At 35.3% G+C, this 72,089-nt stretch overlaps 4 protein-coding genes across 17 annotated transcripts; 2 read left to right on the top strand and 2 right to left on the bottom strand.

Moving 5' to 3' along the window:
• The first annotated feature begins 1,510 nt into the window (after window positions 1-1,510).
• Window positions 1,511-9,601, top strand: LOC147397876 (uncharacterized). 2 transcript variants are annotated; one of them, XM_086446950.1, is made up of 14 exons: window positions 1,511-1,803; window positions 1,898-2,043; window positions 2,971-3,090; window positions 3,490-3,627; window positions 3,757-3,846; window positions 4,322-4,384; window positions 6,610-6,663; window positions 6,754-6,842; window positions 6,937-7,054; window positions 8,140-8,228; window positions 8,325-8,415; window positions 8,497-8,588; window positions 8,790-9,128; window positions 9,366-9,601. In XM_086446950.1, the coding sequence occupies exons 1-13, from the start codon at window positions 1,719-1,721 to the stop codon at window positions 9,121-9,123; spliced, it is 1,509 nt and encodes a 502-aa protein (XP_086303076.1). In that variant the 5' UTR covers window positions 1,511-1,718; the 3' UTR covers window positions 9,124-9,128; window positions 9,366-9,601. The 2 variants fall into 2 exon arrangements, with proteins under 2 accessions (XP_086303076.1, XP_086303075.1); XM_086446949.1 differs by having other exon boundaries at window positions 1,512-1,803; window positions 3,754-3,846.
• Window positions 9,602-11,687: 2,086 nt separating this feature from the next.
• On the bottom strand, window positions 11,688-25,489 carry LOC147397875 (uncharacterized). 4 transcript variants are annotated; one of them, XM_086446945.1, is made up of 8 exons: window positions 25,294-25,489; window positions 24,341-24,523; window positions 20,062-20,187; window positions 19,888-19,931; window positions 15,904-18,798; window positions 14,703-14,807; window positions 14,360-14,534; window positions 11,688-12,282 (listed from the first exon to the last, which is right to left on the bottom strand). In XM_086446945.1, exons 2-8 carry the CDS (start codon window positions 24,383-24,385, stop codon window positions 12,073-12,075), a joined length of 3,600 nt encoding a protein of 1,199 aa, XP_086303071.1. In that variant the 5' UTR covers window positions 24,386-24,523; window positions 25,294-25,489; the 3' UTR covers window positions 11,688-12,072. The 4 variants fall into 4 exon arrangements, with proteins under 4 accessions (XP_086303071.1, XP_086303072.1, XP_086303073.1 ...); XM_086446946.1 differs by having other exon boundaries at window positions 24,341-24,517; XM_086446947.1 differs by lacking the exon at window positions 24,341-24,523.
• Window positions 25,490-36,625: 11,136 nt separating this feature from the next.
• LOC147397874 (uncharacterized) lies at window positions 36,626-44,330 on the top strand. The gene is made up of 3 exons (XM_086446943.1): window positions 36,626-37,110; window positions 38,790-38,920; window positions 42,884-44,330. The coding sequence occupies exons 1-3, from the start codon at window positions 36,874-36,876 to the stop codon at window positions 43,686-43,688; spliced, it is 1,173 nt and encodes a 390-aa protein (XP_086303069.1). The 5' UTR covers window positions 36,626-36,873; the 3' UTR covers window positions 43,689-44,330.
• A 3,114-nt stretch (window positions 44,331-47,444) lies between these two features.
• LOC147397873 (ENHANCER OF AG-4 protein 2-like) lies at window positions 47,445-70,370 on the bottom strand. 10 transcript variants are annotated; one of them, XR_015179663.1, is made up of 15 exons: window positions 69,917-70,370; window positions 69,344-69,420; window positions 62,385-64,358; window positions 61,757-62,285; window positions 60,352-60,460; window positions 59,642-59,754; window positions 59,383-59,570; window positions 57,087-57,786; window positions 56,514-57,015; window positions 56,019-56,114; window positions 55,817-55,919; window positions 55,360-55,712; window positions 55,125-55,289; window positions 54,830-55,013; window positions 47,445-47,741 (listed from the first exon to the last, which is right to left on the bottom strand). XR_015179663.1 is itself a non-coding variant. In XM_086446939.1 (12 exons), the coding sequence occupies exons 1-11, from the start codon at window positions 70,025-70,027 to the stop codon at window positions 55,840-55,842; spliced, it is 4,479 nt and encodes a 1,492-aa protein (XP_086303065.1). In that variant the 5' UTR covers window positions 70,028-70,370; the 3' UTR covers window positions 47,445-47,741; window positions 55,817-55,839. The 10 variants fall into 10 exon arrangements, 3 of the variants coding, with proteins under 3 accessions (XP_086303065.1, XP_086303068.1, XP_086303067.1); XR_015179666.1 differs by having other exon boundaries at window positions 55,817-55,910; XR_015179662.1 differs by lacking the exon at window positions 55,360-55,712.
• Window positions 70,371-72,089: the final 1,719 nt, after the last annotated feature.

Genomic DNA, 72,089 nt, shown 5'->3' with positions numbered 1-72,089 from the left:
TTATAGTTACATGTATCCCAAGACAAACGATCTACAATTATGTGATGGGAGCACATGTCAGAGGGGGGGGGGGTCAAAAAATCATTATTATTTTTTTAGAAATTGTATTGGCACATCAAATTTTATTTATATTACACCAATAGTTTTGAAATTACTATTTATATTAGGGGTGCAACTTGGTTTAATTTCAATCGAGAACCGAACCAAAATGTAGAGGGAAATAACTACGCATTAATCTAAGCCATACACGTCCTAGCTGTCTAAGTGATACCAGGAGTGGAACAGTTTACGGGGTGCAGCCTTGCCAGCAGGACAAGTTAGAGCCAAGACCTCCTAGTATGGCTAGCAAGACAAAATGGCAATAAGCTTAATCAAATCTGCCAAGCAGGGCAGGCTAGATCGTAAGATAATCATAAAACTGTTGCGTGTACACCAAACTCGAAGATCTTCGCAGATAAGCATGATCGAATCAGAAGATCCCGATTAGGTAAACAACCCTGCAGAGTTAGCAGAAATTTCATGATTACAGTCTATAGAGGGGGCTAGAGGAATAAAGAGCACAGTAAACACTAACGATGGGGGATCCTTCTAGGGATATTAGAGTAAAACAAGTAAAAAGAGGACTATTCATCGGCCTTTCCAACTGAAGCGCCAGAGTGGTTTTGACAGATACCACGCCATCTTGGGGAGGGAGGCGCTAAGAACGATTTCAAATCAGTGCAGTCGGATCCATCGTAGCTGTACACCAAATTCTGCCCACAACAAACTGATAGCTTTAGGGTAGTTTGGTTCGATTTAGAACAAGTTGCAGTTTGGTTCCGAGTTAAAAAAAAATGGAGAACCAATCAATTTGATTATGTTCTCGAATCAAGCTTGTAAAGAACTGAATCAAAACTTTGAAGTAATATATATATATATGCATATTAATGTATTATGAATTATTTTAGAAGTTAAGCATAGATTAAAGACTTTATTATAGATAAAGTAATGACTTTTTATACATATATGAAGATTTATTGTATGAAATCTTTGGTTTGTTTTTCTATTAAAAATATGTTATTTATAATTTAAAGAATATTGGCAACTCATAAAACCGAATCAAACCAAATCAAATCGACCTTAGTTCGATTTGGATTGGTTTAGTTCTGGTTCTAATTAAGTGGAATCGACTTATGTCGGTTAAGTTCCAACTTGGCTTTAGATCAAACTGAATCGAACCAAGCCAAACCAAGTTGCACCCCTAATTTATATGTCAATTGACAATAAGTAAGAGTTGGAGTGTTAATAGAAGTTATCCTTTTTTTTTTTTTTTTTTTTGTTAAGAGTTTGAAGATGAGGGTATGTTCGTCATTAAATATTTATCTCAAAGAAGATCGAGGTCAAGAAGGAGATGCCATCAATTTAAAAATACTTGGGTATCTCAAACATTTATAAAAGTATCTGGGGCTATATCTAATTCATCATTTCTCCTCACTCTCTTGTTTTGTTCCACTGTTCCACTACACTAGATTCGCAAGTCGCAAGTTGCAAGTCGCAACCCTAACACTTACAATCCCATATATAATAAAGACTTCAAGTCTTCAACTATTCTCAATCACTTTTCCTTAAAACCCTAAAATCTTATTTAGGGTTTTTGTAGCTCCAGCCGTCCTCGTTCTTCTTCTTTTCTGAGTTAGGGTTTTCTACTTCTCCTCTAATCAAACACAAGAGCACATAAGATGGTCAAATCAGGCAAGAAATCATCCACAGAAGTCTCTGTCACTACTCCTGGTTCTGTTCCTCCATTAAAATCTGCAAAGAAAGGTAATAGATTTGCTCTTCGTTAGTTTGACTTAACTTCTTTCTGGTTTGTTTGATTAAGAATTAAGATTATGTGGTGGTGTTTAAATCTTTAAAGGTAATAATAAGAGAGGCAAAGATGTAGAACTCGAGAAGAATGCGAGTTCTAAGAAACAAAAGCTGGAAGAAAAGATAGCAGCTTTGAAGAAGAAGAAAGAAGAAACCAGTACTTCAGAAGATTTAACCGAATCATCTTCTGATGAGGTTAGCTTATTATTATTATTTTTTAAACAAACTAATTTATACCTTGTTATAGTTGTGCTCTCATCCAAACACCCATAAAATTATATCTCAAAACAGACACATTGAGGAATTAGGTTAGTTTAGTTAGTTTGTTTGCTTTTTTTCTTTTAAATTTTAAATAAATTAAGAGCTGCTATTGACAGTAAACATTTACTTTTTACACCTCAATTTAAAATAAAGAAAATAAGTGAATGGGTAAGAATAAGTAAAAGTTGGGGTGTCAATAGGACCTCTCGTGTTTAGTTCTTTTTTATGTTTTTTGCTAGATTTCTATATTTTGGGTTTAGGATTTTATATGAGCCTAATCATAATTGTAAACAACTACTGAAATTTTTTGAACATGTGTTATAATGTTGAGATTATTATTTTAGCCAAAAGAGTGTTTTAGTCTTCAATTGGAGTGTGATAAATAATTTAAGAATTTGGGGTGTAATAAGTAAATGTTGGAGTACCAATAGCATCTCTCTCTCTTTTGTTGCTAGTATTTATTTTTTTGGGTTTAGGATTTTTTATGAGCCCAATCATATTTGTAAACAACAAAGGAAATTGAATGAGTGTTTAATGTTTTGTAATGTTGAGATTGTAGTATGTGCCAAACCTTTGTAATGTTTGAAGAGTGTGTAGAATCTTTAATTGGGGTGTGATAAATAATTTAATAAATTGGGGTGTAATAAGTAAAAATTTTAGTGCCAATATCAGTTCTTCTTATAATAATAATAGTTATTATTATTATTATTATTATTATTTTCAAGCCAAACACCGGAAAAATTAATACCTTGTTATAGTTATGCTTGCACCAAATACCCCATATAATTATATCTCAAAACGGACACAACGAGGGACTAGTTTTGCTTCAGTTGTTATTTATTTATTTATATGTTATTTCAGGAGCCTGTTATTCCTTCTAAGAAACAACCAGCGAAGAATGGTTCTGTTGGAGCTTCATTGAAGAAGAAAGGAAAGCCAGAGTCCAGTAATTCTGAATCGTCTGATAATGATTCTGATGAAGTGAGTATCCACTTTGTATTTGCATGTTACCCAGTTTTTTTAACAAGAAATTTCACTTTTATTACATAATTTGTGTTCAGGAAACAAAACCCAAGGCGATGGTCCTGCCCAAAATGGGTTGTCATATTTTGGAGAAACATCATTTTTTTCAAGGGTCGAGTTGGAATATATTTTTCCATCAAGGAAGGAAAATTGTTTTCTTGGGTAAAATGATTGATTGATGTATATTACGTGGTAGATAGCTTTATAATACCCCATATACATAGTAAAAAAAATTGAAAGTTGTACAGATCTGCATATAATTTTTTTTCTCTTGGAACTTGTATTGATGGTCAATATATCTTCAATAACACATGTTTCTATGATTTATTATGTCTGATAATTTCTCTACATTTACAGGAGAAACCTGCAAAGGTCACTTCTCAAGCTAAGAATGTCCCTGCAGTGCCTTCCCAGAAGAAAATGCCTGCAACGGCCTCCATAAAGAAAGCAGATTCAAGTGATGGATCCTCGGAGAGTGAATCTGAAGAAGATGAGGTGGTTTGCTATGCTTTCTCTTAGTTAATTATGTTGTATTTGATGATTTGAAAAGAAGAATTTGTTTTCAGATTTTATGGTGCATTTTTACTTACTCTGTAGTTATTCCAATGTAATTGGTTGCAGAAGGTAGTTGCCAAAAGTGAACTTGAGCCAACTACATTGAAGAAGCAAGAATCTAGTGAGAACTTATCTGAAAGTGATGAATCAGAAGATGAGGTCAGTGGAGGTGGTTTTGTTGATAAAGGGCTTGGAATCATGATATTAAATGAGAGCTGCTATTGACACCCACCCCAACTTTTACTTATTACACCCCAATAAAAATAAAGAGAGTAAGTGAATGGTTGAGAATAAGTAAAAGTCAGGGTGCCAATAGAAGAAGCTATCTCAATTTTTTGTTGTAGCTAAATTTCGATTTTTTTGGGTTTAGGATTTTATATTATCCTGATCACAATTGTAAACAACTACTGAAATTGTTAGAACAAGTGCTGTAATGTTTTGTATTGTTGAGATTATAATATGAGCCAAACCTTTGTAAATGTTTGAAGAATGTGTTTTAAACGTTAATTGGGGTGTAATAGGGAAAAGTTGGGGTGCCAATAGCAACTCTATTAAATAAGCAGCATTTGAAATACCACATGACATGTGATGCGTTCCTTACTTTGTGTTCAATATTTTTGGTGTCTTGATGCAGGGTGTTGAAAAAGTTACTGTTCCAGCTGCTTCTGATGAAGAATCAGAAAGTGACTCTGATGATGTGAGCCCCCCTTCCCTCTTTGTTACTCCGTTCTTTGGAAATATCCAAGTAGTTGGTTTACTTATCACATGTTTTTTCATGGGATGGTAACTGTTGAACTTTTGATACAATCTCTTATTGGGCTATTAGCTATATAAATGCGTCTCACACATTCCTTAGAGTATATCGTGGAATTGCTTTTATTTTCTGATTTAAGTGAAGAGTATTACATTTTGCTACTGTAAATATCAGTACAATTGTTTCCTGGGCTGGTTTTAATATCATACATTATTTATTAGTTATATATATAATTACTCGCTATTCGTACTTCTGCTTGTGGGGCCCATGTGGTTAACATTTTGGATGATCCAATCGCACAATGAGTCATTATCAACGTATTAAAACCATGTTGCTACATGCTGATTATTGTTAACAAAAATGAGTCAATTCTAACATTACTAATTATATAATAATTGCATCTCAAGGTCTGGGATCAAAACTTGCTTTCGCCTGATTACCTATAAAAAAGGAAAGTGTCTCAAAGTTTTGGTTTGTTTCAATGTCTTTTTTTTCTTTTGGAACTTATTGCGAACATACTAAAACATATCTTGCTACATACAAATTTATTCATTTTTGTTCAGTCACCAAGTTTTCAGAAACATGAGATGCATGTGATTCACTAGTTGCAGAGTTCATACTGGTCGAAAAAACAAAATAGCAATTTCAAATGCTCTATTTAAAAAAGTGAGATCATCTTCTCCTATTCGAGTTTGGTTCAATCGTGAGGAGAGTTTTCACCTGAGATCATCGCTACCTACTTCATCGATGGCTTGCTTGCTTTTTTCCATCCCAAGCACATTGAAGGAGAAAAAGGTAAGTTGTATTTGTTTTTCTTAATTGTTTGACTTGGAGATATTGCGTACCAAGGAGTTATTTAGGTAACCCATTGCAGATCTCTAAGACAATCATTTGGCTTGATTTTTAAGGTTCTTAAGTGGCCAAATTTAAGCCCATTATGGGGCCCTAAAAGGGCATTAGCCTTGAAAATTGGCTCACATAACATAAGCCATGTTAGACCAGACCATGTTGTGTCAAATGCAATATGTTTTAAAACGTTTCAATCTGTATTGGTGTGGAAAGTGCAATAAATCATCTTCAAAAACCATTAATCATTTGCTTATAAAAAAATCATTTAATCATTTAAAACTTTCGACTTTAGCACTATTTACACGAAATACAATGTTTTGAGTTGCACAATGCTTGTATCATATCTTTCTGAGCATTTGTAATGCTTATTGATGTGAAGATTCCTTTGTTTTTTTAGGTGAGTGGGGTATAGTTTTACTGCGAAAGGAACTTATCCTAATTTAAATATTCTTTTGAGGACTGATAATTATGATTTAAATAATCTTCTTGTCCTGGACAAAACATATTGTTTTTGTTGTGTTGAGGTGACAGGTATTTAGCATCTTGTGCCAGAGGTATTTTATGTTTCAAGACTGTCTTGTTTGGACATGTTGAAACATTACATGTCGTGAGTCGTGACAATCTGAATCATTCTAATAAATTTTGGAACAATGTGAAACATTCAATGTTCTGGAGTCAGTGTTTTGTTCAGCTCTTGGCCGAGCACAACACGAACTTCGAACTGTGGGACAAACCTCCTTTAATATCTTGCATATCATACATTTTTATTGGATTTAGGGTTTATTATTATTATTATTATTATTATTATTATGTTTGTATTAATTGTTTGTGAACTATGCAACTTCTATGGATTTTCATCTAGTGTTGGAGTTGTAGATCCTGATGGATATCAGCTTGAATTCAAAGTTATAAGCACTCAATGTGAATCAGAATTTATATACAAGAGAGCATTACTTCCTAGGCCTAAGATTAGACTATGCCATCAAATTTTTTGGTCGAAATGGTCTAAAATGTAAAAATAAACCCAATACCTATTTGATAACCGTGTTCTTGCTTATGCTTATGCATGATTCTATTTAGGATCCTTAAAAATGAAACAGACCAAAAACTTGTCTTTGACAATTTTTGTCCTATAAATATTTTGCACCATTGCCATTTTGTGGATCCTTCTGTAATGCCACCAACATCGCAATCGTAAGCTAGTGTCATCTTAACGTCTACAAACTTGAAATTCAGTTGTAACACTTCTTATTATGCTTTTCAAAAGAACCTTAACATTATAGGTCCATTGACTAACGTCAAATCTTTCCAATTTGAAGGACAAGGAGGACACTGATGAAGAAATGGTGGATGCAAAATCTGAAAAAAAAGCGGTAACGCACATCGTTCTCTTTTTAGCCATTTTGATGATTTTTGTTATATATATGTGAATGAAATTGAGTGGTTTCTATGATTTTATACAGCCCAAAACTCCGACTACTCAAGTTCAGACCACTGGATCGAAAACGTTATTTGTTGGCAACTTAGCCTATTCTGTTGAGCAATCTGATGTGTAAGTATTATTTACTGTAAAAACCTGGGAACTTTTTCCGAGGTTTTCATTTCCATTTGTTTCACATATGTATTTGCTTGTTTTTTTCCTCTAGGGAGGAGTTCTTCAAAGATGCTGGTGAAGTTGTCGATGTTCGTTTCTCATCAGACCCAGATGGACGTTTTAAGGGATTTGGCCATGTTGAGTTTGCAACAGAAGATGCAGCACAGAAAGTAAACCTTTCCCAACTTGTTCAAATTTAATAGCGATTTCAAAAAATCTCTAACAGGGGCATGGGCTATTGATGATGTTGCATTACCCCCAGGTCATGGAATAGATGAAATAAATAAAAAAATGGATTTGGTTTGAGAATGAAATCTTATTGGAGCTATTCATACCCGTTTTTTCCATCGGAACCATATCACATCCCGCATCTGATGAAATAGGATGAATTGAGTCAGTTTTTTGTAAATACGTAATTTTCTTGAATATAGCCATTTGTTCGCCTGGACTACCACCTCATCATCCTAATAATTATTCAAATGCCTTCCTTTGACTATTTGGTTTTGGCAAATGAGACCTATCCCTTTACTCAATTCAATGCTTTTTTTTTTGTTTGGGCTTGCATCTTCAAGTAATTTTTACTACTTGAATCGACATCGCTATGTGTCTTCCTTTAAGCCTTTTGAGAGCCTTCAGCCTGTATCAAAGTGCATCTTGTTAGTGCCAACAGTGAAATTTGTTGGACATGGACAAAGCACTGTGGTCGCATTTCCTCAATTAGTACCTAATGGCTAAAGCTTCTTAGCTTTGGTTATCGTTTATACTGTCTTTCCACTCATCCATGTCACCATCCTCCACTTTGCCCTATTTCCCTTCTTTTTTTAAATTTGATTTGGTAAGCTGGACTAGAACCTGTGACCTCAAAGAAGTTGCTTTGCAATGTGTCAATCCAACTGAGCTATGGGTCTATTTGTGTTGCAAACACAGTTCTTGATTTCCCAATATTCTGCCTTAATGAATCATAACTTATCTTGTTCTCTTGGAAAAAATTTTCCCCTGGATTGGTATTCTAGAAATATTTTTTGGAATCATGTTTATCTTGAAAAATGAAGCCATTATTAAATATCAATGCCACGTTACTGATGAATGCCATGAAGTAGTAATGCATGGAGGGTTTCTCTCTATCAATGCTTCATGTTTCTCAGCACCCTCTGTACCCTTTAAATTTTTTCTTATATACCCAATGTGCCAATGATGCTAAGTTTGGTGTACATGTTACTGATAACTCCTGTTGTTTCAATCTTTTCCATTGCAGGCACTGGAATTGAATAATCAAGATTTGATGGGTCGGCCTGTGCGGCTTGACCTTGCACATGAAAAGGGCTCATACACCCCACATAGCGGGTACTATTGGTTCCACAGAGAATCCAAATTTCAATTTCCTGATTAAACTATTAACGAAACTAATAAATTTTCATTTGCTATTTACTAAAATTGCAGTAAAGAGACGAACTCAAACCAGAAAGGAGGTAAAAGTCAGGGCCAGACCGTTTATGTACGAGGTTTCGATAAATCCATGGAATTTGATCAGGTAGAGATGTGCACAACATTTTACTTTTGGCTTTGGTCGTGGAATGGGTTGTAATTTACACTTCAATTTCTAACTGTTCAGGTTCAGAGCTCTTTGGAAGAGCATTTTGGTTCATGCGGAGAGATTTCAAGGATGTCGATTCTAAAGGATTATGAAACTGGTGCTGTTAAGGGGTTCGTAAATCTAATGTCATTTTATCTAGACACATTTAAAAAAAAATCTTAAGCTCCATGATCTCTTCTGTACATCATTATAATCCCACAAACCATAATGGGTCTTTGTCAATCTGCCTTGCTTCTTAGTGGTTGTTTTTCTGGCCCGTCAAGTATGTTTGTATTACTGTACTAAAAGTAGTGTTTTGGTTTGGTTTGCAGGTTTGCTTACATTGATTTCAAGGATAGGGAAAGTTTCTCCAAGGCACTAGAATTAAATGGTTCTGAACTTGGGGATTGCTCCTTGACAGTGGAAGAGGCAAAGCCAAAATCTGACAACCGCGAAGGTGGTGGCAGAAGTGGTGGTAGGAGTGGTGGAAGAGGTGGTGGTGGCCGATCTGGTGGTCGACGTGGAGGTGGTGGCCGATTTAGTGGTGGAGGTGGTGGCCGATTTGGTGGTGGAGGCGGCGGTGGTGGCCGATTTGGTGGTGGTGGTGGTGGCCGATTTGGGGGTGGTGGCAGGGGACGTGGACGTGGAAATTTCAACAAGTATTGATTCAGGTGGTACAAGTTTGATCTCATTATATTATTATTTATAATAATAATAATAATAAAAACATCACCTTCATGACACGTTCTTCCATTAGTTTTTAATTATTGTTCATGTCCCCAAATTTGGTTGTTCATATTTCTTGTGCTTTTGGTCGATTGATCGATCGATCAAACTCATTTAATTTAATGATGGGTAGTTAGAAAAATTATTTTCTACTATGATCTGATATTTTTGTATTTTTGCAGGTAGGTAAGGAAACCACATTTGGAAGGTTCAGATTTTGCCTCAGTTTTCAGCACTTAGTTAGTAGCGCTATTATATTATGTTAAGAAGAGTAAATCATTATTATCACTTTGGAAATCTTTTGATCGATATAAGATTTGGAGAATTTTTTCGACTTGTAATGATTATCAGATTAATTTCCTATTTTGTTAGACTATATAATTGAGTTGGAGATAGTTTGCCGCCTTGTTCTTCAAAACTGTTTGATAATTAGTTACCATTTCATTTTTGTATGAATAATAATGCTTGCTCAAGTGACCATTTCACATTGCAGTAGTAACCCCTTACGTCAAAGTTGCATAGATAGATAGATAGATAGATAGATGCTTTTTCCTCTTTTCATGTCAAGATGTGCGATATGAGGTCCAATCTTTTTTTTTTAAAGTATATATGTATTTGTTCAAAAGACATGGCTTTGTACAGAAAGAATCAATTGAATGGATGAACAGGATTCTCTTTGGGGACAAAGCTTACAAGATTAGGTGATTGATTCCTTTACATCTGTTTTGGATTCAAATGATGTAATAAGACCTCTAATTCAAAATCTCCAATGGCTCCTCTACTAATGCAACCAACCAAAGCAGAGAAGCTCTGATATAATTCTTATTATTTGTTTCAAAATTCTAGCTGAAAGTGAGGAGAGCCTAATTTGCTGTTTTAGGTCTGTCAGATACTTCAGAACACTCAGGATGGCTGCTTCATAGGTCTATCTAGAGAGATTCTATTGGCACACCACACCAACTTTTACATCTTATTTCAAATTCATTAGTGGGTTTTACATAAACATTGGTGTGTTATAAGTAAAAGTTGGTGTGTTAATTGAATTTTTAGAAAAAAAAGAAGAACGTCTTTTCCTCGGGTTTTGGTGAATATTTTAGATTCCATAGTCTTCTTTGGAGGCCAATGTAAAATGTTTGGGATACCCCTTTAACTCTTTTGCCAAATTCCTTATTTCCTTTTTCCCAAAATTCCAACTTTCTCTTCCATCTCTAGGATAGAAGATTTGATTTATTTGGATTCCTTATTTTCTTAGTTGGAAAAAAATCATCTAGGGACAGAAACTTTAATTTATTCCATTGATTTAGAAGATAATACATAGAAAATCAAATAGTGGGGAGGAAAAATGATCAAAATATTATTTTGGTGAGACGAAATGAGGAATATGATGGTATTTTGTTCATATTACTAAGTCTCATGTGAAGTGGGCTCAATAATAGTTGAAAATTCCGTACAAGGCAAAAAAAAAAAAAAACAAAAAAAAACCTATTATAAGAATAATTTGAGTATGATTCAGAATATACATTTAGTAATTTATTTAAAAATTCAGCCAAAACAAATAGAGAACAAAAAAAAATTGCATACAAGATATAATTCAAGTTCAACACACTAGAAAACATGTACCCACCAATATCCACATATTTAGAAAACTCCCCAATCCTTCATAAGATTTATTATTTATATATCACATTTTTAAAAATCACCATCATTAGCCTTGAGCTTTAAACCCCTTTTATAAATTATTATAAGAACATTTGATACTTCTATTCAAGTTTATCAAACATTCAAGCCTTATTACAAGTCATGAACAGTTGGATAACTCTACAAATATTTATCTAACATTTTAATTATTATTCTAAGATGGCATATAAATTTTTTAAAACTAATAACATAATGATTTTTTATGATTAATCATACTATTAACATAAATCTTCATAATGCGAAGCACTTACTCTCTTAATTGAATTACTAAAACTCCTGTTCAAAAAATGGTGGGAGAGATGATAGAATGAGATATAAATGGAGTGAAAAAAGCTAACTTCATTGATCAATGAGCTCGAGATTCAATAATTAATGGTTTTTATTGATTGTCTAATTATGGAGCCTTTAAAGTATAAAAGAAAGAATAATGAAAATATAATCAAGTGATATATAGATAGTTATTTATTTATTTATTAAAAAAAATAAGGGTTTGTGTTTTTACCTCTTTTTCGCTTGAAATATAATTGATTCACCACCTCTTCTCTCCTGAGAATATTTATTATTTATTTATTAATGATACTCATGAATCATGATTTCTAGGGTAGACCAAAACCAAAAAGACCCTTCCATCGTGGGATCACAGATAACAATTCTCTTCGAAAATAAGTTGAACAAAAGTTTCACTTAAAAATTGACAGCCGTGTGTGGATAATATGGGTTCAAATTTTAAGATTAGCCACAAAAAAATAGAATCAGAAGTCCAGTGGACTTTCAATTGCATTATAAGGACAAAGAACAAATGAAGGTTCAAGATCAACCAATCTCAAAATCTGCTTATTAAACTATGAATCTAAGTTTACAGATCTGAAAACCCAGAACTAGGAATCTTAAACTGGGACAACATAAAGTTACTGCATTCAAAGAAGTGTTTGATCTACACTAGCAACACCTCTTTAGGCCTCCAACAAAAAAAAAAGGGTACAAAAATTCAGTAAATTCATGTACAGAAACTACATCAAGACAACAAGATGGCCGATTTATCTTTCCTACTCGGAGTTTAGATCATTAGCTAAAAAGAAAGAGGTGGTGGGGTTGATTTTAACTAGAAATCTAGAGTTGCTTTGTATGAAGTGTCTGCAGATAAGGATGAGTAGTTGATATAGAAACAAACCTGAGAAGCTGGGGTGAATCTTACCAGCGTCGCCGAGAGAGAAAGAACTCATAATCAGATTGCCGGTTCATGGATTTCTCATTTCCCTTGCTAACAACGCCCCTTGCCATAATGGAAGCTGTTTCTTCAAGCGTTCTTAAACGCTCTTTCAGGATTTCATAACGGTTGAAACTTGAGATTTCTTCTGACCGAGTTGTCACATGTTGCCTGAGTTGGAACCAGCATTCACCCTGTGTGTATGACATCATATATCAGGTTGAAAATTTTCTGTTTGGGGTAAAGCTGTTGTAGTTACAAAGAAAGTTGTGGACAGACACGCCATATACACTGGATGTTGAAAACTTGGATGGCTCAAAGAAAGTTGTAGGCAGACAATTTTAAAAAAAAAATAATACTAACATAAGACTGAAAATAGAGACTCTATTGCCACACCAACTTCTGATAACACCATCCCAATTCATATGTAGATCACCAAATAATTAGCATACATCTTGGGGTGGCATTAGCAAAAGTTGGTCTGGCAATAGAAGGTCTCTAAAAATAAAGAATGCAAAAATGATTTGGATGGTTAGGGGATTTGAATTCCCCAATAACATAACAAAACCCACTCTAGAGGTGGCCACTGACTAGTCTGGATTCTGGAACATGGTATGCACGACTTGAAGGGACACAAGTTTTGCCCTTCATGAACATAAGACAGAAAGTGAAATCCAGTTGAGAGTGGATTTTTAAATGGGAGTGGAAAATTAGTAATCAAACAATGGAAAATGCAATTTTCCATGGAAATTAGATTTCCCACCTCATAAAAACTGCCACTACCAATATGTTTGTGCCCTAGTGCAGATGTCATGAAACAAGTTACAATCTAACATGAAGAAGGCTTTACAAGTGTAGCGTGGCTCTGAAGGTGCATGTTGGTGAGGTGGTAAGGTTTGTATGTTTATCACTGACCTGGGTTTTAAAACCCCACCTTCACTTAAACCCATCTAAAAGAGTGGTGTGTCTCTCATTATTATATGTACAAGGAAAGTAAATGCAAGGGAAGAGATGGATTGACGTGTAGACATGCTTCTAACCAATATGCAGAACTAGGAAGCTATTCAAAATATGAATTACCCCTATTAGGAAGGTTTGACGGAGGCCAAATAGTGTGCACCCTCCTAATGTGATTTTATGGGCCTCTAGGAACTTGCAACACTGATGGAGACTCACTCATATTGCTACCATATCCAAGACATACGTCTTCAGTCATAGTGTATGGATCATACTTCGTGGCTTCAATGGCATGAGTGGCTTGTTTGCAAAAGATGGTGTAATATATCACGATTGCACATTGGAACTCCATTCCCTTTCACAAACCTTTTTTTCTTTCTCTGGTAAATTAATTTTCACCCACTTATCTGCAAGGAAAAAAAAAGGAAGGCTAGAAAGTTTGACCAGTAATTTAGAGGCCAATCCCACGATGAGGACAGAGATTAAGATCCCCTGTTAAGGGGATCTACTTTCAGTCTGACAACTGATACATGACGCAACAGATTCTGAACCACTTCTAGACAACATTTTTCTTTTGCAGTAACCATCCTTGTTTCTTTTGTTTGGGTAAAACACAGAAAAACAGATAGAATCACAAAAAGCAGTAAAAAAAAATTTCTTTAGAAAAAAAAAAAAACCCAACTCCATGGCCAGAGAAAACAAAACATTAAGGTTGCATTTGGGAACACATTTGGGGGCTATATTCCTGCTTCTAGACCACCAAAAGTATTCAGCGTCTGGAACGAGCCAGAAGCAAAATCTGCTCTTCAAAGACTTTGGTGTTAGATGGGAAAGAATTGTTAGGGAGTCTCTAATTTTGTTTTCTGTTGGTATTACGCCCTCAAGGGGGGTCTCTTGACCTCTTGTTATGCTTGTATATATCCTTCTTTAAACCCATTGGAAATAAATTAATATGCCATTTTCCTATCCAATTTGGAAACCAAAATTCATGGTGAACCAATTTTGGCAGCTGATTTCTGTACAGGCCAGTTGGATGACTATGGAGGTGTCTCATCAGTGATTCGCATTGTCAAGTGATTTATAAATTGGGGTTGGTATAAATTTACAGTACTCAACAAGACAAAATAAAAACAACAGCATTTAAGTAGGAACAGCAGATAAAAGAGCTCTGAGTATGTCAAAGTTTGGTTGATGCGATAGTCTTGAAAAAGAAGGATTATGATATTTCAAGAGCATCTCAAATAACAGCTCTATAACCAATGTAGTACATGAATCAGATGCAAACTATGAAACAGTGAACATGACAATAAATACCTGAGCATTGTAACTTTGGAGACCCACAACTGGAGAAACTATACAAGAATCCCCATCAAGACAATACGATGAGGTACTACTACGAACCAAATGGCCAAGAGAATGGTAAGTCAGGAATGCAGCACGAAAATTACCATCCGGTATCCTATAAATAGGATACCATGCAACAGCATACCTGAAAATCAAACAATCTTAAAAGTTTAATGTCTTTCTCAAATAGCTTTAGATCAGGAAAATAATCTCATCAGGTTGCAATCAATGAAAATGTCAAGCTACTGAATAGTAATTCTGTGAAAAATCTAATGTAAATAGTTACGGACAGGATTGCAATTTGATTACTAACCAGGATGCAGGGTGGAGATCTTGCATATCCAAGGAAACTAGCTTTGTTGGATCTCCGTATCCTCGGAAATTTGAGGGCCCATCACCTCTAACTAGTTCCTTTATCCTGAATTGGTTAGAAGCAGAATCAAAATCGTACCAGAAACAAAAGATTAAAGAATCTCTAAACTAGAGTAGATCTCAAGCTCATATGAATTATATAACACAGAAAATCCACATAACTTACCAGATGTATCTTATATAGAATAATAACCTTTCAATCAAACAAATATTTAAACGATTCCTATATTCATACTTTGTTTCAAACTAGAAGGGATACACATGATATGAATTCTTTTCCAACTAATTGCTCCGAAATATTCTATTTCAATGAGCTAGCTAGCTCTTATCAGCATTCTATATATATGGTTATTACAATGAGGAACAACCAAGACCCTTTTTAATATGTTTCCTCTTTATTGTTTTTATATGTATGTGTATATAAAGGCACCACAACAGACTTTCAGCACATCCTTAGGAAGAAATTTAAAGAGCCAGATATTCGTTTGAATGACCAACTATAGATGATTTGCAATCTCCTATAGATAATTTGTAACGACTCTAAGATGCACAAATTATCAGTCAGAGTAGTTAAGGGCGAAAGGAGTAAAGGCCTCTTGGTGCCTGAAGCGCAAAGGGAGGTGCACGCCTGAGTGAAGCAAGGCACAATAATAGTGAATGATAGATTTTAGATTTTTTTTTCAATTATAACACGTATAAATATGAGTTTTATAAATAAGATAAAGTATTAATTCCATACTTCAAAAAGGAAAAAGAAGGGTGCAGTAGCAAAAAAAATTGACGAAGAGCAAGAAAAAGTCAAGTATAAGCAGGCCAACATGTGTTGTTCCTGCTACAGCACAACAACAATTAGGGCTGTCAATGGGCAGTCCGGCTCAGGCTTGGTTGAGCCCAAACCGACAGTCAATAGTACTGTCTCAGTGCAATTCCTCAAATTCCTAACACTGGAGGGTGCCATTTTGTTAGGGAAGTGTTTTACTCCATCATCATTTTCCTGCCTATTTAGAATTCCCCCATTCAGCCTTGTAATAAAAATGCACTACTTACTTTCAAACAATAGCCATCTTTGTAGAGGGTATTCCAATTCCAAATACTCAAAAAAGGAGCTGACTCATCAAAAGTAACAAAAGAGCAGGACTTACTTTTCAAACAAGGGCTGTCTTTGCTGAGGTTGTTCCGATTCAAAATATTCAAAAAGGAGCTCTGAATCATCAGATGGTGAATGATTACAGAGCTCAACTTGGCCAGATGCCGATGATGAATTCTCAGGTGGTGATGTTTTGTTCTCTCCACGAGGCCGAGGTAGGAGTACTGATATAATTGGAAGATGACTAACATCAGAGGACTTTTCCGATGCATGATTTGCATCACAAGCTTTCAACATCTCTGCACTAGAACTCACTTTCCTAGTATTCATGGAACAACTCCGAGAGTTTCCAAACAACTGAACTGCTGACAAAAAGGGAACAAAATAAGCACGGAAATCAAAACGGTCAATAACCATTCTCTTGGAATTCTGATAATCCACTCCCCTTACTTCCAACCCATAGCTCCCATGTTTATCATACCACTGCCAAAGGCTTCCCAGAGAAATATTTGGTATCTCATGTCTGCAGAGGAAAGTTCCAATAGATTGATCTTGTGAGCAAGACTGGCATCGCAGAAGGCTTTGTGTTTGACCAAGAACCGGAGAAGCAGAACAAAGAAGTCTCTCAAACTCAGCAAGAGGACTACCTGTAGCTAGTTGAACACTTTCAGAGGCCAACTGTATTTTATAAGCATCATTTACAGCTTTTGCTATCTTATTTGAATAAGTTTCATTTACACAAATGTTATGGTCTTCAGATTCATGTCTTAAGAGACAGTCAGCTCTACCATGTGCTTTGGATGTGCTTGTGTTGTTAAATGTGAAGTTCTCAAGCCGGCCCTTATCTTTGAGAGGTGGACTATTTACATCCCCAAAACATGAACCCAAGCATGCCACCTCAGCTTCCATCACAGGAACCAAACTGTGAGCACTGGAACTTAGTCCCTCCTCTTCAATTTTCTTCAGAGGCCCATCAGTAACTGATCCATCAAGATGTGACTTCGATAATTTGTCAGATCTTCTTGTACTTGCCATCTCAGCATCTTTTCTCACAACAGGCATCCACCTCTGCAAGAAAGAACCAGAAATATGGTCTTGCTTGCCAAACTCTGCACAGGAAACTTCCGTTTCTAATTTGGCTGCTCCCTTACTAACAGGAAGATGAACCTCCCCATGAGATCGCACCTCAAGTAAATGTGTTTGGTCCAACGACTCAGATATCGCCAATGGTAGGCTGTTTTGGTTTTGTTCTTTATCAACCATATCACATACAATTCCAAGTTGCTTCGGTTCATCTAGACAAACTTGTGAGTTTTGAACTGGTTCAGACGGATTGCAGTCAACTCTGTCAGTTTGACCAAGTCCTATTGAGATGTCTTTGTGGTGACTGACTTGATATGGGATCTCCAATGCCTCTGGCAGCAGATTCATATTTGTAGCTCTATTTGAGTTACCCTTATTAGCATGAGGTCCCTTTCTGGAATGATAGTAGTACTCTTGCTTTGAACCTGTACTGGGTTTTCTTTTCACCTTTTCTGAACCCTTCATTTTCAAGTTATTGTCGTCTTTTGTATTTAAAAGTACATCTGAATTAACAACGTTTGAAACCCTTTTATAAGATGGCGGCTTCTTTGAGGCTAGATCAAACTGGGAAACAGCAGTATTTTCATCATTTCTTTCACAGATACATTCATCGACATCATTCCTTCGGACCTTCTGCCAGACAGTAATGTTATTCTCCTTTCCAATGCGACCATGCACATTTTCAGCATTGCTAAATCTATGGATACCATCCGTAACCCTAGGCAATTTTCTACCTTGCCTACCTCTCTTGCCTGATACAACCAAATGCATGTCACTACTGCTACAACTCTGACTGTCACATTTTGCTCTCTCAGCATAACTATCAGAATCAACAACACCATTGGAGAAATTCCCATAAGAGAAGTCTCTCTTTCCAGGTCCATGCAGTGAAGTCCTAAAATCACCGTCCTCATATGGTTTTGAAAAACTGATTCTCTTTTCTTTTGCAGCAACACCAGCACTGGTACTACCATCACTGTTCCAACCATCAGAAAATGCATCCAACATAGGAGCACCATGTCCATCACAGAAGACTTCGGAAGAAATACCATTACAATGGCTGATCTGGTTCAGATGGGCATCTCCTGAGGTGTGAATCACATTCGCAGAATTAATTATAGAATCTTCACTAGCAAATTTATGAGGTACAGAAGGTACCGTAGTTCTTGAGGCATCCACCTCATCACTGTAAGATGTGACTGTCATAGATGTTTCTGAATGGTTGATAATGCAATTACTATTCTCCTCACTATCACTTACATCCACCGTGATCTCCTTCAATGACACAACAAGTGGCATTGCATTCTCAACCAAGTCATCGTTAGTACAGGTTTCAGAGACAGAACTTCCATGAATGCCTTCCTCAACAAAAGCTTCTAGTCTGGTAGAGTCAGTACCACGTGAACGTTTTTTGCAATGTTTTCCCTTCTTTTTTGCTTTCTTTTTAGAGCTTCTTTTTACAGGCTTATCCTCTTTCAGCAAATCCTTAACTAGATCGTCTGCGAAATTAGCATTAGAACCATCACGGATCAAAGAAGAGGAATCACTGGAGATATAAGAATTCTGCTGTGAAGAACTTCCAGGAAGCTTGGACATTTTAGTCCGTCTATTTACCAAGTCACCCCTGTTTCGAGATTGTCCCATAACATTTGACCCAAAAAAGCTGCTCGTTGGAAATGACTTCGCAGAACATGCACGATGAGGAGGATTCCTCATATCCCTTTGTGGATCAACCTGGAATGAAATTGCTGAAGCGGGAAGCAGAATGAATCCATCCATATTCCCATTAGATTCAGAACCCGGCTGGTTTCTCTGGTCAGGACCTTGTAGAGCCGGAAGGGGAGCAACAAATGCGAGAATGACATACCTGGTAGATGAATAGAAAAATTAAGAATAATGATAAACAGACTCAAAAAAAAAAATAAATAAAGATACTTAAATATAGGCTCATGATCAACTGAATCGAAAAGTCACTCGCTGATGTGGCATGTGCACAGAACCATAGATATTTTCCTTGTGTATCCCGAGGAAATATTTGTGGTTCTGTGAACATGCCACATTAGCGAGTGAATTTTGAGTGGCTTTTTTCGAGTCAGTTTATCACACCTATTAAATATACACAACCTTCATGGACTGTGCACGGAACCATAGATTTTCTTTGTGTATCTCAAGGAAAAAATTCTATGATTCTCTGCACATGCCACGTCAGTTGAGTATATTTTAGTCAGTTTATCATGACTCATTAAGTAATACAGCTTTGCTCTATAGTCTAACAAGGAAAAAAATGGAAGGAACAAATATCGAATGATCAATAGCATAGCCAATACTTTAGGACATATGGGAACTCCATGAAAAGGTAAGTCATATGGTAAAAGCAAATTCAGTGTCTCGCCTCAATTGACATGAACAAGATGTGCAAGGTGAGCAAGAGGATATCAGGCTGTTAGATAGTTCATAGAAGTGGTTTTGACAATGATAAAATTAAAATGCCCTTTCTTCCCCTTTTTCAAAATGACTACCAGTGAATTCAGTTTGGAAGTGTTGGAACTTACAGAGAGGAATAATATATTATACTACAGATTTTAGTTTATATTACGATTATGCCTCTATCATGCAATCAAAAGGTCTCATTAGGAAGATCTTCTATACAAGAAGCCGACCTCGCTAGATGATCCTAAGTAGTAACCATCTGACAATGGAAATATATACGTCTAATTTGTTCCCAGATATCTCTGAAGTGGGGACCATTGCTTGATCGATGAGTGGTCTAGTTGTATGGCAAAGAATATGTAGTATTGTACCCAGTAATACCACATTAGCATCCCAGAGTTCTAGTTTACCACACATCCACTTCAACAATGCACACAACTTTTAACAAGTGGACTGATCCATGCAAGTCCAAACAAGTGGATAGCATGCCATCAGATAAAGATATTTGTCAAACTAAAAATATTACCTTCGATCAGGATTCGTCCAAACAAGTGCAGAAACTTCACTTTCCTGGAAAAAGAAAATCGGCATCCATCATCCAACAAAAGTCGCAGATAGTAAATGGATCACAAAAAATCTCTCAAAATGAAATTTTAGCATTTTAACAAATAATATTTTGAAAAAGAAAGAAAGGTTTGACCTTCAAAGAAGCTTTATGGTTATTCTGTACCAAAGATTTCCTTGAAAGTGAATAGCTTCCTCCTTCAGAAACATTCTCAATACTACTATTGGTATTCCTGGGGGCACACTGCATCTTTTGTTGTGCCTGTCCACATAAACACACAGACTTATGAAATTGGAAATTTTTGTGCTTCAAAGAAGGGATTAAAAGGTAAAACTTATCAAATTGCCCCAAACACCGGTAGCAATTAAAAACAATCAAGCAATCCAAGTCTCTACAGAGGCTCTGGCACTTCAGTTAGATGTTCCCATGGTTCAAAAAAACCTAGACATTCCTATAATGTCTCTCTCCCGTCACCACCGAGATTGAGACGTCTCAGCCCAAGACATTCCAAAACAATACAAAATTTTGAACCAAGATTGTCCAAAATACCTGCTGAGAGTAAAAAATGCTAAAGAAAATATTAAAGCACTGATGTATCAACTATAGAGCGAGTTATTAATTATGGACAAGTTTGTATGTGTACATATATATATGATGGTAGGAAAGGATTAATGAAACTCTCTTAATCATTGAAGAGAATAGCAATTAACAAAAAAAACATTCATCAACGTTTTGTGTGGTGCATAATTGAGTATGCATGAAGAGGTGAAAGCATATCATTCTTGACTTAAATCTTTTTTATTTCTTACTCTTTGGATACGTGGTAGTATGGTGGGAGTGCAGCATTATGGAGTGATCGTCAACATTTTTTATTTTTTTGGTAACTGCATATTTTATCAAGAACTCGAAAGGGATGCAAGGAAAGCAATGAGATAAGTACTAAGGACGAAGGCAAAACAAGGAGAACACAAGTACGCACTTCATTTATAATCATTTCTCCTCTAAAAACAAAACCTTCAAAATGGTTCATTAAAGTAAACATAAACGTTTGTTGTAAGTTGCTTGTGCGCTATTGTTGAATATGAGTGTTCAAAACATTTTTAGGATAATGTCTTTTAATTTCCTGCTTCTTAATTAATCACATGCCTTAGTTTGTACTTGATGGTAAGATTCCTTTTTTAATTGTCTTTTCCACACACTCAATTATTTTGTCTTCCACTTAAAGAGTATTTAGATGAGTAAGTTTTGTCCATAATCTTGAATGGGGAAAAGATAAGTTTGATTCGCATGCTATGAAATGTCTCTCCTGGGTAGTCACGGTGCAACAAGGATATCATTGCTAAAATCATATTCTACATAAACATTTTGTGTGTTGAAGTCACATTCATTGAGTTTATCATATTTTTATATGTAAAATTGACCAACTACACCCAGACTGTCCTATTTCTATTCATGTTTATCTTCAGTTGATGTTGGTGCACCACTGAATGACATTTTTTATGTGTAAAAAGAATTTATTAAATAAAAAAACAGTGGTTGAGATAACCAGCCACAATACAAAGAGAAAGAAGCTTTACAACACTATTCAGAACACAAAAACTCCCCTATAAAGACAAACTCCTCAAAAAACACCCCTTTAAAGGCCGAGTCTAAATTTCTCCAAAGGCAAATCATCCCTAACACACAAAAAACACCCCCTTTGAAGGTCGTCGTCTGAACGCCATTTTTTAAAAATTGATGTAAGACTCATGAAGCAAATGAAAAGGAATGAAAGGAGATAAAGAAGACCTACCTAAAATACACTAAAAAAGAGTAAAAAGGAACAAAAAAGAATAAAACCCTCGGGAAAAAAGGTTTTGAAATTATTAAAAGTTTTGCAACAAAAGAAACTAAAGCCTAAAATGCAATGATATCGTTGTGGGTGTAATGCTCTAACCCATAACAAAAGGTTATTTCACTCTTTCCAAATACCAAAAGAATAAAAATAAAAATGCAAAGGCGGTCAAACACTATTGAATGACTTTAAGGTGCATCTAGTTCCAAAAGGGTGCACTCGGTCAAATAATGATGATTGCTTACAGACTTTCGTCTGTGACAAAATTAATTTCAGCTCATGTTCATATCTATATTGTTGTTAACAAGAATAGGCCATTATATCAACTCAATGTGAAAAATGTTTTACTACATGAAATGAAGTAACATTAATGAAGTTTTAATATAAGAGGTGATTAGAGGATCATGTGCATTATTAAGAATGCAGGATGCTATTCTCACTTATTCCCACATCTCATTCCTTTTTCTCTAATGAAACCCTAGAAATTACAACCTTGAAGTAATTTGCACCGAGAGGAAACCCAGGTGAATGCAAGATAAAGAACATGTCAGAACCCAAAGTCCTTCCCAAGGTGTACTCTTCGTCCAATTTCCTACCCGAAAATTTTATTCTTGACTAAATTGATCCTAAACCCCAAGACTGCCTCAAAACAACCAGAAAGACCTCCCAAAAAGTTGAACTCCACCTGAGAAAATCCCAATAATGAGAGAGGGACTAATCAGCAAACTGTATGTGAGAAATATTCAGCCCACAGTAATATCTTTGACACCACCTAAAGCACCCCTCTCCATACTTATGGAACCCCCCCCCCCCCCCCCCAAAAAAAAAAAAAGAAAATTCTCAACCACAACCTTAAAAAGAAAGGGTCATCTTGACGTAAACCCCTCATATGTTTAAAATACAGCCAGGGAATTGTTGACCAAGACAGAGAAAGGCAAGGATGACAGGTATATATAAATCAACCTCCTCCACTTGCAACCAATACCATTTGCAACATGTTGTCCAAGAAGCCCCAACCACATGGTCAGCTGCCTTTTCCAAATATTTTGGATACTAAGCCAGTGATGCCACTATGTTTTGTTGAAACAATACATTCACTAGCTTCTACAATGTTCCTAAACGTCAATGCTAGCTTTTACCAAGCATATTTTTGTGTTTTGCACCTCTCAAGTGGTGCCTTGAGCTCTTAACAATGGAAACTAAAAGAGGAACTCCCACTTCTACATTTTTTTATTCTATTTCTTATATCTTATTTCTTTCTTTCTTTCTTTTTTGAGGGGGGTCGGTGGTCTTTTTGTTTTATTAACTACTAAAACTAGTCATACACTCATTATGTGAAAGAAAGAGATAGGACCAACACAGCTACAAAAGTAGCATGCAACCCCTATGAATATTGTTAACACCCAAAACCCCACTGTCACTCCCTATTCTGAAACCCTACTAACATAGAAAAAAGAGACAATCTCCCACAATTATATTCTCTTCTTTATAGCATTATTCTTGCAATTATGGAAATCATTGTCACTATATGCTCATTTTTCTATTTTCAGTAATCTTTACCTCATTTACAATTTTTTATCTTCTTATTTATTATTTTTTAACATTTATGCCTCAGTCAATCCATGCGTTGACTCATCCAAGTCTATCAAGGTCACTGAACATCTTTGGCGATCATGTCATCTTTCGAACACTGACTTGAAGCAATTCAAGAAATATTATTCAGCTTAAGACTTTGTCGTAACAATTTTAATTGTTCGACCTGGCTCAAAATAATGAGTATGTTTCTTCAAGGTAGATTCCCCCTTTGTTTCTTTCTTTGCGTTTTAAGGTCGGTCATCTCGACTGTCTGTTGTACACTCTTTTCTTCTATTAATAAAGGTATACTTGTCAAAAAATAATAATGATGATGATGATGATGTTAACCCAGTTTAACCATTGCAAAAGAATGCGAGAAACCTAAGAAAAGCTTGTGATAAGAAAAGCAAATGTTTCGAACTTCCAAGAAGTTCTAATAAAAACTCTGAATTGCCCGTATTAGTGAACCAAATAAATGTGGGACTCAAATTATAATCCCACAATACCTCAAAGAGATCACTTTTTTTAATCTAGATTCAGTTATAACTAGAGAAGGAGAAATTGGTGAGGGTGCGACCCCATAAAACTAGTATTAGGTGGATAAAGGAATGGTTCAAAATTTTACGTGATATGAGTGATCAATCAAGCTAAAGGGAATTTTTTTACAAGACATCAATAATAATCAAACACGATTTATAATCGCATTACTAGTAACAACGTGAAACGTAGAAAAGGGTCAAAGAAGATCTAGCATGGAGACGTGCAAATGCAGTATCTATAAGTAGTGGTGCGCTAATGCTCCATGCAAATGCAGTATTTATAAGTAGTGGTGCACTAATGCCATCTTCTGAAGGATTCAAATATGTACAGGATAAAGGGAAAAAAACAGGAAAACAGAAAATAATCAACCATAGCATTTATTTTTTTTCCTTTTTCTAACATGCCACACAATTGTGAAAAGCAATTATGCAGTAACATTGATGAACAAACAACCACAATATATACCTCGAGCCAATTTAATCGAGGCATAAATTCCAAGCGGGGCACCATCCCAATCCACAAGAACTCCCCAAATCGAAAGGAAAGAACACAAATCCAAGCGCATGAACACTTAGAAAGTCGGGGAATTGCAAACCCTTTTTTTTCTCTCCCGTACTGAAAATGTAACTCCCATCCAAAATTCTAACCCTTGATGACAACAAAATCAAGGAAATCCATACGAAACCTTAATAATTCCTTTAACCAATGAACGATATTGAAAAAATATGACATACGAAACAATGAAAAGACATATTCAAAGAGGTAATCATTAAGTATCCGACTAAATCTACTATTTTCTCCATCAAAATCACTAACGGAAACCATAATAATTATATGAAAGTGCCAATAATTCAAAAAAATAGAAATATCTTCTAAAAAAAGACCAATTCCTAATTCCTTAAGACAATATTTGCTGGAAAAAAAAAACCTAATTTCTCCCACAACAGAACCTCAAAAACCATCACTAAATTTAGCTACTTCTATTACAGCTCAATAACCAAAGAACCTTCACTAAACTTGTCCAAAAACCCCTAAAATGTCTGTCTCCAATCTCCATTTCTTCTCTTAGTTTCCGCAGATATGAGTCACAAAATCAATCCCTGAGTCAAAAGAAACTTCACTAAATTTAATTGCAGCTCAAATAACCAAAACCCTAAATTTGGGTAAGATTCCCCAAAATGTCTGCGGCCTACTTCAATCTCCAAATTTTTTTAAACAAAATATATAAAGAAAACTAATGAAGGAAAAAAAAAAAAAAAAGTAAAGTTGAAGGAACCTTCGCTAAATTTAACAGTGGCGGTGATAACAGCAAAAAGAAGTCCCCCAAATTCAGCGGAGGAGGAAATGGAGGAGAATCACTAACAAAAATTAAAAATTAAAAAATAAATAAATAAATAAATAAATAAATATCCAAAAACCTTGTCTTTAGCTCTTTTGATGAAGTAATCCGTCTCGTCCTCTCCTTCGATCGATCGACCGATACAGAGTGAAAATCGGAAAACAAGAGACGAAGAAGAGACGAATTTGAGATAGAGAGAGAGAGAGAGAGAAAATAAAAATAAAGAGAGATCTTCTCAAATCCTTATAGTTTTTTTTCTCCGGACGACCAGATACTAAACTGGTCTAAATTTAGTCGTCACTAGTACTAAAAAATTCGGTAGCCAACGAGGACAATCTAGTAATTTCACACATTCTTTCAGTGCATTATTTCATCGGATATTCCCGTCAACAAGAATAAACCAACATCCCTTAATCAAAACCATTCATTTTCATCGATATTCACAATTACTTGTATCGAAGAACATTTAACGCTTTTAACCTTAGAGAAAACCTATTCCTAAGGCTGACAACATCATTTTTTGTTTCTAACAGACCTACCCACCCTAAAATTCCACGTGGCAAGACGAGGTATGAGATGGTTGTCTTACTCAATAATGGATATGAACGAACATCATACATGATGTGTGTGAGTAGTATGGTAGAGTTTCTCGTTTCGAGATCTCATACGGTGTCCTGTTTCTATAGATACGAAAGGTGTCTACGTGGCACAATATGATTATAAAATAAACATATTGGGATGCGTGAATAACTTTATTAGTAGTCCAACAACAACTAAAGCGTGCCACGTAGACATTAACTTTTTTCTTTTTTTTTAATAGGAACGGGACAGAGTTTTGATAATTAGTGGAAGCGCACGAGAACAACGATGCTTTGTTTTGAGACAGGTGTTGGTGGTAGGTGGGAAGGATCCACGAATCCTAATTTTCAGGTTACATACATGCGATGCCACGTGTATCCACAACTCTACGCCAATAGTAGCGAAAATGAGGAAAATGCTGCACTGACTGAATTGGACACTGTGTTAAACACTGTGATGACGTGGCAGTTTTTAGATAATCGTAGATTTTTCACCTGTATCTCGAGGAAACAAAACTATGGTAATTAGCAAAATATACCATTTTGGGCATAATTTCAGCCAATCCCTTTTTTTCTTTTATCAATCCATTAATTCCAAATCATACCATCTCAGTGACTGAGATTCTTAGATAAGGAATTCTGATTTTTTATTATTTTTGGAAAGTTTCAAATAATGCCAAAATACGAATCACATGTAAGACCATCGTAACATTTATCATCAAAAATGAAGAAATCTCATGATATCATGTTGAAAATTTTAACAATACCTTATAGTGATCATCGCTATTAATAAAATGAGTTACAATGTTCTAATCCTATGTTTTATATATTTAACTAATCCAAGTTTGTTTGTTCCTTTTTTTTTAAGAATGTTTAATTAATCATATTTTTTTTAGAATAAGGTTGATGATAATGATATTTAATACATTAGTACCAAATTATACAATCTTAGTTGTTACCTCTTAACTTTTTGCAAATATTTTGACTTATGCTGAAATACAGATCATGTGGTAGGGTATCACCACTTTCAAAAAAATTAATGAAGTTAAAAATCTTATGATTTTATGTTCAACTAATTCTAATTTTCCATAACTAAAATTTGTCTTTGGGCAATGCATGTGCACCCTCTTTAAGGATAAGAATGTAAAAGAGGAAATAAAATAAAGTTTGACGGATATTATTAAGAAGGATGAGAAGAAAAGTAAAGACAATAAAGTTTGAGTAGTATTGCTAGAAAAAAGGAGCAAGGGAAAGGCAATCTAAAAAATTGAAGTAAGTGTCAACTAGCTTAATTGGTAAAGTCTTTAGTTGATGATACCAGAGACTTGGTGTTCACAATAATTTTTTATAAATCTACCTCGAGATTTGTGAAATAAGATTGCAAATAATTTTATATTGATTTTGATAAAAAAGATATACAAATCTCAGCATTTTTCTTCTGATTAATAATCAAGTACAAAAATAAATATTACATGTATAACTTTCTTCTATTCGAGTTTTGTGTGTGATTGGCTGAGAAGGTTGCTTTGATTGTGTTTAATCTTTTATAGAGACTTTTATAGATTTTTTTCCTTTCGGACTTTGCGTTTTATCGGTTAAAAATAATTTTTTGACTTTTGGATAAGGATTTTAAGCTTAATCTTCTCTTTAATTGAAGTCTAAGTCTCTTGAAAAGTTTTGCTTTGTCTCTGAAGGAAGGTTTGAGAGCTTCTGTCTTCTTAGAGAAAATGATTAAGTCTCCCTCAAATGAGGGAGATTTTTGTATTTATAGATTTAAAGATAATTTAATTTTTCAATTATACCTTAACTTAAAAAGATTTGATTAGTTTGTTTAAATATTAAACTTGTTGAAATCTAATTTTAAAGATTTTATTGATTATTGGTGGGCTAAACTCTTTTATTTGGGTGTAGAGCCCAATATTTAATATTAATCACTTGAAATTATTGGATTATAAGTTTTATTTGTAAAAATCCGAAACTCAATCTTTAAAAGATTTATTTTAAATTAGCAGAGCCCAATTTGGCTGTGCGAATCTATTTGTGACTTCTAAGAACTTTATTTTAATTTATAAGATTTGTGATGTCTTTTACAAATTTTCATTGCTCACAAATGCCCCTTTCAAAGACAAGTTGTCGAAAGCGAAATTTGGGAGGTTTTTTACAACTCATCAATATTGAATAATTTTTTTTCTTTAAGAGAGGGAGGGCGAGACCTATATGTTGTAGTTTCATGAAATATCTCCAATACTTTATAGAGTTTATTACTGACTTTACTTCATGGATTGGTCTAACATGACTAAGTTAATAAGATTTAAAATCTTACTAATGGGTTTTGGGCCCAGTCAGATTTTCAAATTGGCAATCCAAGCCATAGCCCTCTAAATTTCACGGATAAAGATTCATATCCAAAATATTTTTTTTTTTTTAATTTTTTTTATTTCAGGTTTGATCCAAGGTTTTGAAGACACTTATCAGATTTCCACTAAAATTTCTGATTTAAAATAAGATTGGATGGTGGAATATACATATATCTACATATATTAAAAACAAAACAAAACAAAACAAAAGGCTCATGGACTTTCATATTTCACAACCCAACACCATACGATCATGTGTCTGGGTGCCACAAAATGTACTCAAGAGTCCTTAATAAGATTTGAATCTTACTAACTTAGTAAGATTAACCTTAAAGGATGTTTTCTTTGCTTCTTCGTCACGTCTCCAACACCCAACAACACTCCCACTTTTCCAAACTCTTATTATCCTTCTCCTTATCCAACTCACTCTCTTCTTCTTTTTTCTTCTATTTATTCCCTTCTCTCTAAACTTTTACATATTCGTGGGGACGCAAAGATAAAATGATGTTTGATCGATTTCCTCGGGTTAACGTTATGAAATTGGGCTTTAGCCCTTGGAAGATTAAGCCCATAACAATACCTTATAGTGATCATCGCTATCGATAAAATGAATTACAATGTTCGACTAATTATATGTTTTATATATTTAACCAATCCAAGTTTTTTTTAGAATGTTTAGTTAATCCTAATTTTTTTAGAATAAGGATTTTACGATAATGATATTTAATACATTAGTAGGAAATTATACAAACTTAGTGTTTGAGAGATTCTTAGTTGTTAACTTTTAACTTTTTGCAAATATTTTGAATAATGCCGAAATACGGATAATGTGGGAGGGTATCACCACTTTCAAAAAAAAAAAAAAAATTAGTGAAATTAAAAATCTTATGATTTTATGTTCAACTAATTCTAATTTTCCATAACTAAAGTTTGTCTGTGGCCACTGCACGTGCACCCTCTTTAAGGATAAGAGTGTAAAAGAGGGAACAAAATAAAATTTGAGGGATATTATTAAAAATGATGAGAAGAAAGGGAAAGACAATAAAGTTTGAATAGTATTGCTGGAAAATGGGAGTAAGGGAAAGAGAATTTAAAAAGTTAAAGTAAGTGTTAACTAGCTTGCTTGGTAAAGTCTTTAGGTGATGATACTAGAGACCTGGTGTCGATAACAAATTTTTATAATTCTACCTCGAGATTCACGAAATAAGATCGTAAATAATTTTATATTGATTTTGATAAAAAGGGGATACAAATCTTAGTATTTTCTTTTGACTAACAATCAAATACAAAAATATAAATAACGTGTGTAACTTTCTTTTATCCGGACTTCCAATGTGATTAGTTGAGAAGGTTGTTTTGATTGTGCTTGATATTCTGTAGTTTGTTTTTTTTTTTTTTTTTCGGATTTCGCATTTTATCAATTATAAAGGATTTATTGACTTTTGGAGAAAGACTTTAAGTTTGATCTTCTTTTTAATTTAAGTCTGAGTCTCTTGAATAGTTTTGCTTTGTCTATAGAAGAGGACTTGAGAGCTTTTTCTTCTTTAGATGGAAAACTTTTAGGGTATGTTTGATTGCACATGGAAAATAGGGTGAAAAATCAATTTCCATGGAAAATGACATTTTTCAAGTGTTTGATTGCACATGGAAATGGAAATTCATTTTCCACCCCATTCAAAAAGTCCACTAAATCATGGATTTCACTTTCCCACCCATATGGGTGGGAAAATGAAATCCACCCATATTTTCCAACCTCAATTCTTCCCTACCACCACCACCACCACCATTACACTAACCTCGCCATCGTCGTCATTATCGTCATCACCATCGCCGTCGGCTCCTTCTCCGACCACCTTCTCTCTCTCTCTTCTTCTTCTCCTTCTTCTCCATCCCTCATCTCTTTCGTCACCACCACCACCACGTTCTCCCCCCATCTTCCTCACTTACCTCCGTCGCCGCCATCATCGCCGCCGTCACCGTCACTGCCCCCACCGTCACCACCACTGTCGCCTTCACCGTCGCCGCCACCACCTTCGTCACCACCGTCGCCACATCCCCCCCTCCCTTTTCCTCGTCATCTTCTTCTTCTTATCCCCCTCCTCTCATCTTCTTCCTCCTTCTCCTCTTCTTCTTTTTTTTCATATTTTTTTTCATGATTTTATCCAAGTAAAATCAAACAATGGAATTTGATTTTCCAACCCTATCTATTTTCCACAATTAATTTTCCATGGATTTCAAATTCCATGGAAAGTGACTTTCCATGTAATCAAACATACCCTTATCTTCTGAGAGAAAATGATCCACATCCCTCTCAAATGAGGGAGGCTTTTTATATTTATAGACTTAAAGATAATTTAGTTTTTTAATTATGCCAAAACTTAAAGAGATTTGATTGATTTGTTTAAATGCTAAACTTGTCCAAATCCAATTTTAAGGATTCTATAGATTGTTGGTGGGCTAAACTCATTTTTTTGGGGTGTAGAGCCCAATATTTAATATGAATCACTTGAAATTATTGAATTATAGGCTTTATTCGCGAAAACCCAAAATTTAATCATTAGAAGGCTTATTTCCAATTAGCGGACCTCAATTTGGATGTGCAAATCAATTTGTGACTTCTAAGGACTTTATTTTAATTTATAAAATTTGTGTGGACTTTCACAAAATTTCATTACCTACACCTGGGTTCAAATCTTACCAGTACCGCAATGGCCAATTGAAAATTTACAATAGGCAAGATAAGAAAATAGATATTACAACCCAAACCCATATTGCAACACAACGGATGCTCCAACTATGTTTATATCGTTTTTTTTTCTTGTATTTTCTTTTGGGGTATTTTTTAAAATAAGATAAGAGAAAAGAGAATAAAATTGTCATTGAGATACATTCTTCATGTTGGATGAAGATTGGGACAAAGTGGGGGACAATCGTTAGTTTTATGCTACAAATGTTTAGCCAAACCCATTATTTCTAGACGATACTTTAGGTATAATATAATACATGTGGTCCATCTTTACCGAAAAATTAGGTATAACGTTCGGTCTATCTTATTTTCTTCCATATGTTCGACCAAACCTTTATTTTTTCTAGAGCCTTCAATAAATACATTTTTTTTAAAATAAGGGATGTGTAATCCACTAATACCAAATCATACCATTCTAATGACAAATAGATGCTTACCAACAAAAGTTATTTATTTTTATATGAAAATACAAATAATGCCAAAATACAAATAAAATGAGAGGATATCATCTTTGTAAGAAATACTTAGTGAAGTTGTAAAATTTGTTATAGCTTAGAAGTTCAACAATACCCTACATGCAAACTCTATATAAATAAAATTAGACAAACTTTGATACATAAATCCAACAAAAGAGAACACTAGCCCTAAACAAGGTTTGAGGCTCTCCTCCAAACAAACGGTTAGTATCTAGTGCTTTCCCCTGAAGATTTTCAATTGAGATGGATTTCTAATCCCAATAAATTTTTTTCGTGATACGTTCGTTTCCTTGAGACCCGCCAATCCATTGAGTGTTTAGTTCACCTTCTATTGGACTTATAAAAGAGATGAATTTCATTGGCTACTTCTAGCCATTGGATTCAAGCATTTTTATATAAATGATTTCTAGGCGTTTAGTTAATGAAATAAGATAATATTTTTTCAATAAACCATTGGTTAGCCTAATTTATTTTGTAAAAATAATGTATTGGCTAAATATCCATAAGGTTAGTGACATAAACAAAAATGTTATGTGCCACTTTGGGACATTTGTCTCAGACTTTTCGAATTGATATACAAATCAAAAGTTGGTTCTAAGATGCTCATAGCATACTTGGAACATTTATTTGCTCAAGTAGCTAGGTTAGAAATTAAAATATGTAACTTTTTTTTTTGAAACATTGTATCTCCGTTGGTAGAGGACCAGGACCTGGTCTATCGGGCAGTCCATAGGACAGGCCCAACCCAGGTTTCTCGGCCATACCAAACATGACTAATCCATGACCACATGCATCGACCCACACAACACATATGAAAATACGTAACTTTAGTGTTCCAATGCCACAAAAATAAAATGATAAAATGTATTAGATAAATGAAATTTTATGTTTTTGAGAAAAGAGATTCTTAAATTGTTTCTAGTGAAATGGAGGATAATATTTTTGAAAGATTTTGACTTTTTCCCGAAAGAAAAGTGTTCTTATTATGTTAGAAAAAATTTAAAATGTTAAAATGTTACATATTAGAAAGAATGTTAGAAAAAATTGTTGGCTCTATTAGCATTTTGGTTCTATTATCTAAAAGAATGGAAAAAAATAAAGATGAAACTTTCCATGAAATTAAAGTTTGAACTGTTAAAATGGAAGAGTGCTCTTGGAGTGTTATTTGGCTTGCACGTCTCAAACAAATTTGAAATATATTTTATGCCTTGGTATGAAGTTTTTTTTTTCTTCTTAATCTATAAGCTTGTTTTTAATTAGACCAGTAACTTTATGATGGTGTAGATTGAACCCAAGTATATGATATCATCATCCATATACTTTGTAAATTATGCTAATTAGCATTTTCAATATGACTTGAAGATTGCACATATTTTAAAAATCTAATAACAAATAAATTTTTTTTCAAGAGAGGAAAGTGGAAAAATTATACATGTTTAGGTGTGATTAATTATGATAAGGTAGCTTGCAATATTATAAATTTAGACAACACATGAGAAAAATACCACACATTAAAAAATTATTATAAATAATGATATTAAAAGTAAAGTTTGTGTAGTAATAATGGGTTGGGATGGAATCCCAACATGCAACTAGTCGTGGTCATTTATGATGAGTGTTTCAGGGTATGATGAGTGTTCCCAACAACAATCCAAATAGGATCTTTGTCATCCCCTTCCATCAAACTATATAGTGAAAGATAAATAATTACTTTAAATAATAAATTCAATATTCCAATTTTTTTAAATTTCATTACTAATGATATATATATATATGGGTCCCTATCCGTGGCCAACAGTTTGGCAAACATTTTGGCAAACACTTTTTCAAAACATGGGTTAGAGGTCTTGGAATGGGCTGATTTTTGGTGAGGATGATCTCTACGGTGAGGAGATCATCCTCACCAAAAATCAGCTCATTCCAAAACTTCTAGCCCCATTTTACAAGTTGAAAAATCGTGAACCGTCCAATTTTTGTAAACCATTTTTGATGAGGTTAGAAGTTTTGGAATGGGCTGATTTTTGGTGATGATGATCTCCTCACCATAGAGATCATCCTCACCAAAAATCAGCCCATTCCAAGACCTCTAACCCATGTTTTGAAAAATGTGTTTGCCAAAATGTTTGCCAAACTGTTGGCCATTGAACGCTACTCTATATATATATATATAAGTTCAATAGTCAACGAAAAGAATCAACGTTAGTAGCCAATGTTTTATTTTATATGGGTTAGAAGTTTCAAAATGAGTTGATTTATTATAAGAATGATCTCTATGGTAAAAAGATCGTCCTCACAAAAAAATAAGTCTATTTCGAAATCTCTAACCCCATTAATTCATTTACAAATTAATAATTCATGATTCTTCAATTTATGAATCACTTTTAATGGGGTTAGAAGTTTCAGAGAGATCATCCTCACAAAAAATCAGTCTATTCCAAAAGTTTAACCCATATAATACAATTTGTTGGCAACCAACGTTGGTTGCCAACACTTGTTTTTTTCGTTGGCTGTTGAACCTGACCCATATATATATATGGGGAGGGGTTCAACAACCAAAGAGATGGCCAAATTATCCTAACCGTCTGATATCTACAGATCTAACGGTGGATCTCGTTTAAAACCCCCACTCAAGTCCATGGTTTTTAAACTCAGTATCGCATCTCGTCTCGTTCAGTTCCGATACCGAGTCGTCTCGGATGAGTTTTTCAATACGTTTGAGACGTCTCGTGAGATAACTCACAAAATTGAACATGAGACGTAAAATTCGATCAAAAAATGACTTTGTGAGTTGGTCTCGTTCAGCTTTAATACCGAGTTAACTCGGGTGATACATCTCGATCTCAGACGAGTTAAAAAACTATGCTCAATTCATGTTTCTGTTAACTTTTTATTATTTGCAACTACCTCCCTATATTTTGAAAACTCAGTGTGTGTGTGTGAGGGGTAATTAAGGCCGACCCTTACGATAATAGTAACAACTACAACCATCTTCCCTTCTCTATCTTTATGGAGGATCATATGAAAGCTTTCATTGAGCTCTCCATTTCCCACCACTCTAACTACATCATTTACAAAAAGAAAAATGTTAGCAAGTTTATCAACTGTTCTTTTAGTTTCTCTAAATGAAAAAAAGAAATTAACAAAAAATTAGATGCATAGCCTCTAATGCTTTTTACGAGGTTACTTTCCTACTACAAAGTCTCATAGGCTTCATTTATACAACTAATAGCCATATTGGAATCAACATCAAACCGAATCCTGGAGCATCTCATCCTCTCGGCCATTTTTGAAGCCTTTCAAAATAGCTTGCAACTCATGGTGCAATAATGATAATGGTCTCACCATTCTACCATTTTTATCTCCGAGTATCATTCCATACCCACCTCTTATATTATCAAAAGTCCTATTCGAATTGAGTGCCCATGCACCTTCATCCCATTTACAATAGACACCTCCAAGAAAAAAGAAATTAACTTCTATTTCCCGAGCTTTGAAGAAAGTCATCTTGCACTTGGAGTTTTTTATTAGAGAATCTGAGTTTGATGTCATCCTCGATCCTCTTGAAAGTAAGCTCTTCGGGATTATAGATTTTTTCGTGCATCTGACTACACTTTCTCGCTATACATGGTAAATAAAGGATCAAAAATTCACTTTAATTTCTTGATGTCATTTATGACATTATTCCCTTTGAATTTGTTGCACACCAATTACAATTCATCTTCCCAAGGTTGAGGGCCTATGGATTATTGCTTACTTCGATGATTCTAATATACATCCTAAGCGAACCCATTTGTACACGGTGACACTGCGAAAGAAGTAGAAGACCTAAAACAAAACAAGTAGCTAGTCTCGTGTTGACATGTGTCATGTTCAACATTTATGGCTAAAATATAAAACTTCTCTCTCATAATGAAAATTGGTTTCAATAAATCCAATTGACGTAGGGTTTTCACATGAGTTTCTCTAAATACATGCTCAATAGAAATTGTATACAATGTCTTTAATGCTTCTTACAAGGTTTCTCTCTCTTGTCATGGAGTCTCGGTGTCGTTTATACAATTAATAGCTATCATGGAATCAACATCAACTCGAATCTTGGAACATCCATCCTCTCTCTCTCTCTCTCTCTCTCTCTCTATATATATATATATATATATATATATATATAAAAGTTGGACTTAAACCTACAATATCAAAGTTGCCTTGAGATGTGTCCAACCAACTGAGCTATGGTCTAAGTCCTTACAGTACTGGGAAGGGTGTAACAAGAGGACTTTCCAAGAGGCCACCCATCTTAATACTACTGTCACCCAAACACACTTAACTATGAAATTTTGATGGGATTCAGTGCATTAGTGTTAGTATGTTGGAAATCATTCTACCATTACTATCTCTAAGTATCGTTCTACACCCTTCTCTTATGCTATTGAAAGTCTCATCTGAATTACGGACCCACCCACCTCCATCTGGAGGCTACCATTTACAATAGACACCTCTACAGAGAAAGAAACTAACTTCTATTTTTCAAATTTCGAAGAATGCCTTACTAACAATTGAATCTTTCACTTGAAATTTTTTATCGATCCTTTTGAAAACAAGCTATCCAGGGTTATAGATTCTTTTATGCACCTAATTACACCTTTTGCACCACACATGATAAATGAAGAAACAAAAAATACATTCTTCCACTTGGAAGAAGGCCCTACTAACAGTTGGATCTTCCATTTGAAATTTTCATCGATCTTCTAAAAATAAGCTCGTCAAGATTATAGATTCTTTCATGAACTCGATTACACCTTTCATGCCACACATGGTAAATAAAGGAATAAATAATCACTCTCCTAATGCCTTTCATTCCATTATTCCCTCCAAATTTATTGCATGCACATTGCATTTCATCTTAGTAAGTGAGGATTTCTATGACTTATAGCATAAGTTGATGGTTCTAGCATACATCTTAAGTGTGTGCTTGATAACACTCCTAAAATTTGAATGGAGGTCGTCCACTTTTCAAATTCAGACTTTAAAATTTTTATTTTCGTTTGTTTTGATTCAGATTGCAAACTTTAGAACCAAAATTCAGAAATTCGGATGTGCCCATTTGTACTGCCACTCCAAAACAAGTAGAAAAACTTTAAAAAAAATAAAAATAAAAATAATAATAATAAACTGCTATTCTCGTATTAACACGTGTCACGTCAGCATTTACCGCTAGAAAAAAAAGTTCACAAACTAGTCAAGCATAACAATAGCTGGTTTCATTTAATCCAACCGACGTAGGGTTTTCACATTAGTTTGTCCAAAAAAGTGCGATTTCGAACGAAATTAGCAATTTTTTTTCTTTTAATGCATAGATCCATGGAAATTTCCCCCAAATTCTGATCGAATTTCGGCGCGGCATTGCTGGATCCGTGAAAATTTTGGAGGAGCTTAGGGTTACCTATGAGGATATGGAGGGAGATTTCTTGATCTGGAAGGATTAGGGTTAGTCATGAGTGAGTGATGCAAATCGAGAGAAACAGATGTAATGGAAATCATCAATTCTGTTCGGATCATCTCGTAAGTATTGCAGACGAAGCAAGAGAGATCGATCCGACAATGTCCTCGAATTTTGGGTTAGGTTCGTCTTCTTCGTCATCATCTACGAATTTGGTTTCTGGTGGTGGAGTTAATTTCATCGAACACCATGTTTCTAAGATGGATACTCTTGCCGGTGTTGCCATCAAGTACGGAGTTGAGGTATACATCTTGATGTTGTTAGCTTCGATGATTCTGAAAATTTGCATGAAAATATGTATGATTTGATAATTATAATCTGTTTTTGGTATTAATTTTTGCCGAAATGTTCTATCTAAGACATAAAGACAATATTTTTTGGCCAAAATCCATGAGGTTTCAATGTCAGATCTCTCTCATAAATTTGTATGGATTTGAATATTATCGTCGAATTTGAGATATTTAAATCTTTCTGTCAGATAGTAGAAATTAGAATCGGGTGTGAAGTTGCTAGATTCTCAGAAATATATACAGCTCTAGATGAAGTAGAATTTGGGTACAATATAAGGACACAAAACTTCTTTTCTTGACGAGATCTAGTATCGTGGAGGGTTTGCCTGCATATCTACTAGCATTTATTTCACTTACCTCAAGGATTGCGCCCATAACTATTCAATCATAATGAAAATAAGAAAACAGTATTAACATAAGAGTTCGCAAAAAGCTAGATATCGTCAAGAAAATATTTTTGTTAACCTTATGTCGAAAGAAAAAAATGGAAGCATTCACATAAGAGTTCACCATTTTGATGGATAATAAAACAGTATTAAAGAACATAAGAAAAGCTAAGGGATAGGCTTCACAGGAGTTTACCAGTTATTGTTAAGTAATTTACCTTGTTTGTTTGAATTTTTATTTTTGACCCATTTAAAGTGTTCTGTTGATTTGATTATTCCAACTTGCTTATACATACACCACTTAAGGGTCTGAGATGTGAGGTGCCACCATTGACGCCATAGTAACAATTTTTGGATTCAGTAATTATTTGGCAGGGGGTTCAATTCATTTATTTTGGATAAATTCAGGAAAGTTTCATGAAAAAATCGGCTAAATTTCGGAGATTCTACAAAAGAAAAAAAGAGAGGATTTGTTCGCAAAACCTATCATCTTCAACCTCTCTCTAAACCCTATCTTCTTGATGTTTGAATATTGAAAAAACTAAAATTTGGAGGTCAAAGATAAAAATGTTACCATATTCCACGATTAATTGAGGAATTGTTGATTAATTTGTCAATTTACTGATTTAATCGGCTAACCCTTAATTCGGAGAATTTTACTCTCTTTTTTTATTTTTTTTAAATCGGAGAATTTAATGACTATTTGTCACTGGTAACAAAGTTCGGATTCAGCAATTATTCTGTTCGGGTGGTTCAATTCGGGAAAGTTTCGTGAAAAAGTTGGCAAAATTTTAGAGATTCTAGAAAATATTTTTTTTGGATTTGTTAACAAAACCTATCATCTTCTTGATATTTGAATGTTGAACGAATTAAAATTTGGAGATCAAGGTAAAACTATTACCATAATCCACGATTAATTGAGGAATTGTCAATCAATTCGTCAATTCATCAATTTAATCAGCTAACTCCTATTCGGAGAATTTTTTGAAAAATTTGAAGAATTTCGTGACTATTTGTTGCCATGCTATAGTCTATTTCATCCTGTTTCTTTTGGAAATTATGGTGGTTAGGGGTCTACTTGTAGCTTTACACTTCATTGTCTTTATGATATGGATATTGATAGTTGAAATTTAGAAGTTCTATCATTGTGTCTATCAGGAGAGGCATGCTTTGTTGCTTTATCTTAAAAGGGTGGAGATTGTTAATTTTTTTTAATTGGGATGTGACCTGGCCATTATTTGTTAGGTGGCAGACGTTAAAAGGATGAATGGGTTGGTTACAGACCTTCAAATGTTTGCTCTCAAGACACTGCAGATACCATTACCAGGAAGGCACCCGCCATCCCCCAGTCTGTCAAATGGTTCTCCTACTCCAGGGTATCACTATGCTCATATTTTTCTCTTATAGCACTTTTTCTACTTATTTTTTATATTGTTCACTCTCTCATCTTTTGATTGTTAGAAATTTCATCTTTTACCTATATAAAAAATTTGTTAGAAATTTCATTGGCCGAACTGAAAATTATGTTCTCTACTTCTCATTTTCAAACCATGAATTGGGAATGGGTTTGTCTTACAAGAGCACTTTATTAAATGTGACCTCAATGATTTGTGCTGAGAATTAGACACCTTATCATTGCTTGTTTGATTTAGACATTACTGGAAACAATCAATATTCCACAGTTCATTACTATCGACTGTATAAAAGAATGAGATGTATAGATTTTTACTTCGCTTTTAATCTTAACATTGCTGGTTACCCCGAGTCTTATCCACAGAAAAACACATAGTATACAACACCAAGGTATTTTTTTCCCACTAGGTATTCAGTAAGATGTTAGTGACTTGTTGTGTACTAGTGTTTTTAAACCTCTTAGTTGGTGTTGAAGTAAGAATTAATTCTTAAATTAGATCACTTAGGTTGATGATTATAGGTCCAGAAATGAAGATCTAAATATTATCACGGTTCTTATGAATTGAATGAAGACTATCAAATTACAATGGCAGAAGATAACAAACCATGGTGAGGGGATATTTTTCTCATGGAACCTTCAGAAAGTGTTCACTTTCTGCTCATTGGGGCAGCTTGGGTTGCTGCAGTTATCTTGTATTATAAAAAAGCTCACAACTGTTGATAGAATTTTGGATGGAATCAATGTTGACCTTATTAATCCCACCATTTAGCTTCCACACAAACAATTGGACATATATCATACACTTATGATCCTGACTATTGCTAAGTATATGGTTTTCTGTTTGCGTTTCCTGCAGAAACCCCAACCCTTGGGCAACCTTCTATTTGTTTTTGAAGGATTTTTTTTTTCTTCCATTGCTGTTTTGTTTACAAGTAAGCGTTTTCCATAATTAAGGGTAAAAACATCTTTATATCCTCAGAGTGGCTAGGTCAGCGGTGCTTTAAAGAAATTCACAACTATTATTCTGACGAATTGAAGTTCACAGATTCATACTACCATGTGAGATGCCCCCTTATCTACTCATGCAACATTGTCAAATTTGATACTTCAAAATCAGGATCTGGATTTTGTGTTAGAAAACCACCTTAATAATGTAATGTGCATAGATAACCATCTGAAACATTTTTGACCGTTTAGGATAGGTGGGATTTAAGTATAGGGGAATTCTAAGATGTCCATTAGGTAGACTGTGCTAGATTGTAAGTGCTGGCTACCAGTAGCATAACATGACATACAGGGAGGCTGTTAGGGGCCACATTGACAACTAGAATTATGGTGAATGGTCCAAAAAATAATTAATGAATTAGATTGTTAGGATCATTGAATCAGATAATTTTTCCCCATACACCAAGTTGGAGTACGAGTTTAAAACGGCAAGGGAAAACTTTGGAGAAAAATGGGAAAGAACTGAGAAAAGGCAGTAAAATAACCATATATATATATAATAAAAAATATAATACATATGTAGTACATTAAACATTTATTCTAAGTTTCCAATATATATTCTGAGGGAAAAAAATACTACTGAAAATCTTGCATAATAACATGTCTCCACGCTTAATTATATATTTATGATGCTATAAAAGTAAGATCATCAACAGTTCTTTTGAGAAAATTAACACATTATTTAATAAATTAAAACAATGTCAAGACATGATCATCAAATCCCACATTAAGCAACATTTCTTAACCAAATCATAACCGACTCTAAAACCATAGAAACAAACCATAAACTTACAAAAAAGTTGCTATTATCATTATTATGAAAAACGTGTTTAAAACGTTAACATCACATTTTTATCGTTTTAATCATTAGAGTTACAAGACACGTTTTGAACAAGGCTTTTAAAAAAAATAGTGTTTTTTTGTGACTATTTTTTCCCCAATTTTTTTTTCTTAGGCATGATATGTAATGAAAATCAGAGACATGCATGTTTGTCTGACAGGGATACTAAGTGTCACGCACTCACCCCGACACACTAATGCGTTCTTAACTTCTTATAGTTTATTCCCCTCATGTATTAAGCTGGATTTACACAAACAATCATATATAAATATATAAATAATAATAGTTGAAAACAAAATCTATTTAATAAAACACAATGGTGGACCCCACTTCTTTTATCCCCCCCCCCTTTAAAAAAAAAAAATGAGGGGTTGGGATTTAATCTCGCTCGAAGACAACTTTTAATTTTATTGTCTTTCCTCTTCTATTTCTTTCTAAGAATATCCTTATAACTTTATTGCCTTTTCTCTTCTCTACCCCTTTCCAAGAATACCCCTCCAACGGTGTTGTCTTTTCTCTATTACCCTTTTTTTTTCCAATAATACCCCTCCAACTTTATTGCCTTTCCTCTTCTACCCCCTTAACCCCAAAGAGGTTTCCTGTGCTAGTAAGTACAGGCAAACTAGTGTTCAAATAAATTGAGAAGAGATCATCCTAGGATTTAGTAAAACAAATGAGGTCGTTCTATTTCTCAATCATCTTAACTCTCTTCTACTGAATCGAGGTTGAAAATATTAAAAAAATTAGCCATTCACAACTGGTGCAGCTAATGAAAGATTCCTCGATATGCTAATTTACTGCTCTCCACTAAGAAAAACTCCAAGAAAGAGAACAGCAACATAATGGAAAACTGCCTTGAATTAAGGACTTGAAGTAGGAGCTTATGCATGCTTAATTTGTCAGCACAATAGGCCTGAACCGGATTTTTTTTAAAACAAATGGTCTGTCCTTGTTACATTAGGTGGAATATTCCATCTCTGTACATAATAGATTCTCATCATGAAGTTCCCTACTTTTATTCCCTGTCCTGGTAAATATTTGGGAGGCTTCTTTTTATTCATTACTGTAACTCCATTGCCCCACCCAACAAAATGATTCTTGTGCAAAATATATGTTTTGCTAAGAGTTTTTGGCTTTGTAGTTCTGAAGTCTGAAGAGAGAGAGGATGCATTCCATCAATCTGGTGGTTGATCTTCTACAAATACTAAACTGATATATATATATATACATATATATTCATTTTTTTTTCTTTTCATCATTTATTATGTAACTTTTGTATGATAGTTTTATTTAAAAAAGGAAGAATTTGAGATCAGTTTGTAACAATGCAATAAAAAAAAGGGCTTTGAAGGAGGAGGGAATGGCAGCAAGCAACTTCTTAGAAGTGTTAAAGCAGATTCAACCGTATCAACAACAAAAAGAAAAATATTTAGTTCAGAAACAACATGAGACATAAAATTTTAGTTCAGAACTACCTGAATTAAATTTATTTCTTTTACCAGATTGATTCTTTTAAAACACCTTTTCAAGTGATCCTTGCTAGTATCTCTCTCTTTGACAGAGTAGCTCTAGTTGAATAAACTTGAACAAGTTTGCAAATAACTTTGAGACTCAGTTTGGAATGAGAATTCCCAGAAACAAGCCATCTGTCAAGGAAAACTGAAATATGACTGTCAAGTGAACTTGGTCGAGTCTCCAGTTGGACTTGTCAAGTTTTAGAACACTGGTATAACAAAATCAACAGAGCACCAGCTCTTCTTTCTCCCATTTTTTTTAGGATCTACTTGCTTGATTTCATTTTTTTTTTTTTCTTTCTGTTAAGCTGTTTTATAACTTCTCAGGACCCATTCTCTGAAAAGTTCTTTCTGAAAGATTGTGTGCTAAACATCCTTGAATAATGTCTAAAACTAAAACAAATCATCTACATATCAACTATCATACCAAAAATTCAAAATAGCGAACACTATTAGGGTTTCTCTTCTTCATCTGCACTACAAAGCACTAGTTTGGAGCTCATCTTAGTCCCAAATCTTTACAGACCCTCACCTGTAACCAAAAATTGTGTTTTCTCATCTGCAGTGTCGACCACACACCTCCCCGCAGTGCTCATACAACTGTCCTGGAATCTTTACAGTCCCTCGGATTGAAATCCCCTCAACGGAAGGTTTCTCCAGCCATGAGCAGTTTACAAGGCTTCTACGGCCTCAAACCACCGAATCACAAACGTAGAGAAGAAGGCACAGAGATGGCAGTTTACAGAACTAGCAGAGCTCACTACTTAGAAGATGGACCATTGGTCAAATCCTCTCCTCTTTCCGATTCACCGCCAAGTCATCGGAAGTCGAGAAGTTTAGTTAATGGATTCTTGCCAGAAAACGGTGAACAACTGACTGAGGATGTGCCAGTATCAGAAGCAGGGGATGGCAAAGCTGAGAAATCAAATGAGAAGCCTTTCCGTAGACGTCAAAAGCCAGAATCCGACGTTGGTTCTTGCACCCCAGAAATGTTGTTGAAGGAGGATAACAGTGGTGGCAGCGGGTTCTCTGCCCTAGCCGGAAAGGGTCTAGCCCTTAGGCCCAAATCTTCTAGCCGAGTTACTCTAGCTGCGGAGACTGATTCAGGTTGGTTGAATGCCATTCCTGTTGGTCTCGGAGATTCTGTCATGACTAATGGGTTTGAAGGAGTTAGGAAATCATCAAGCACATCAAGTTTGCAGGAACAGGACAATAATAATAATGGGTCCTCCTCATCGATTTGGCCAACTTCCAAGTGGAGTTTAAAACAGGACTTTCAGGCTCTCTCTGCGTCAGCCATCACTAAACCAATCTTTGATGGCTTGCCAAAGCCAATCACTGGCAGAAGGAACAAAGCAGCTCTTGATTAGTAACAGTTACTTTGCCAAGCCATCATTGTTAAAATTTATTTTTGAGTCGTGATTATCTGAATCTCTTTTTTAGACGCTCCCTTCGCCGAACTGTAGATCCTTTGCTTCGGGATACACAAGAACAAAGATTTATGGTTCTGTGAACTGCCACCAGGTTAGTGAGCGTACAAAAAAGACCGTCAGATTATCACGAATCTTTATTTTTCGGTTCTGGTTTATATATATAGAATCAGAATCCTCCTCTGTCAGGGCCTTCCAATAAGCAAAGGCCCATACTGTGAATAGGGGCTCTATAAAGAGGGGAAGATAAAATACTAAGAAGAATCAGAAGTACAAACGAGACTTCATCGTCGTCATTGTCATCTTTGGTCCAATTTTTTGAAAGAGGTATCATTCTGCAATTGGTTGATAAAAAAAATATATAGCTCATGTGTGTGCGCCACTGGTGGGTAGTGGTCCAAGTCAGAAATAGAGGTATGTAACTGTGAATCTCCATTATGTGCCTTCTGTTGATGTTTCCTGCGTTCTATATTTTTTTTTGTTTAGAAGTTCAAATATGGATGATATACAGTATATATATTCTCACTTGCATTTTGTGATAAAGAAAACAGTTGTAATGGAATTGCGTTGGAGATTTTATTATTGGATGCCTAGTTTTACACAATAATTTAAGTTCATATGGTTTCTTTTTCTTCCTGATGAAATGTGTTTGATCTTAAGGCTGAAAGAAATCTCAGCAGGTACATCATCACCCACCTTTTATAATAAAGAAGAGCTCTTCACATAACTTTAGCCTTTAAAAGCCATTATACAGTTTCTGCATTAACCTCAAATGTCATGGCTTGGTAATTATTATTTTCTATAGTAATAGCGGGGGGAACAAAAAACAAACAAACAAACATAAAAGGTGAGGCCGTGCTGACCAACCTTAGAAAAGAAAAAACACACGAAACAAAAATGAAATAGAACACAAAACACCGAGTTAAGTTTCAGACAGGTAACAAACTCTGAGCAAACTATGAAGTCTTAGAAGAACATCTCTTTGAACTCCTTAAAGATTTTGTACCAAAAGAACAAAAACTCAAGGAACGAAAAACATAGTTTTTGAGATGACTGCACATTTCCTTAGAAGATTATAGCATTTCTTTCCTTCCATGTATCCCAAGTAATCATGAACGAAATTAAGTTCCATAACAACCTTTTAGAAGAATTAATTTTTTTTTTTTTTTAGTTCTTTCAATCAAATATACTCAGTATGACTTGTTTTATTAGGCACAAGTTATTTCATTGTAATCATTGTAATTCGACTTGAGAAGAATAAAATCACGCTCTGTAGGATTTGAACCTACGACATTAGGTTTTAGAGACCCACGTTCTTCCATACTGAACTAAGAGCGCTTTTTAATCAATATATAGAATAAAAAAGGCGATGAAAATAATTCGTACCTTTTTCATATGTGTATGTATTTAGCTTTGAGTTCTGGTATTAATATTCACTGGCCCAAAAACCTATTTTATGCATATAATAGCTAATCTTTAACAAACCTCATTCCTACAATTTTATTTCAAGCTCAATTTTCTTTTTTTGTAAATTACAGTGTAAAAAAATTATCCTTCAAGGTGTATCATTTTTACCATCTAATCTTACATTGATTCAGTGTTTTTTTTTTGGTTACATAAAAAAATCAGACTAGTATATTATTCTATCATAACTATGTGGTTTTGTTCTTCGTTAAAAACCAACAATTTAAGTGAACAATTCACATTGTTTTAGTTCAAGTAAAATTTCACTTATATTTTGAATGTGGAGATTGATATTTTGGATGGGAACCATCATTTCAAGGTTGACGTCTATAAGTCAACACCCTTTTAAGCTCACATGTCTAAGTCATCACACAATAAAGAGAGAAAGAGAGAGAGAGAGAGACGTGATGATTAAAACTATCATCCACGCCAAAATCACATTTGGGCCCACTAGAAATAGACTTTTTGGCCCAATCATTTGTGGACCTTACTAACCACAAAGCAAGCAAAGTAATCATGTCAATGATTGTTCAAAATCCAACATCTATAGACCACCAATAAGGTGGTTTTTTTTTTTTTTTTTTGGCGTTTTGAAGGTGTAGCTCCATAAAAGGGCAGGCTAAAATCTCATATAGACCTTAGGGTAGAAATCCAAAAAAAACTTTATGTTGGACCATGAATCTTCTACTACAAATCACAAATCATGGGTGAAGAAAATACCGATTAAAAATTATTAAAAAAATTTATATATTGGTGAAGAATTTTTCCCCCAAAAAAACAAAATCCACCACAGTAGAAATTTCTTCTCTAAAACTACCCATTGGAGGCCTGAAATGATAATAAGTTAAAAGTAGGGGGAGAAGTAGAGCGGAAGTAAAAAATGACGAACACATTAAAGAAAGTATTTGTGGTGAGGCCTAGAATGATAATAATAATAAATTATAGGAAAAAATAAAATAGGAGTAAACATAGAGAGAACCACAAATGAGAACAGATTAAAGAATATTTTTCCGTAAATGGAAAAGATAGTGATTTTCTTTGAGATGTTCAAACCATCTCTTTTGATCTTTTATTCTATTTTGTTCACCATTGGCTTTATTTTTAAAATTTTCCCAAAATAAGTAGCAGATAATGGTAAATAATAACCTGAAATGGTGGAAGGCAGTTGGCAAATGAGTTGAGAACAGTTACTTAATTGTAATTGAACTCAAACCTCTCTTTTGGTTTTATAAGGAATGACAGTATTTGATATTTGCTGCTCTAGTTTTCAAGTGTTTACTGAAAATAAGGTGAAGTTTGGGTCCAAGGGAGTTTGAACCCAGGACGTGAGAACAACATTTCTCACATCTTACCAACTTAGCTAAATTGGCAAGCACTTTAATACGTATTCCAGGTCTTAGGGCTTCAAATCTTGCTTCCTCATGGAAGAGTTTGGTGAATATCCCTTGGATCTACATTCCTAGACCTTTTCAATCCATTTGTGTAAGCTTTCTATTAAACTCATTTGCTTATCTGCTTAACAGTATACATCTAACTTTGTCATGCAAATTACCCATGAACAACCAGATCAAAGAACCGAGGAAGCACTAAATATTTTAACAATGAAACTCAAAATTTCAAAAACAGGAGTTCAATGGTACCTGAATAATATGTATCCAATCAGCATTTTTTTATTTTTTTTTTTGGTGGGGGGGTGGATGAATTCAATCAGGAAAATTAAGCCACATAGATCCCTAACCAAAAATTGTGTTTTGGCTCAGTTTTACAAGCCTCATAAGGAGGAACCATATGGATGTAGCAATAATATCTATTCGTCAGAATTATAAAAACTACTAGCGTTTGCCCGGGCATCCTCTTTGGGGTTAGGGGGGTGGTGAAAGGGGAAAAATAATGAAGTTGGAGTATTATAATTAAAAAATCTTTGGAGTTAAGGGGGTAAAAGGGGAAAAATAATGAAGTTGGAGTATTATAATTAAAAAATATTTGGAGTTAAGGGGGTAAAAGAGGAAAAATAATAAAGTTCAAGAGGTATGATTTAGAAACAAAAGGGGGGTGGGGGGTGAAGAGGAAAGACAAAAGAGGTAATATTGGAAAATAGGAGAATAGGAAAGAGAAAATTGGGGGTATTTTTGGAAAGAGGAAGAAGATTAAAGGACCCACCATTATGTTCTATTATATAACTAAACATGTGCAAATAAAGTCTAATCCAACTTGAATAACTAGCACAGATACTGAGATGTAAAAATTGTAAAATTAAGTATAAAATCAATCTATCAAAGGCAGGTAAGCATATGTGACAAAGTCATTAAACTGTTAACATGAAAGCTACGGTACTATCTTACAAAAGTCACAAGTTGTTGAGTATTTTTTTTTTTTTTTCAAGGAACCCATAGTATCCAAAAGTTTACCTCTACATATGCAGTAGTTTTATCTACCAGAAGCTTTGAACCTTTTACTCCTTTTGATTGAACCGCAAAGTGAAATCCTATAAATGAGTGATTCTATAAGACATCATTTCGTTGCTGAAACCTGTACCACAATATTGTGAAGGATAAATTTCTCTTTAACATAAGGAATAAAATCGACAACTCTAAGAAATCAAACAATGCAACTAAATCCAAATAGTTAGATCATAGAAATGCATAGTACCACTTAAGTTATAAAAAAAATGGTTTTAAAACTCGGTTTCACATCTCATCTCGTCCATGTCGACGAATTTTCCGATATGTTTGAGACGACTCGTTCAACAATGAGAAAAATGAACGTGGGGTTTTAAATCTCATCCAATACATTGACTTTGTCCATCTTATCCATGCCTAATACCGAGATGACTCGGGCAATACATCTCGGTCTCAGACAAGTTTTGAAACCATGATAACAACCACATAAGAAAATACCATTTAGTGAAGTGGAAGACGGTTTGCACTCCAAAGAAGAATGGAGGTTTGGGGATTAGAGGGCTAAGGTTAACTAATAAAGCTCTCCTGGGCAAGTGGCTTTGGAGATTTGGGGAAGAAAGAGAGAATTTGTGGAGGAGAGTGATTCAGGCTAAATTTGGAGAGAAGAAATTTGGGTGGTATAGTAATGAGAATAGAGGCACTTACGGGTGTAACGTGTGGAGAGGTATTCTGAAGGGTGTTGATGAGTTTGATAGGGAGATTAGATTTAGAGTCGGGTTGGGGGACAAAGTGAGATTTTGGGAGGATATTTGGTGCGGAACTTCATCTCTGTCTACCCAATTCCCGTCCTTGTACACTTGCTCTTTGAAAAAGAATAACTCAGTAAGGCAGTGTCTGATTCTAGACGGGAACTCCGATTCTTGGGATCTGGGATTTAGGAGAAACTTCAATGATTGGGAACTGATGGAGGTTACATCTCTTCTAGACCTCCTTAATCAAATCCAATTCAGGGAGAACGAGCAGGATAGATGGGAATGGATCAAGGCTAAGGATAAGAAGTTCTCAGTCAAGTCTTTCTATTATTGCTTGCTTAATGCGGGTGAGGTGTCCTTCGCTCCTTCTGTCATTTGGTCCGGTCTTGTTCCGTCTAAGGTATCATTTTTTATATGGCAAGCTTCTTTGGGTAGAATCCTTACTTTGGATAACTTGATTCGTCGGGGGTGGATTATCCCAAATTTTTGTTATCTTTGCTCGAGGGATGGGGAGTCTGTCAATCACATTCTTATTCATTGTTATTTCTCCCGTGTTATTTGGATGTTCTTCTTATCACGATTCCAGGTAGAGTGGGTTGTCCCTTTATCGGTTTTTGACCTCTTAAGGGGTTGGAGTTTCAATATCTTCTCTGCTAGAAAGAGGCATCTCTGGGCTATTCTTCCGTCTGCCATTGCTTGGGGTCTCTGGAGAGAACGCAATAACAGGATATTCCACAGTAAGGAAAGCTCATCTCAACAAGTGATCTTAGAGATTTTGGGGATGATGTTCCTTTGGTCGAAGATGAGTAAGGACTTTGAGGGAGTAAGCTTTCAAGATTTTGTATTTAACTGGGGAAGCATTTGTGATTCTTAGCTTCCCGTCAGACTTGTTTTCTTTTCCATTACTTGTTTCTTTTTGTTGTTGCTGGTGGTTTGTTGTTGGGGGGCTATCTCAGCCTCCTTTACTCCTTTTCTCCATTTATAAAAGTTATATTTATCAAAAAAAACAACCACATAAGTTATAACAGCTTTGGGAATGAACGTTAAGCAAGAACGTGACACAAGAAAAATAATTTGGTATGAAATTCAGTTTTAAGAAGAAGAAATAAGATAAGAACCCATGAACCAGTAGGAGAAAAAACTGTGTAAGCTGAATTACATGAATTTAAAATGTATTGTATGTTATATAGAAGTTAATACAGAAAGATAGTATAACTAGTTTCTCAGACATATAACTGAGAATTTCATGTTAAAAAAAGGAAAATGTCCCAGCAGAAAGAAAAATGTATAAAGAGAAAAAGGCAGTAAGAAAAAGAGACCAACAAGATATGCAAACCCTTGGGTAGATAATAAATTGTGCCTTACACAATCATGTCCATATACCCAAGATTTGGAGGTCAAACAAGACTTAATTATGTTAATCATGTTGATGCCATTCTTCTATGTCAATAGTTTTTAATTAAATAAAATAGAGGAAGACCGACAACGAAACGAACATAAGTGAGAGAGTACCTCAAGGAATGATTAATGCCATAACCCCCTTCATTCTAGAACTAGGGCTATGGAAATGGTTCATATATACGACAAATGAGATTAATCAACTTGTGGTCCTTGAGGGTCTCAATATCTTCAATTCTAACAATGAGAACGATAATGGTTGTTCCTCTTATATATATAAAGGAATCTTGTTGAAATTCCTTGATCACACACATGATTTCCCAGCTCGAAATATGTCAACACTTCTTGTAAAAGTCTAGGGAATCCATTACGAATCAAAGCTCTCATCACTGCCCAAATCCTTCACAACCAATAAAATCATCCCTCCAAGTTATTTTTCATTCAAATGTTTTGCTCTTGCTTAAAGCTCAAGCAATCGAATGCCAAACATCAAAACTCTGCTTCCCTTTTGCAATCAAACTTTCAATACAACCGCTTCGATCATAGACTTTGAAACTACTACTCAGTGCCCAATATTAAAGATGGATTCTTGTGAAACAATGATCAACTTAATCCTTCCATTGAAATTTTTCGAACACCCAAATCCTCTTGGGTTTCATTTTTGCTAAGCAAGATAGGTTCATTATCGTACTTGACCTCCTTCATACTCACCTTATCAGACGAGCAATGATTTAAGTCTCCGTAGATTGCATCTCTTGATACAAACTACATCAAAGAGCTCACTAGTAATTTACCAATCTAACTTGATTGCCTCCTTCAACATCAGGCATGACTGTGGAGGCTAATTTCAACACATGATAACTGGAAGACAGTACCATATATTATTCAAGCCCATCTCTCCTCTTGATTCTTGACCATTCCACACTTCAAACATGCTATCATCTATTAAACCCCTCTTCAATCCTTACTCCTGATTTAGGTAAGAAAAAAAATATGGGTGGTGGTGGACTAGTGGGGAGTGTGGTTAGCACTTTAGAATAAAAAGAGGGTAGAAAAATTCGAGCATAGCCCTCAAAACCATATCTACTTATACCACACTATTTAGGTTTCTTAGGAATTGCAATGAGGTATTCAAAAACATATTTATGCCAAGCTCCTTAGACTTCTCAACAAATTGTAGCGTGACCCTCATAACTCTTGCAAGACCATTTTTATTCCAGCTTCCCTCACGAGTTGCCACCTGGCTTGTGTCATCCCTTGTGGCCATTTGATCGCAACCACAACTGGAAACCCTCTAGTGCAAAACCACCGTCCATCTGCTTCCAGTAGATGGAGAAGAAACACTAATATTTGGCACCAAAGGCCGATTTGAAATCCCCTTGGGCCTACGAGCTCTAGATAGAAACTATTGAACCACCACAACCCGGGAAAAAGAATAGTCAACAGAAACCTTCTACACCCTAAGACAAGCAGACGAAAGCCTGTGATGACAGCACTTAGAATGACACCAACTTCACTAACCATCAAACCACTCTTCAACAAAGTTTTGGATAACCATATAGCCTCTAATAGAGACACAAAAATAAACATGCCCCCATACTCTTTTCTGTAATAGAAAATCAGATCCACAGAGGTTCTGTTAATCCACTCAATATAAAAAAAATTATTCTCCACCACCACCACCACTCTTAGGTTCTCCATCATTCTCCCCAATCTCTATAGTCCACCTTTCTAGTTATCACCAACATTTCCATTTGCATCTTTTTCAAATGAGTCATGTTGCTGCAATTCAATTCTATTTTGGGCAACACAGCTTTTCCTAGCCTCTCTCTGTATGTATTGATAAGTGCTAACTAGCCTCTTTTGAGAGAATAAAACTCTGCCTCCCTCCAATAACAATAAATGTCCTTATTGAACTATATGTACCTAGGTCACTCTTGTTAATCCTCGAGAAGGAATGCCTCATACATGAGAATCAAATGTAACCCTCAAGATCACAGAAAACACATTAACTGAATTAGAAACACAACACCTTAATTAATTCATCTACTGCAAAAGGTAAAATTTATGGCCTTCTCTTACCACCCCCCCCCCCCCCCCAAAAAAAAAAAAAATTATAAATAAAAATAAAAAATAAAAAATAAAAAATTTAAATTAAATAAATCCTATGTTCAAATTTTAAATCCAAAAAGATCACAGATCCACATCAACCAGAAACAAGCATGCAGATCTAGTCTTTTTCTATAGGTCCTTATGCCCCATTATTTACCCAAGATTCATAAATTTGGTGGAAGCATTTGTTGGTATTAAGAGAGTTCTTTCGAGCATATAGAAAGGACTGAAGGCACAGTCAATTCAATACACATATTTTCTAATTTAGCTCAACCCACGGTCTGTAGCAGAATTTAGATTATGTTAACGCACAGACAACTATAGAAGTGATGTGAACTCAGACCAACACCATTAGGTTTTATCTACCACAGGTGTATATAACCCAAAGCACAACTTATGGGTGCTGAAGGAGTCTACAAACTATGCAACAAAAATGCAGGCACACGCCAATGCTGCACAAACCTTAAATATTTACAAATCTTTAAAGTTTATTATTTCATACATCAATAAACATATTTCTAAAAACTTTAGTTCATGTTAAATATAAAAATCTTCAACGCAGGTAAAAAAATGTGCTAGTGATTCAAGAACCTACGAAGAAAGAAAGATGCTAGAAATGATAGTGGAGCAATAGACAACATAAGAAAATAAGGTAAAATCAGTTCTTTTTCTCCTCACTTAAATTCCTTGTATAGAAACTTGAGAGCTCTAACTCCCTAAACAAAATCTCAGCCCTATATTCAGAACCCATCTTCTGATTTAAAAGCATCCACTCCTGCTAAAATAAAGAACAACACTACTCAACTCTTCTCAGAACTCACGCAGACAAAAAGAAAGACAAAGAACATGCTTAAAAGTACTAAACTAGGCAAAATTGCATACCCCATCCCAAGACAAAAACTACTAAGGTATTAAGTAACCAAAACCAGCCTATTACTGTCCACATCAATTCTACCCATGGTGGGAAGGAACTTGACTTCAGCATGTCTACTTTTTGTTGAGTATATGTTTTCCTCCACTCTCGGGTGAGTCATACCCTAGTTAATCCCCGTGGCCCTCTTATATTCACAGTTCTCCCCTTCTCCAACAGATCGGTCTTTTGGGGTAAATGGTTGTTAACATGGTATCAGAGTGCTGGTTCGTATAGGTCACGGGTTCGAATTTTTCCACCCTTATGCGTGAAGGGGAGTGTCGAGTATATATTTTCCTCCACTCTCGGGTGAGTCATACCCTAGTTAATCCCTGTGAACCTCTTATATTCACAGTTCTCCCCTTCTCCAACAGATCGGTCTTTTGGGGTAAATGATTGTTAACACTTTTCAGCTTTGTCAAGCCAAAAATTGTCAATTATTAATCCACCAAATCATTTCAAAATGTGCCTTGTCAAGTACATGCAGTTTTTTGAACATCCAATAAATTCTTGATCTTTTCTTTTGGGACTTCTGGAATCAGTTCAATTCTCTCAGCATCTATAACTTCAGTTTCTCCTGGATATTCCTGTCCATTTATTTGTAGTCATAAAACTTTTCTCCCAGGTAGGAAAGGACAGTGGCTGGTGTGTGAACAGTTCTTGAATCAGTATTTTGGGGCTCATTATTCTTTGAGCAAAGGGCATTAAACGAGTTTCAGGGGTCTTTTTTGAGGATGTTATGTTTTGATGTGATCTGGTTTGTAATTACCTTGGTGGCATGCTTCCTTGTTTTTTTCCCTTTATCATTGTTTGTAGACAAGTCCCTTGACCTCCTCACTTCCTTTTATCTTGATTAAGAAAACATCTTCACCAATTTAAAAAAAAAAAAAAAAGACAACTCTTGAACCTTGAGCTGCGGTATCAACACCCACGGGCTTTAACAACTTAACTAGCTGATCACTAAGAGAGGCATTTTTGAGAACATCAACACCACCTCGAAATAATTGATCCATTTGTCTTCCAGCTTATGGTATGTGCCAACTGTCACACCGAAGGTAAAGCATTCCTAATTCAGCTAAGGGCTACAATAAATCCTTGATCCTGTCATAGAAACTGATACTGAGCATTGGATCTTCATTAAACCTATGCAAACATGTTTATGTATAGATTGGGCACAGAAACCTGGAACTTCCCTAAATTTTAGGAGGTGAAAATGAGAGTAAATCCAGGAAATGCATTGGAGAACACTCAGAAACAACTGGGATAGGTATTTTTCAATGGAAGGAATGGTACTTATTTACGGGAACTTTTCTTGAGGAAAAACTAGATCCACTTGTTGGCTTAGCATGAGCTAAACATCTCACGATATTGCAAGGATTACTGTCAAAATCTTCAGTTTGACCCGTGAGTGAAATGCATTGTTGTAGTCCAATTGGGTCCCATCTATCTCTCCATAATGTTTTCCATGAGACAAATCAAAATACAAAATCATTTGCCTGAACCACAATACTTGTATCATAAACAATGAGATTGTGATAAACTAGCACTAATAATGATGTTGAGAGCCAAACCAAGGTATGTGTAGATGCAAAACAGAAAATTAAAGGGTATGCTAAGAGAAAAGTTACAGACTTGCTTCAATGGGACAAATTAACCCAAAAAGAAATAAATCAATGAAGCAACTTCGGTCTGGCTAGATTACCAAAAGTTGCATATTTCGGAATAGTTTAGGAATATGGTAACAGTCCCAAGACCGTATAAAGGAGGGTTGGATCAGGAAGGCAGTTGGTGATAAAGCTATGCCATGACCTAAGATGAACCAATGAATATACATAAATAGGCCTCATTTTCTTAATTGATAATGTTACGTAAATTGTTTGAAATGAACCGGTATCACAATTATTTGACGGATATATAAATACTACAGGGTCAGATCATAAGAGTTGCAAAAACTAATTCAAGAAATTTTATTTTTATACAGTATAAGCAATGAACTAGAGAAGTTAACACCATATTTCTTTTTCTTATGAGTCAAAATAGGCTTACACTCAGCAGCGAAAGTCGCCAGCATGAAGTTGTCAGGAAAAATTACAATATACACATTCCCGTTGAAAGCTTGCACCAGATCCAACACTGTAATTTAGTGTTTGCTGGCCATTCTTGCCCAAAAGTTGAGGCATCCTTTGGTCAAGCAGTATATAATTTGAATGTCCTACTTATCACCATGAAACTGAAATAGCAGAAAAAAGAACGAAGGATTATTTATCCAACATATTGAAGAAAATAATGAAAACAGCTTCATTCGTCAAAAGATCTGTCACCCATATTTCAAGATGAATACCTCAAGGGGATGTCTCATCATGGCTCAAAGTTTCATGCCATTTTGGAATGTTCAGGTCAAACATTCCGGTTTTGACCAAGACCAGAACGAAACATTGACTCCAAAATAGTCAATGTTTCGGACTGTCTTGGAATGTTTCGGCCGAGTTCGTTTTGCTTTTTTATCCTGACAGGAACATTGCATCGAAAACAGATTTTAACCTAACAAATTTCAAGTTGTCTGCCAATAGTATAACCTGCTATAACTGGAGGCAATAGTCCTATGGAACCTGGACACAATCCACACATTGCCTGCACTACTACAAAATTATGACCTTCCATATGAAATTTAATGTAGCTGCCATGTAAATGAACCAAACAACTTAAACTTCATTATCAAGCAATCAATAGTCCAAACCTTCCAGGTATGACGCCACAAATTGGGATTGTAGGTCAGGAATTTCACCAATAGGGAAATTGTAAATGTCGGACCAAGAGCTAAAGCATGAATAATTTAGAGCGTTTAGTTGTGAATAGGTGTTCTTAGGGAAAACTAGTGTGCCCTAAGCCCAGGGCACATCTTCCTCGGCGTCAAGCATCGCATAACAATCTAACACTCGATAATTTGGACTATATTAACAAATAAATTTTTGATGTGAACACTGAATAAAATCATTGGAGAAAGTACACCATCTATAAAAGGGTAAAACTCACTTAAGGGAACTTTGGGATGATCCTTAAGCTGGTCTCCAACAATTATGGGCAGAGATGTCCGGCCGGGATGGCAGCATCTGGGTAACACCATGACCTGGAGGAACTACAACACAAAATTGTTCACAGCTTGTAATGAATGCTCAAATGTTAGCAGCAAAATTATAAACAGAGGCAACGGATTTCGATTGTATATCAAGGTCACCTGGCATTGGAGCTCCAGATGCTAGAGGATTGTGGACAGTAAATTGGAAACCCATGTTATTAGTGGGCGGTCGTTCAATAGGTGGCCTAAAAAAGCCTGCCATTACAAAATTTATTTTTAAGTACATCAGAAACATGTGCTATAGTGGCGAACTTAGCAAGAGAATGGGCTAAGTTTGTAGAACTATGCATGTCAGGTGAGAAACTATTATTTATTCTTTTTGCACAAATAATTCTAGACTGGAGATTACTTATCAAAAGGAAAAGATAAATAACTAAATCAAACTGGAGATTCATTTTTTTAGGTAGGATCTTGCATGTAAGGATGACTTGCATCGGGAGTCCTTTGTGACGTAATTTTTCATGTTCGCCTTTTGTTTGTAATAGGTAGGTCTTCTCAAACTCCATTTTTATCTTTTCTAATAAAATCTATACTTAAAAAAAAAAAAAAAAAAAATAAATAAATAAATAGGAAAACATAATGGTAGCCACATACCTTCCTGGACAAAAGCTGGCCCTGAAGATGGAGTTCTTCCACTGCCTACCCAATTGCTATGCTGCATATCTGGATTAAAATCACTTGACGGCATCCTCCACTGTTCATCAATAACATATTGTCTCCGACCATTGGGAAGGGATGGTAATGAGTACGGACGGGGGTAAGGTTGTTGAACAAGATGCGGAACAGTAGGCTTTGTATAGGAGAGATGATTGGATGGAGTTTGTGCAGGGGGGACAGGATGGTACGGTCTCTGTGCAAAAGGTGGATTACCCGGTGGAAACTGCTGGCTAGGTTGAGAGGCTTGGGGAGTTAAATACATGTCATTATGTCCAAATTCAAAAGGTCTAGAAGAATTAAATCCAGAGGGATCAGGTGTATTGCATATCCCAACTGGACCAATGCAATGCGATGGCTGCGGAAACATTTCATTTTTCAATGTAGCATTAATATGTCTAGGATGAGTAGTATTTCCAGCAATTGGGAGAAATTGATTTCCCTGTATGCAAAAAATAAAAATTACAACCCATATATCACCAAAAAAGAGGAAAAATAGCCAAGAAAACTTACAATTTGGGTCCTACAATATTCTTGATGTACGGGTGGCTCATATCCCAATGGTGTTGAAGAAGTTGGCATTGCTGGTTGATGTGGCATCGATGGTTGTGGATGCAATAAAGGAAATGGTGCTACTGGTGGGGAAGGAACAGGAGGTGGTAGCGAAGGTGGAGGTGGCTGTGATGGCAGAGGTGGATGTGATGGCAGTGGTGGCAGTGGTGGTAGTGGTGGTAGCAGTGGTAGTGGGGGTGGTGGTGGAGGTGGTGATGGAGATGATGGTGGGGGTGGGGGTGGTGGTGGAGGCGGTGGTGATGGAGGTAAGGGTGGTGGCGGCGGTGGAGAATCTAAAGGCAATGGTGGAGAACCCAATGGTAAAGGGGGAAGCTCACTTTGATTACTAGAAGCAGATTCCAAAATCCTATTTGGACTCGGTCTTTGAGAGACCAATTTGAAAGAAACATTCCCAGCCTTGGATCTTTCATCCTTTGGGGAACCAGAAACATCTTCCATTTCAAGCTCGCCATCAACATCCTCTAAAATGAGGTGGCGCCTGTCGCTTGGTGTAGCTGTGCATGGATCTGCATCTTCTGAAGCATGGGTAGCTTCTTCGGGCAATTCCTCACCAGTCTCCTTGCCCAAACTGCTAGAAAGATCTTCGTCGTCGTCCAATACATGGGAAGTTAAAAACCCAGGCAATTGAAATGTTGCATTGCTGAGGAATTTCCAAAGGAAAAAAAAAAACATGCATCAGACCAGGATGCTACATAACAGACAACTAGTATGAAGTGTAAAATCTAAATTTCTCAAGGGAGTTTCATATATATTAAAAAAAAAAAAAAGGGTAATCTATAACAGGACAACCTCATTTGAAGCAAATCTTTTTTTTTTAAAAGGCAAAAAAGAAATTGGAGGGCTGTTCTTAACAACTTTTCTGCAGATTAGAGGCAGGGGATTTCCTGACAAAATAGAGTGTTGGCATGGCCATTCCAGACTGTCCATCACTCCATTGGATTAACCACATGGATAGAGACCATGTCCAGAGTATGGTTCTTTGTAACCTGGTATATTGTGCTCTCGTCTATAAGTGTTAGCCCTTGATTTAAAAAATAAAATAGAAGCATAGGGAATGCCAGATTGCGGGTGGTTATTGGGCAGAAACTTGCCACATGGGAAGTGTGAGGTGAAAAAAAGTGCAAAATCATTTTGGTCTGCCACATGATAGTAGCCATTTTGCAGAAACACTAACCAGTCCTATTTTGACAAAGTATCACTTGGCTATGATAGTGAAGCATTGAACAATCGGGTAAACCAGAGTGCAGGAATTATAAATAGAAATTTAACATTGACTGGAGCTCATTCACAATCTAGGTTCGGACTGAATGGGATGCATCTTTAGAGACCATGTTACGGGTCCGGGATCCGATCTCAGATCCTCCACAACCGAAACTGAGTCAGATTAGCCAACCCCCTAGTAATTCCAAAAAGAAAGTCAAGACTGATTCGGTGCCAAATCAAGGTCAATCCCAATCACGACAAATTCCAAGGAACACTAAAAGTGAGTCAGACTGAATTACCCAAGTCAAGCTAGGTAAGAATGAGTCCAAGCCAATCCCGGTTCACATGGGTGTTTGGGCCCGGTCAGTGCTGATCCCTTGAACCTTGTTACAAACAACTAATAGATGATATTGGATAAAAAAATGCCCATACCATTTAGGTCAAGGATTCAATTAAGCAGAACACAGAGATATTCAAGACAGATTGAAGATTTTCAATAGTCCTTTGAGAGTCCTTTTTGTTGTGAAAGTGAATTAGACCATGGTTTAAAGTCTAGGTCTTGAGTTATGTCTTGGTTACTTGAAAAATCAATACCTGTCAACAGTAACGTTAGAGACAAACCAAGACATGGTGTGGCAAACCTCCAATGTCTCTTTCCAGTCATACTTGAGAATGGGATATCTCATTCAGAGATGAAAAAAGAAAAAAAAAAGATTTTAAACAATACTGCACAATCTTCAGAGGCCACGGATACCATGAAAATTTGCTAACACCAGAACATTGGAGATATCAAAATAAGGCCTTGACCCATACACTCATAGAAGTGTGTCATGAGCGTGATGACTCGTCAGCTAAGTTATCTTTGACCATAGAAGCATTCCTACTCCTTTTCACATTTAATTTTCTGAGAAGTAATTATAGAATGGCAAGAAAATTTATCCGCACAAAATTCCTTCCACAACTATTATAATGACAAAAAATAAACAGAAAATTAAAGATTCACAAAATAATAGAAATAGAAGAAATCGCATACCTCCCATACTCATCAACAAGCATCCCTTCCATTTCTCTAATTGGATCATCTATAGCACGTTCAGCTCGAGAAGGACGTCGAAGAAAAAATCCACCAGTCATATCATCATTTGAAACTCCAATATCATCCATGTACCGCCGAAGAAGTGATTCAGGTAGGATTTTCCGCTCAAGCCATAAACGTAGAACCTGAGGAATAACCCAATTTATATACCTAAAACCAAGTAGGGAGATTGTCTTGCATAAATTAGTACAATTACCTTAAGACATTGGCGACGATTTTCACGAGCACCAGCTCCAGATGGAGCAGCAGCACCTAAAAGACGAGGCAATGCAGCTTGTACTGTAGGAATGTACGAGGCTCCCGCAATGCCTGAAGAAATATCAGAAATAAAATAAAAGACCCTATGAAACTTCTTTTTTTTATATGAAAAGCGAATTTTATTCAAAAGCAAAAAAAGAGGTAGGAAGGTGGCCAAGGAGACCACTGAACAATATAAACTGAAATTTTTTTAAAATAAAACAAAGCTACACCCAATAACAAAATCAATCTAACCAAGTAAGATCTCACTTAAAGAACAAGCCCTCAAAGAAGATCCCTCTAAATTCCTTGAAAATTTTTCTCCACAAAAATAGGAGCCCAGTGATTGTAAGAACATTTTCAATGGAATTCTCCTTTCCTTCAAACAACCTCCTAATTTATGCTATGCAAGCAAAGTGAGATCAATGCACATTTTTATATGGCAATTGGCACATTGAATGCACTAGAGGGGCCATTCTAGCCATTTTCCCTGCTTTTTCATCAACATTTTCTAAAGCACATGATCATATTACTTCCCTTATTCTTTCACTAAATAAAACTTTATGACTAAAAAAGCACAAATTAAAAATGTTACCGCTCAATGAATTACAAACACGAAAAAGGACCACCACACACTCAAAATGTGCTACACTTCTCAAACCTGCATACCTTTCTGACTATGTGAACATTGTGTGATGGAGTCCACAAGAAAAAACAGATCAACTTTACGATGAAAACTGGGTTCGTTCTCCAATTTTCGAATAAGAAGTTCCACAACCTGCATGCAACCGAGGATGTTAAAAGATTGTCTCAACAAAAAAGATGGTAACTTGTAGCATAAATTCAGATAGACACTCTTTAAAAAGTCGGAATTTTAAAGGATTGAAAAATAAATCAAAACAAAAAATATGATAACTTGTAGCATAAATTCACATACATTCTTTAAAAGTTGGAATTTTAAAGGATTGAAAAATAAATCAAATATATTTTAGAAGATGATCCCTTTCAGCCTTGTTTGGTGTGTGAACAATCCTTTTTTTTAGAAGAGGCTAGAGTTTGCCCATGCCTATGGCACAGGCATCCTCTTTAAGGCTAAGGGAGGTAAAAACGGAAAAATGATAAAGTTGGAGGGGTATTATTAAAAAAATTGAGGTTAAAGAGGAAAAATTATAAAGTTGGAGAGGTATTATTAAGAAAGGGGAGATAAGGAAAGACAATAAAGTGGGTTAAAGAGATCGAAGAGGAAAGATAGTAAAGTTAGAGGGGTATTATTGAAAAGGGGGTAAAAGAGGAAAGATTGTAAAATCGGAAGGATATTATTGAAAAAAGGGTGGGAGAGGAGAGGAAAGACTATAAAGTTGAAGGGGTGAAAAGGAAAGACAATAAGAGTAGGGTGCACCCCACAAAACTGTGGTTGGATGGAACGTTAATCCCCCACAAAACTGTCTCAAAGTGGGCCTTACAATTGTGTTTTATTATATAGAAGTATAGTTCCAAAGAGGATGTGGTGAAAAATATCATGGTTTCTATTTTACATTATGTTTTCATCCTTCATAAGTTCATTGGTTTTTTCTTTAGGGAAGAATGTAACTTTTTGGGAGAATTTTTTCTAGGGAACCAACTCAACTTAATTAAGATTTTTTATGTTACACCCTGCCTCTCCCCACCCCCTTCCCTTACCTTATTTTCATCGTAAGTTATTCTTTCTAATTTAGTCTCAAATTACTTATCTGGGAAAAAAACAATCTATATTTCATGCTCCGAAGCGTTGTGAAATGAGAAGCCACTTTTGCATATCCTCAATTCTGTCATTTCATTGAACCTTACAAAGATTAAGAAAAATACCAACCCACTACAAGTAAATTTTAATGGTGTTCCTCAATTCAATTCAAAGTTTTGGAGAACTTCAATTGACACACCAACTTTTAATTACAACACAACAATTTACAAAATTAAATGGCACCAATAGTGATAATAAACCCACCTTCTCAACATATAGTCTTATGCAGGAAAAATGTTATAAAAGAGCAACGTAAAAGACAAATTGGATAAAAACAACTCTACATTCACTCACCTCGCTGGCTATGCCATACTTGGCACAATCGATTGCAAGACGTGTTGCACGTCCAATGCTTTCCTTTGTCCTTGACAACGTCTCTATCATTCCTTCAAAAGCATCCCGAGCGACACCTGCCTCAGTACCACCACTCAATGACCCCCCAGGTGCCCGGTATCCTGAACTAACTCTGCCCTCCTCAAATTCTTCCCGATCAACTTGTTCTGGTGTGAATTGACGAGGATGGGCAGATGGAGAAACTAAAGATGTGTGAGAATAAAATGCCTTAGCGTCCTGTTGCATAACAATGCTGGTCCCAGAAGAAAAAAGCTGAACTGCAGGAGCAGGGCTGGCAATTCTCCCCTGAACCACAGAATCGGTGGAAATGCCAACAGCAATACGACTGTCATGAAAAAGAGATTGACAGTGGGCTTGTCTTCTTTTTGCCTGAGCTGCAGCAATAAGATGTTTCATAGGTGTACGAGAATCAACAAACTTGGAGTCTATCGATGAACCAACTGTTTTATCATCTCTAACAGCTTCCGATCTGCAGTTCAAAAATGCAATCATAGATATGTCACAAACATGAGAATATTTACAAAATAACAACAGGTACCATAGACAAGCCAGTATAAGCAATGCATACCGTTCGCCAAGCAAAGAATCGTTCTCTGTAGCAGAGTCATTCCCCTGGAAATTAATCTTTGGAATAATCTTCGACTTTTCATTTGAAATTGCCAGCTTGTTCTTTTGGGTTGCCACTTGATTAAAAGAATGCTTTGAGCCATCAGAAGCCAGAGCTGGAGCTTTTGTAGGCCCGGGCTGAGACTTTTTAGTGGTAGAAGAGCCAGGTGTCCTAGATTGAGGCTTGAAACCTGTAAGCTCTACTGCCTTTGGTGTTGTAACCAACCCAAGGGAATTTTTAGGAGAATCCAAGATAGGTTTATCCTCCTTGGAAAATGATTTCTGGTATTCTAATTTTGCAGTACTTTCGGAAACATGAGCAGCCTTTGCATATTCTGGAGTTTTCCCCTCAATTTTCCTTGAATTTGGTGAAAAAGACTCCTTTAGAAGAATGGAATGTGAAATCCCGCCCTTGGGCTGGCAATCCTGTGCTAAATCCAAATTTTCAGTTATGTCGGCTATAATATTCTGTGGTGCAGAACTAGAACATCCACGAGGTGTACCAGTATTATGAATGGAATCCGACACATTTGAATTCCCAATCTTCAGAATGCAAGAAGATTCACCATGAACTGGAGTTGTGCACTCCTCTTCATCGTCATCAACAAATCGACGAACTGTTCTCCGTCTTGAGTGGACTTGAGTAACAGGTGATCTATCTTTATCAGACCTTGGCACTTCTTTTTTATGGAAATCTGAACCTCTTCGCTCAGTATCTACATCAGATTGAGTAGCACAATCAGGCATTGGCTCTAATGCCAGGCGACGCTTTGTTAAAGGTAAAACAGCATCCTTACCCTGTGAGTTGGCCCCTACACTGGAGGCTTCAGTTCTTGATGTCGAACGGTCTTGTACCTTGACACGTGACGAGGATTTTTTATCTTTCATATGTTCATCTTGATTATCGTCAACAGTAACAGCACAAGGAGAATTATTCTTTCTATTTTTAGCAATAGATTTCTTGGCAGTAGTAGCATCGCCCACGAATGCACGCTTTGATCTTTTGGCAGGATGTGAATCCTCATTAGTGGCCAACGAATGCTTTCTATCACTGAGTAAAGTACCCCTTTTCCTGTGTTTCCCAGGATTGTCTAAAGTTTCCTTGCTAAAGTCATGAACACTACATGACTTATCAGCTTCCCCAAAATGTTTTTTAGCTTTTTCCAAGCTTTTGCCTTTCTTCTCACTACAAACACCTGCATCTGATTTCAAATTATCTGAAGATAATTCCTTCATGCTGTTGCATGGAGAAATCTTCCTCTGATCCCCAACTTTCAAACGCTCTCCAGATTCAGGGAGATTGCGGTCATCATTGGACTCATCAGACTTCAAGGAGGCTAGAGTTGACTTGTGGCCATTCGTTATTGCCTTCTGTCCACCACCAGAGCGCTTGGTACAAATTGACATCGCCAAGGGTGGAGAACTATCAATTTCACCATCAACCAAGCCACCAGGGGATGTCTCTAACTTGGGTATCAACACGATCTCTTCCTTTGGTAAATGTATAACGCTATTAGATTCCTTATTTCTTTTCTTAACAGATGAAGTTGGAGACAAATGCTTTGTAATGCATGAAATGCTAGGCTTTATATCCTGACTATCAGTCTCACCCTGTCTATGTGAACAGCGCTCCAATCCATACATCTCCTCACCTGGGTCCTTGTCGCTCGTACATTCTTTCGGATCAACTATATCAACCTTACCTTTTAGGTCAACCTCGCTACCATCAACTGAGGAAGCCATGTCACCAAGGCCCGTCCTATCAGTATTCTCTTTACTACTGCCTGAATTCTTGCGTTGCAGTTCTTCAAAAGCCTCAGAGATCTCCTTCACAGCAGGAGCGAAATATTTGACAGTTTTACCTTGACACCGAGCTGACAATTTACTCTTTGCTTCGTTAGTGAATGCTTGAATATCAGTAGGAGCAACAAATGCACTGACCAGAAAGAAGAAAGGGGCACAGATTAGGAAGATAAAATTAGTTCCAACTAATACAGTATTTACCTTACCATAAGTTCTATAATTAAATCAGAAACCGTGTAGTTATAAAAACACCCGAGTGAAGCAAGGCACAATAAAATTATAAAAATAAAAAAAATTAAATAGTGAAAGATGGATTCTAGATATTTTAGAATATAAAATATATAAGTACGAGTTTTATAAATAAGTTAAAACCTTTAGACCAATCCTATACCCTTAATGGGCCTAGGTCAACAAAGCCTAACCCAGCTCTAATAGGGCTGGGTGGAATAAAATGACAAAATATAAATTTAAATATTTTTCATGATAAAAATGTATACTTTTCAAATAAATCTTTTTTTTTTCATGTAAAGATTATAATATCAATTCTGAAATTGGTGTCCTATTTAAATAAAATACATCTATTTTATTCAACTTTAGTGAGGCGTGCATCTTGACTGAGGTGCAGTCAAGGCGTGCGCCTTGCCATGCCGCACTTACACTGCCTCGTCTCACATGTATTAAGGCACACGAAGGCACTCGCCTTGATTACACTGATCAGAAAAGTTGTGAGACGCTGCCTTTCAAACCTTGGTGAATGCATAAACAATTTCAGAATAACAAGAGAAGGATCCTACTCCTTGAACAAGGAAGTTCATATTGTCAATGAGTAACTTTTTTTAGAAGGTCTTTTCTAAGTTAATGTTTAAGGCCTTTCTACAAATGGGAACTCGGTAAGAAACCTTGAAAATTGTTTATGATGCACTCATAAAATAAATAGTCTTTAGAATGGGGAACCCACATTTAAGGTTTAAAATCTCAAGAACCCATTTGAAGTTTAAGAAATTATACAGCCAAGTCTTGCACATAATTTATAGAATTGACAGAAATTTGAGCTAAACTTCAGAACTTCACTTAGTTTCAACACAATGAAGCTGGTGATGAAACCAGCATTAAAACCTTGTTCAATGTTCACTAATATAAGGTCTCAAACATGTGTGTGTGTGTGTGTGAAAGAGAAATGCAATCCTTAAAATGCCTACATCAACTTTGGTACAAGAGAAAGTTCAAATCCTAGAATAGAGCTTCACTTGATTCAATGGAGATAGAAATTGATCTGAGTAATTACAAAGATTAACAATGACCAAAATAATACCAATATTTATGGATCCACAATATAGAACTCGATAGCAATGATAAGCAAATCAACCATTTGAAAAAGAAATAAAAGATTTGGAGACTTTGCCGATGGAACGATGTGCCCTAGGTTCAAAATCATGTAGATGGAACGACGCGCCACCAGTTCAAATCATCCTAAAGAACCCCACAAAATCGAAAGAAAACTGTCCAATAAATAAGTCAAGGCTCTTGACAATAGCACATAAAAAGGGGGGGAGGTGAATCTATGGTGGAGTATGCCCTTAGAGAGAGCATTAACCAACATGATGCAAATATGATCAAGAAAGACATTTTGTAAGTTGGAAGCAGATTTAGTAATACTAAAATCTAGTCAAACTAATCTTAGGAAAGGATCCCAAAGTATCATTCATATTGCTATAACTGTGTTAATATCAATAAATAAATAGATAAAAAGTGATCTTAAATAGTAAACCGAAGTGATTCAAAGGCACAAGAAGTAGAAAAATAGTCAAATGATAGAAAGGTGTGGCCAGCGTGAGAACCTTAAAAATGTCTTGCTTGCCTATTAAGGAATATTTTTTATATAATTATTATTAATTTATTAATGAACCAAAATAATACAAGCTGTATCAAGGAGGTTGATCTGATCTACCAAGATCACATAAAAAAGAAACCCTGACACGATTAGAAAGATAAATCAACGCTGATTACCATAACTGCCACTATAGGGAAGGTTGATAAATTGAATTGACTTAAACTCTAATTTATTACTTACTTCTTTTCCTAAGTCCATTAACAAATATTTTCTTTATATGCTAGACAATTTTAGAAAATAATATGTATGCGGAATAGATACCATATATGGTGTAATGTAAAACATATTATATGTAAGCATAAAACAACATGGATGGAGTAAAAGAATGAACTTGAGACATACATGGGCAAGGCCCAGCATGAAGCTAACACCTAAATACTAGCAAGACATAACTTAGTAGCTAACCAAAATTACAATTTTTTTTTTTTAATTATGAATCCTTGGAAATAATAAAACTAAGAGTGATATGAGAAAATTTTATCGATGCAAATTAAGAACTATATTTCTTACAACTATAAAATAGAAGTTTGTTTCTTGTGTTTGACAAGTTGAAATGCAAATAAAGAAAGCAATGTGAACCTATCAATCCTAAAAGCAAGCTGTCAAGACAAGCAAGGGAATATTGGTGGCAACAATAGTTGATCTTGATACAATGCAATTCTATTGAGAAAAGATTGCATATCATACAAACTCTTGCTTCTATAGCATGGATTCATAAATTGGTTGTCTAAATTAGCATTAAAAGATTTTACTTTGTTGTGTTATATAAACAACTAGAGTTCGTAGGCACGGGCATCCTCTTTGGGGTTAAAGGGGTAAAAGAGGTAAAAGAGGAAAGATAGTGAAGTTAGAGGGGATATTATTGAAAAAGCGGGAGAGGGGAGAAGAAGAAAAACAATAAAGTTGAAGGGGGCAAAGAGGAAAGGTGGGGTAGTGTGGACCCCACGAACTTAGAGGGGACGTTTGCCCCCCCCCCCCCATAACTATAGCTAGAGTGGGGCCTACAATTGTGTTTTATTATATAGATGGTACTTCACTTTTGAGACTTTTGGACTAGTAGACACATATCATGGAAACCATACTGGTTAGTGTAGTCAAGGCGAGCACCTTAGTGCACCTCAAGCGCTCCTCAAGGTGGGGAGGACTGAAGGCGCCTTAATACATGTGAGGCGAGGCAATTTAAATGAGGCACGCGCCTTGACTACGCCTTAGTCAAGCCTCCTAGGCGTGCGTCTCACTAAAAATGAATTAATTTATTTAATTAAGACACTAATTTCATTTTTGATTGTATATTTTTTACATACAAAATAAATTTATTTGGAAAGTTCAATTTTTTACTATTAAAAATACTGAAGTTATATTTAGTAATTTTTACTCAGCACAAGCACGTTAGGACTTAGTTGTCTTATGCCCAACATGGGTCTCGGATTAGTCTAAGTTTGAGCATGCCTTTTTAGGTCCGGTCAGTGCTCAACCAAGCTTGACCAAAACACACCCATTGATAGCCATAGTTTTTGTTCTACCGTAGCAACAACAACACATGTTGTTGGCCTGCTTTTACTTCTATTTCTACTCTCTTTTTTCTTCCCTTTTTATTCTTCTTATTTCTCTTTACTTTTTTCTTTTACTATTGATCGCTCTTTTTCTTGAAGTATTGAATACTTTAACTTGTTTGTTAAAAATCACATTTATATATGTTATAAGTGTAAAATATCTAGAACCTACCTTTCGCTATTTAATTTTTTTAATTTTATTGTGCCTTACTTTACTCAGGCATGCGCCTCGCACCTCAGGCACCAGGAGACCTTTGCGCCTTTCACCCTTAACTACACTAATACTAATATACACTTTCCTACACAGTGTACACGCACTTCATTGTCACCACTCGTTTAATAATTTTTTTACAAAATGATTCTGAAAGAGGACAAGTGTGTGAAATCCTCGAAATAGTATTATATTAAGTTATTAAACAAGATAGTTGTTTGACAATCTTCCTTCTAAACAATCAACATAAGTTTACTATGCTATTTGACAGGTCTATGGTGTATGAAAATGTTCTTTGATCTTCATTACATTTCTTTTCTAGTTACTACTACAAAAAGGTTATGATTTAAATGTAATAAAGTAATATATTATAATATGAACGAGTCTACTTTCAACCTACGAAGGTGTCATGTTGTATATGCGTCTTGAACCAATAATCATGCTCCTTTTCTCATATAAGTTGGGTTTTAGATAAATCTTTGCTCTACAAATTGACACCTTATACATGTGTTAAACTAGCTAATATATGGAAACCAGTTTTATTGGTACTAACAAGGTAAGCCATAGGCTACCATTTCTTCAATAGGATCAACTGATGCATTTACTAAACATGCAAAGAGAAATAATGCATTTCCATATGGTTACACACACGTCCATGGAAGCAGCATGTCACAATTCCATGATCCGAGAATGTGCTTGCTGAGGACATAATATGAACGAGGGTTAACAAATTATATTAATTCTACCATCGCATTCAAGATAGGGATTTGAAACCCAGTTTAATTTTCCTTGTATTCTACTGGAATCCCAATTTGTTAAATTGGTGTCAAATTGTCTTTTAAAGCTGTCACAACCCATGCAACGGTCGGATACTCTTCGAAATCATTGAAGAAACTAGTGTTGAAATCAACACCTGGGCAATTTTCAAAAGCTGTGCAACTAGGACACACCACTTTTAAGAGATATGCTGCACACTTTTTGTACTCAACGGACATTCTGCACACTTTTTTCAAACAAATCTAAATATAATGCATATCAGCTTAGCCGAATAAATGCTCTAGATTGTATAATTTGCACAGGTGTGAGAAAGCATTGGGAATGTGGTGGTCTGTGTGTGTGACCCATTATTAATTATTAGTGTCGGACAATGATACGTGTATCTGTTACATTGGTTGCAGATCATAAGACAATCTGAAAATTATCTGGTATAAGAATTGAGTAAAAACCACAAATAAATTAATAGAAATTTGTAAATGGACAATAATCCCTCCCTTACCACATGCATTGGAAACAGAGAATCTCAAAAGATGTTTAGAAGGCATTTTGCAGCCTAAAACGTGGCATTAAATATCAAAATGGAAGTTATTTATTGTACAATGGATATCGATTTTTGAAAATTCTAACATAATATAAAGGAGTGGCAGTTTATATCAAACATTTACAAACTACATGAAAATACTTACATTTCGTCCGTTCCAAAGAACTGGACGAAGTATTTTTTAGGATCTGGAATCCGATCCCAATCTTCAGGCTTGCTAATCTGCAAAGTAAAACATCCAATAAAATATTTAAGAAAAATTGAAATAAACCCTAATTTGTTAACAAATTGTACCTATAAAAAAAAAAGATTTAGAAAATATTCAAACTGAAAACCTAATTCCTCAGTGAGATAAGAATTCAAAAACTTCCTAGAACTAGCAACTTATAAACTATATCACAACTAAACGATCTAGCTTCAAATAAATCAATTTTGACTAAACCCTAATTTGTTAATCGACGTTCAAGTCCACTACTCAGGATGACAAAATATATGAGAAAACAACATTCGCGAAAAAAAATACAAAATGCAACTAACAAGCTAACAGGATCAAAAACGGATTTTTTTAATGTTCATCGATCATTTAAACCCTAATAGTGCCGAAAACCAAGTCGGTCACTTACAAAAAAATTCTCGAAATAATCAAACACCGTAAATTACAAAATAAAGTAAAATAATGAGAGAAAAAAATCCAAAAAATCAACAAAAATAAACTCACCTTAGCCGGCCAAGCAGGGAAACCTTTAACCTTGGCAAGAACAAGATCGCCCAAACTTAACTTACTCTTCGCCTTCGCTTGGTTCGCTCCCCTTTTACGCCCCGGGGCCATGGCGTTAGAAACCCTAAATCCAACTTATTTTTCGACCAATAATTAGATCAATGAAACAAACAAACCCTAGAAATCGAACAATCGAATCAATTTAGGACGAAATCATCCCAGACCGAACGCATGCAAAGATGAATTTCGCAGACTAGAGATGCTATTGCGGAGAAATCGTACGGCTAGAGGAGCTCGAAAGTGAATGAGGATTCTGCATTTGAAGGGTGGAGATTGAAGAGAGGGCTTGTGAGGAGGTGAGAGAAAGAAAGAGAGGAGAGAGTTTTTGGTTCAGAGAGACAGAGCGAGAAGAAGGCGTTACGGTGAGAGCTTTTATTTGTTTTGGCGTAATAAGAGGTGTCTCCGTCCTCTAACCATGGTTAGTCTTTTTCTGCGTGGTTAATGTGACTGTGGTTAGGCTAGTCTTGATTCACGTGCGTTGCACGTGACATTAAATATTTTAAGAATAAAAAAAATGTAATTTCTAGGGAATTTTAGTGTTGCCCCCAAATTTGGGGATGCTAGGGATTCCTTGCAAGGGTCAGTGGGTAAACATTAAGATTTGGACGAAATTTCTATTTTATTCATAATAGACATTATATATTTAAAAAAATTAAAAGAAAAAAAAAAGGAAAAAGTTAACTATTTTAATATTTACAAAAAAAGCATCTTTTTTTAATTCATTAGAAATGAAGGCAATCCAGCGTTTTAGTAACTCGTTAGATTGTCCAATTGAAGCTTAATTGTTGGGGTTGTAAAGAAGCTATTAAAATGTTGGATAGTTCAGTGTTTTAATCTTTTGGAGGGCATTTTTGTCAATGCAATGTGTTTTGACATATTAAAATGCTAGACAGTCCAGCGAGTTACTAAAACGTTGGATTGTCCAGCAACTTAATTTCTTTTTTGTGATTTTTGAAAAAAAAAACAACTTTTTTTTATAAATATTAAAATATTTAGCACTCTTTATAAAAAAAATCCAAGAAAAAAATAGGATTAAAATGATTTGATCAAGATGTAGACTTTGTCATCATCATTAAATCATTAGTTAACCTAAAAGATATCCCTCCTTTTTTTATTGGATTCAATTGATTCCCTTCAATTGTTTAGTATCACTGTATAAAATCATCTTTTAAGATTTTCTTTGAAATTTTACTATTAACAATTTCCATTGAAATCTCGAAGTAATTATGTAACATTGCACTTTATACTATTTCATGTCATGAGTGGTGGCAATTGGACGAGTTTTTGTACATATTTCAAACTCGACAGCTTCTTGTCCTAAGAAAAAAAAAATCAAGGTTTTACTTCTAATGGGAGGGGATTAACGCTAATTTTATATTCATAAGTTAGTATAGAACTAATCTTATTTTCATATTATGTTCTCACAATTTCACTACCAAGAAAACAAAATTAATATTATCCCCATTTGTAAACTAAATTATCGATACTCCTCGATGCAAAATTCAAATTATTGTATTTTTTTTCCTTGCTATGAAATGAATATTTTGAGCATATATATGGGGAATGTTGACATCCAAGACCTTAAGGGGACGTTAACATTTTCTAACACTTTATTTTTTCAATAACACCCTTTTAGTGAAAACAAATAGGGGTATGTTGGTCTTTTACACAATAAATATTTATTTGCATTGATTGCCGAATTATTTATAGCAACAAGACATTTAATTTTAAAGATTAAATGCCATTAACATTTATTATGAAAAAGACAAATATTAATTACATAAACAAACATTTATTATATAAAAATATTAATATACCCTTATCTTTTTCACTAAATGACAAAATGAATAAAGATATAATCGGAAAAAAAATGTTAAAAAATGCTAATGTCCTCATGAGGTTTTGGATGTTAGCATTCCCTTATATATATATATATATAAAATCCAATGGTTGAGATTTTATATGTATCTCAACAATACACATCACAATGATGCTTATCTCAGGGATAATTTCTAGCCGTTGAGTTTTATGTTTACATGATGGAGATATTATATAATTTATTAAGTCATATGTCTCAAGTCAACGAAACTCAACCAGATAAAAGAGGAAAGAT

The sequence above is a fragment of the Akebia trifoliata genome, chromosome 7, assembly GCF_017979445.1.
Source record: "Akebia trifoliata isolate Shusen 1 chromosome 7, ASM1797944v1, whole genome shotgun sequence".
NCBI lineage: Eukaryota > Viridiplantae > Streptophyta > Magnoliopsida > Ranunculales > Lardizabalaceae > Akebia > Akebia trifoliata.
The sequence above is the reverse complement of the archived record's forward strand: the minus strand, read 5'-3'. Positions and strand labels throughout refer to the sequence as shown.

Coding starts and splice junctions, on each gene's coding strand:
- LOC147397874 (XM_086446943.1), top strand. CDS start 36,874: ATGCAAATCGAGAGAAACAGATGTAATGGAAATCATCAATTCTGTTCG. Junction 37,111..38,789: donor CCATCAAGTACGGAGTTGAG/GTATACATCTTG, acceptor ATTATTTGTTAG/GTGGCAGACGTTAAAAGGAT. Junction 38,921..42,883: donor AATGGTTCTCCTACTCCAGG/GTATCACTATGC, acceptor TCTCATCTGCAG/TGTCGACCACACACCTCCCC.
- LOC147397873 (XM_086446939.1), bottom strand. CDS start 70,027: ATGGCCCCGGGGCGTAAAAGGGGAGCGAACCAAGCGAAGGCGAAGAGT. Junction 60,461..61,756: donor AGTATGGCATAGCCAGCGAG/GTGAGTGAATGT, acceptor GGTTGCATGCAG/GTTGTGGAACTTCTTATTCG. Junction 59,571..59,641: donor ATCGTCGCCAATGTCTTAAG/GTAATTGTACTA, acceptor GTTATTCCTCAG/GTTCTACGTTTATGGCTTGA.
- LOC147397876 (XM_086446949.1), top strand. CDS start 1,719: ATGGTCAAATCAGGCAAGAAATCATCCACAGAAGTCTCTGTCACTACT. Junction 3,628..3,753: donor GTGAATCTGAAGAAGATGAG/GTGGTTTGCTAT, acceptor AATTGGTTGCAG/AAGGTAGTTGCCAAAAGTGA. Junction 7,055..8,139: donor CAGAAGATGCAGCACAGAAA/GTAAACCTTTCC, acceptor TTTCCATTGCAG/GCACTGGAATTGAATAATCA.
- LOC147397875 (XM_086446945.1), bottom strand. CDS start 24,385: ATGGTGCCCCGCTTGGAATTTATGCCTCGATTAAATTGGCTCGAG. Junction 20,188..24,340: donor CTCGATTAAATTGGCTCGAG/GTATATATTGTG, acceptor TTATGTGGACAG/GCACAACAAAAGATGCAGTG. Junction 14,808..15,903: donor AGACAGCCCTTGTTTGAAAA/GTAAGTCCTGCT, acceptor TAACCAATTCAG/GATAAAGGAACTAGTTAGAG.